At 36.8% G+C, this 61,609-nt stretch overlaps 5 protein-coding genes and 2 pseudogenes across 5 annotated transcripts; 6 read left to right on the forward strand and 1 right to left on the reverse strand.

The window, feature by feature from the left end:
* The first annotated feature begins 19,235 nt into the window (after nucleotides 1-19,235).
* LOC126779397 (uncharacterized) lies at nucleotides 19,236-22,245 on the forward strand. Its single transcript, XM_050503320.1, has 3 exons — nucleotides 19,236-19,339; nucleotides 20,802-21,174; nucleotides 22,101-22,245. Exons 1-3 carry the CDS (start codon nucleotides 19,291-19,293, stop codon nucleotides 22,243-22,245), a joined length of 567 nt encoding a protein of 188 aa, XP_050359277.1. The 5' UTR covers nucleotides 19,236-19,290.
* A 6,048-nt stretch (nucleotides 22,246-28,293) lies between these two features.
* On the reverse strand, nucleotides 28,294-36,816 carry LOC126779633 (uncharacterized; annotated as a pseudogene).
* Nucleotides 28,429-31,092, forward strand: LOC126779398 (uncharacterized). Its single transcript, XM_050503321.1, has 3 exons — nucleotides 28,429-28,887; nucleotides 29,475-29,837; nucleotides 30,532-31,092. The coding sequence occupies exons 1-3, from the start codon at nucleotides 28,429-28,431 to the stop codon at nucleotides 31,090-31,092; spliced, it is 1,383 nt and encodes a 460-aa protein (XP_050359278.1).
* A 1,509-nt stretch (nucleotides 36,817-38,325) lies between the features above and the next one.
* LOC126779399 (uncharacterized) lies at nucleotides 38,326-47,607 on the forward strand (annotated as a pseudogene).
* A 3,224-nt stretch (nucleotides 47,608-50,831) lies between these two features.
* LOC126779561 (piggyBac transposable element-derived protein 3-like) lies at nucleotides 50,832-52,299 on the forward strand. The gene has a single exon (XM_050503666.1). The coding sequence runs from the start codon at nucleotides 50,999-51,001 to the stop codon at nucleotides 52,253-52,255; it is 1,257 nt and encodes a 418-aa protein (XP_050359623.1). The 5' UTR covers nucleotides 50,832-50,998; the 3' UTR covers nucleotides 52,256-52,299.
* Nucleotides 52,300-54,497: 2,198 nt separating this feature from the next.
* LOC126779401 (piggyBac transposable element-derived protein 4-like) lies at nucleotides 54,498-55,244 on the forward strand. The gene has a single exon (XM_050503322.1). It carries the CDS (start codon nucleotides 54,498-54,500, stop codon nucleotides 55,242-55,244), a length of 747 nt encoding a protein of 248 aa, XP_050359279.1.
* A 3,452-nt stretch (nucleotides 55,245-58,696) lies between these two features.
* Nucleotides 58,697-59,443, forward strand: LOC126779402 (piggyBac transposable element-derived protein 4-like). Its single transcript, XM_050503323.1, has one exon. It carries the CDS (start codon nucleotides 58,697-58,699, stop codon nucleotides 59,441-59,443), a length of 747 nt encoding a protein of 248 aa, XP_050359280.1.
* Nucleotides 59,444-61,609: the final 2,166 nt, after the last annotated feature.

Here is a 61,609-nt window from a genome sequence, read left to right on the forward strand (position 1 = left end):
ACACAAATACTCCGTCCTGCCGATACCAGCTACCTTAATTATCCCGGCTACACGCTTGAAGAATCCTTCAAAGCGAAAGCCGGAGTATGCTTGTTCGTCAGGACGGATGTTTGCTGTCACCGACTGCGCTGCTTGGAGGACCCCTCCTTCTCCATGTTGGTGGTACGTGTGGACCTGGTTCGTCAGAGCCGAGTCTACGTGTGCCTCTACAGATCCCACAATGGTGACTTGGAGACAAGCCGATTATTCGACCATCTTAGTCGGGTGGCAGATGCTGCGCAAGAGCAGTTTCCTAACGCGGAATTGGTGTTTTTGGGGGATTTTAATGCTCACCATGAATCATGGTTGAAATCCCTCAAAACTGACCATGCTGGAAGAACTGCTCATGCTTTTGCTCTCATACACGACTTGACCCAACTGGTTGATCAGCCCACCAGGATCCCAGACATTGATGGGCAAGCGCCTTCTCTACTGGATCTTCTGCTGACTTCTCACCCGGTGGAATATCAGGTTGTGGTTCAAGCTCCACTTGGTTCTTCGGATCACGGCTTTATATCTACCAAAGTGCCACAGGTCAAGCTGCCGCCATCAGCGGTATGCAAACGTCGCGTTTGGCACTATAAGTCGGCAGATTGGGACGGTATGCGCGATTACTATGCGTCAGTCCCTTGGAAGGAACGTTGCTTCAGTGGGAATGACCCGACAGCTAGTGCCGTTGCTGTTGCTGATGAGATCATGTTAGGAATGGAATACTACATTCCTAGCTCAGATCTCATCAATAGGGGTACGCGTAACCGTTGGTTCACGCGTGAATGTGCCGACGCTGTATCATCTAAGCAGGCGGCATATCGCGCGTGGATCAACGGCTGCATTAGCGGGGCGTCTAACATTGACTCACTGAAAGCAAACTACAATAAAAATTCCAAGTCCTGTAGGAAGGCATACACGAGAGCGGATGCACAGCGCATTGTACAGATTGGTCATGACCTTATTTCGCATCCTAGGGGCTCCCGTAGCTTCTGGCGTCTGACCAAGTCTGTGCAAAACAATTTCTGCCAACCTTCGCTGCCACCGCTCAGAAATCCGGACGGATCGCTAGCTCACAGTCCGCAGGAGAAAGCCGACCTCCTGGCTAAACTCTTTGCCGACAACTCTGTGATCGATGATTATAGTGCGCAGCCACCAACAATACCTTCATGTGGCCACACGATGCCTGACATCAAAATCAGGCAACGTGATGTGCGTGCGGAGCTGCAATCACTCGATATACGGAAAGCTAGCGGTCCCGATGGAATACCAGCCATTGTGCTGAAGAAGTGCGCGGCGGAGCTGTCTCCTGTGTTAACGCGCCTGTTCCAACTTTCTCTCTCTTCGGGATGTGTGCCGGAGGCTTGGAGAAGAGCTAATGTGCAAGCGGTTCCCAAAAAAGGGGATCGGTCTGACCCGGCAAATTATCGGCCAATAGCTATCACCTCAGTACTTTGTAAGGTGATGGAACGAATTTTAAACAACCAACTGATCCATTACCTAGAAGATCACTGTCTAATTAATGATCGTCAGTACGGTTTTCGACCAAAACGGTCCACAGGTGATCTTCTAGCGTACGTAACGCCGGGATGTTGGCGACGGGTTCCTTTAAGTTTGGCTATTATACAAAATAAGGCGCTGAGTATCATCAACACACTGCAAAATAAACGTGGCGAGAATAATAGTGAAGAAACAAAATGTTTTTCTGCCAGTCGCGGGTGGTTTTTTTTTTTTTTATATGTCCGGGATGGCAAATGATTGTACTCCACCTGATGGATGTGGTTCATGCGCTTTGAAATAAGATATTCGTTACATAACATTCGAGTGCAAGGAGAAGCTGCTAGTGCCGATCATGTGGCTGCTCAAAGTTTTCCTGGAATATTAAAGGAAATTATCGAAAGTGGATAATCTATTCGCCTAAACAAATTTTTAACGTGGACGAAACTGGTTTAATTTGGAAAAAAATGCTTACTCGTACTTTTATACCGCAGGACGAAAAGTCTATGCCTGGGTTTAAATCGGCTGAAGATCGTTTGACGTTGTTATTGGGTTCGAATGTTGAAGGTGATCTTAAATTGAAACTTCTTTTGGTTTATAGGTCTGAAAATCTTCGAGCTCTTAAAAATGACGTCAAAAGTACTCTTCCAGTTATATGGTAATCCAAAAGCATGGGTTACATCAATACTTTTTGAAGAATGGTTTACTAAGCATTTGATACCTGAAGTGAAACAGTACTGTTTAAGCAATAATTTGGCTTATAAAGCTTTACTTATTTTGGACAATGCTCCCGGCCATCCTGTGAGTATTGCCGATATCGATCCTCAAATCAAAGTTTTGTTCCTGCCTCCAAACACCACTTCGTTGTTACAACCGATAGAGCAAGGAGTTATAGCGTCTTTTAAGGCCTATTATCTCAGGAGAACTTTTTCGCAGGCTGTAAAGGCTATTTGCTTCGATATGCAGATGATACCACTCTAATCGCTTCATCCGAAGAAGAACTTGACGAACTCTTCAGAAGAGTCCAAAACGAAAGCGATGTAGTGTAGTATATAAGCAGATGACACATGGTATTGAGGGGCAGTAATAAATTTATCTTCAAACCTTGAACATCTACTTTATTTACCTAGTCCCGTCCTTACGTGGCGACCCTGCCATTTAAGGTTCGGTTTCGGGTTCTAACGAAGTGCAGTATAACAATATAATGTCGCTCTGTGTAATATTGGACATTCGTGTATTTAATTGTTCGAACGTTAGTAGCGTCATAATACAAAATGGGCAAAGAACAAAGTAAAGAACAAATTGTGATTGCACAAAATGCCGCAGGAAGCGTGAATTCGGCCGACGTGGAGCTAATACACCAAAATCAGAAAGTGACAAATATAATTTTGGGTATTTTTCTTTTACTTTTAATTTTGGGGGCAAAGTTTGCCATATATAAATTATATAAACGCTGCCACATAAACTGGATGCGTCAGGAGATGGCCAGGAGCACTTTCAGACGTTCGAGGCGTGGACCAGAGACTGGAGAAAGAAATCAGGAACGTGTCGTTTAGCCTGGAGACGCATCAATAGATGCTTATAAAAAAAAATAGGAGTGTATAAGTGTGAAAAATATATAAAAGGAGAAGTGAAATAGTGTCATCAGCAAAGGTGTTATGGTATTATAGACAATAGATATATTCATATTTAATCATTATTTTTAAGTGTATATTTTTAAGCCATTTTTTTTTGTTATTTTTCGGTACTAAATATTATATTATGTTTCTTAAGATTTAAATGGATCATATATTAGATATAAAACATCAAATTGAAAATATAAAAATAAATTTAATTAAACTAAGTAAAGGGAAAAGAACTAAAAAGTTGTTTGAACAGAAATATTTAGAGGCAAAAAGTTTATATGACGAATATATAAAATATCGTGACGAGTTAAACTTTAATGCATCTAAAGGGTATATAAAAAAGGAAGAGATAAATTACTTATTAGTTGCTTGCGAAGAAATTGAATCGTTTTATCAAAAAATTCAAACAACTTGTTTAGTTAGTGACCAAGATTTTAGCACCATGACTGACTTTGACATGAAAACTGCTACTTCTCTTCTACCTATTATGACAGGAGATGAAGAAGTTACTAAAAAATTAATAGATTGTATCGAATTCTATAGCCAAACCATTAGGAAAGAACATGAACAGTTACTTATTTCTTTTGTCCTTAAAACTCGTTTAACTAAAAATGCCAAATTACGTTTGTTATCTAACTATGAATCTTCCACAGAACTTATTGCCGACATGAAAAATAATCTGTTGACTAAGCAGTCAGCCACGGCACTACAAATAGAAATGTTAAAATCTAGACAAGGTTCGCAGAGTATTGAGGAATTTGGTAAGAAACTTGAGGATTTATTTGTTGAATTGACTATTTCCCAAACTAACGGTGACGATAACGCGTTTAAAATATTGAGACCCGTAAACGAAAAATTAGCAATACAGCGATTCACCGAAGGTTTGAGAAACAGTCGATTAAGCACTATTTTAGCGGCCCGCAACTACTCAGAGCTGAAAGATGTTATAAGAGCAGCCAAAGACGAGGAACTGTCGCGTCAAGGCTCTTTTACATCAGCTGAAACGATTTTCACGACTCAACATCGAGGCAAGTACCAACCATCTTATAGGGGGCATAGTAGAGGTCGAGTATTAAACAACGCACGCCAACATTACACGCCAAATCGTTCATTTAGGCCGATGCCGAATCAAACATCTAGTTTATACCACCGAAGAAACAATAGAGGATCCACAAGTAATTCTCGAGGACGCGGACATAATTTTGAACGTGCAGTATCGCGAGGTAGAAATAATAACGGTAGAAAACAGCATGGGTATCTTATGAATCAATCCCAAAACGATATACAGGTTACTACTTCGGAAAATAACCAAAACTTAGAGGTTTTTTCGATCCTAACTTTATTCTAGCATGCAATACATATAATAATTTCGTAGAGTTTACAATATTAGGTACCAAATATAGAATGCTAGTTGACACGGGCGCCTCGATGTCAGTGATTAAATACGATGTAATAAGAGATAGAAATATTCCAATACATCCAAAACGCGTAGCCGTAAATGGTATTGGTGGCACCTCGTACACCGAGGGCTATGTTTACATACCGTTTACCTTATGTGGAATAGAATTCAAACATTATGTTTATGTCTTAAAGAATTTGCCTAGTATTCAAGATGGTTTAATCGGACAAGAATTTTTAACTAATTGTAATTGTGTATTAAATTACGATAATAATACATTTACTTTAAATAGCTTCGACAAACCAATTAAGCTCTCCTTAGGTTTAGGAAAATTAGGTAAAAATACATTTATAAAGGTACCTCCGAGGTGTGAAAAGTTTTTTCAAGTTGATTCTTATTTGAATGAATCGTGTGTTATATTTCCCAGAGAATTGTGTGAAGGTGTATTTATGCTGGAAGTATCTGTCAACCGAAAGAGGGAAAAATATTTATTCAAATTTTAAATACTCGCGAAACAGAAATTAATCTTAGTTATTTTAGGCCTGAAATTGATTTATTATCGAATTATAATATTTGTTCGTTTAACAAAGAAAATTTGGACGGAAAAAGAGTTCGGAAATTATTATCATTAATTAAATTGAATCATTTGAACAAAGAACAAAGCATTAGTATACAAAGTATTTGTGCGAAATATGCTGACGTATTTTTCTTGCCTGGAGACAAGTTAGGTACGTGTAATCTTTACGAACAAAATATACAACTAAAAGCTAATACGAATCCGGTCTATACTAAACAATATAGATTACCGTTTTCTCAACGTGATGAAATAGAAAAACAAGTTCAAAAAATGTTGGCCAATGATATTATCGAACCCGCTAACAGCGAATGGTCTAGCCCAGTACTATTAGTACCTAAAAAATCAGAAGATAATAATAAAAGCTGGCGTTTAGTGATAGATTTTCGGAAATTAAATGATTGTATGATGCATGACAAATTTCCCATTCCGAATATAAGTGATATATTAGACTCACTTTCAGAAGCTATTTATTTTTCTCAATTAGATTTAACACAAGCTTATTATCAAACGAAGCTAAATGCTGACAGTAGGAAATATACCGCATTCACAACACCGTCTGGCCAGTATCAAATGACCCGTATGCCTATGGGTTTGAAAACCAGTCCTGGTTCATTTTCACGCTTAATGACAGTAGCAATGTCGGGACTTAATTACGATAAATGTTTTGTATATTTGGATAATTTAATTTGTTTCGGAAGAAATTTAGATAGTCATAATAAAAATTTGTTAGATATTTTAACAAGGCTTGGAAAAGTTAATTTAAAATTAAATCCTGATAAGTGCAATTTTCTTCGAAAAGAAATTTTATACCTCGGACACATGGTATCAGCGGACGGCATTAAACCAGATCCAGAAAAAATTAAGGCATTAATTAATTATCCGGTTCCTAAAAACGTAGACGAGCTCAAACGATTTGTAGCCTTTGCGAACTATTATCGAAAGTTTATTCCGAATTTCGCCCAAATCTGTATTCCATTAAATGATTTATGTCGTAAAAATGTAATATTTCATTGGGATAAAAACTGTCAAAAATCATTTAGTACTTTAAAAGAACTAAGTGACCTTGAATTTGTCTGAGTTTTTGTATCTCGTCTCACTACTCACCGACCAAGGAGGATGTGAAAAGAAGATCCGGCGACGATCTCAAATGGCTAAGTCTGCAATGAGCAAACTAACCCGAATATGGCAGAACAGGAAAATAGCGACTAAAACGAAAAAACGGCTCGTTCAGACTCTGATATTCTCCATCTTTCTTTATGGTTCGGAATCCTGGACAATTCGCTCACTGGAGAGATTAAAGTTGCATGTGAATACATGCAACTTTAATTAAAAATTAAAACATGGCGCGTTTTTTTTTTTAGATACATTTACTCTAATTATGAGCGCCTTACCAAAGGAAACAGAATTTGTGGAAATATTTTAAATAACATACTCTCAGATAATATATTGAAATCCGTTATTTTAACACATAGAAATGATGATTTTACTTTTACTAATACTGATATAGTTAATCAAATTCCTAGTCAACAGAGAACATATTATAAAAAAGATAAAATAGTTTGTGATGCATTGTCATAATGCCATCAATAAATGTCCCGTAGAGTTTTTGAATTCTTTGACTATTGTATTCTGACAAAGACCCTGGATACTATCAACGAACAAATTTAACCGAACTGAGAGATTTGTTAGGTGAGCCATCTGCCAGTATTATCAAGGTAATTTTTTCGACTTCCTCGGGAGATTGGGATGATGATGATACAGTAACCAATGTTAACGAAAGAATACGGAAAGGTTAAGATTCAGATGCACGGGTCGTTGTTATTTCTATTCTAGACCGTTAGTGACTAATACTAAAACGAACACAATCTGCTCAGATTATTTTAAAGCGCGTAATTTCCATTCCACAAGAAAGTCTCGTCGCCTCTTTCCATGGTCTTATACGACAATTAATATACGACCATTGTTAGTAAACGTAAACGTCATTATATGTAGAAGAATGCTTAATCAGCGGAATGTTAGCCATTGTGTCATTCCATGCTTTGGGATCGTATGTCCTGGGAAACGATTTGTTAGAAGGAAAAGAACATTCGACTAGAATATAAGCCTCTGTTCAGTCGTGTCACTTAATTATAATAAAATATTTTAAAATTCAAATATATTATATCTTTTTAAAAAACTCTGTCTTGCTCCCGTAAACTTGTCTGGCGCAGCCAGTAGGATTGTTTCATATTAATTACAGCCTTCATTCTTAATAATTTTCGTCGAAATCCGTGAATAGTTAAAATTTCGAAGGTCTGTAAGAAACAATCCAGAACCAAATAAATAAGACAGTGAGTGAGGAGTCCAGGCGAAGACGATGCTGGCGACCGGTTGGTGAGTAGAACTTTTCACCTTCCTTTGCCTTTTGTTATTTTGGGATAAGACTTCTCCTATTATAACGTTTTCTGGTTTTCTTATATAATTTTATTTAATAATTTGAATTTGTATCGTGAGTGGTTTTGTCTTAATGTAATTTTAATAAAATATATAATAAGTGAAAAATCATATAGTTATATTGTGTAAAAAATAAATAAATATATTATTAGTTTAAGTTGAAGTGTATAATAATTTTAATTAATTTTTTTATAAAATCGAAATGGATCATATAACTCTGATTCCTAACGAAATTTTAAAATTAATTCCTCTTTTTGGTGGCGATAAACGCCAATTAAACTTATTTATAAGAAGATGCGAACATGTAATAAGTAAATTTCAAAGCATGAATGCACAAAATATATACATTACCTATGCATAGCATCACTAGTCGCTTAGTAGACAAGGCCGCTTCGCTTATCAGCGAGCGCGAGGATATTGTATGAATTTAAAGATTTGTTAATTCAACACTTTGGAGATCCGCGAAGTGAACAATGTATTGCCATAGAATTAGAAAATTTAAAAATAATTTCAGGAGAAAGTTACCTTGAAATTTGCAATAGATCTCAGTCGGTACGTTCGATTCTTTTATCAAAAGTCAATCAAATATTAAACGAAGATATTAAGCAGAGTAAAATAGTTATTTATAATAATACGTAACTAAATGTATTTTTATACAATTTACCAGAGAATATTGTCAGAACAGTTAGACTAAAATCGCCGACATCATTAGAGAGTGCGTTAAGTATTGTGTTGGAGGAGGTGAACCTTCGCGAACAATACAATCAGCGAAGTAAAGTGTCAAATTCAAAAGTTAATAACTCTTTTAATCAACCAACATATTTTAAGCCTAATATTAATTTTAATTTTCCTAATGAACCGAATTTATCTATGCCGATTTACCCGTCTAACCAACAACACCAATTTAAATTCGGAATACCGCATGTAAACCACAGACAACATATGCATATGCCTATGTTCAGGTTTTAGACCAAATTTATCTCCATATAGGTTCGGAATTGATAAAGGACCACTAATAACACCATCAAGAATTAATCCACAATACGGACACCGACCTATGCGACAGTTAGGTTACCGTCCACCTTTTAATAGTAATAATTATAGACCCGAAACACAATTTGGTTATAGGCCTAACTTACATCAAGACGGAACAGGACAAAATGCCGTGTCTATGAGAACCGTAGTACAAAATAAACCGACTTTCCCTATTAATGAGACACATGCATATGACGCCAATTACTATGACAATGAAAACTATTACGATCCTGAACTCTATATTTCAGAAAATGAGCCCTATGAACATAACTATAATAACAAAACATATTACAACGAAGAGACAGACGAACAAACTACAAAAAAAAAACTCTAGTGACCTTGATAATGAAAATAAAGTAAAAAAAATTTCAATAGTAGCCCCAAATCTACTAAATACAAATGCAGATGCTCTTTCCCGTATACAATTAAATGTAATAGGATCAGACGACAATACTTCTGTGCCGTGTGCACATAGGTATTTAATTTTGTAACACTATATTTTTGTAATAAGATAGTCGTGCTCGATGTTGTAACTTCTCTGTACAGGCAGTCATACTGTAGAAAGCGCAATAAAGAGACGTAAAAATTGGATTCGTGGTTTGTTCTGCACCTCTTATAATATTTAATTAAATTATAAAAAATACCTACAGTAAAGGTATATTTGGTGACCCCGACACAAGAACCTACATAATGACGAGCGCCAACAGTTCAGGATCAGTAGCAGCAGCGCAAAATGACTCCTCCGGTTTAGCATCGATGACAGTTTCGTCGAGGATTCCGGAGTTCTGGTGTGATAAACCCAGATTATGGTTTGTACAAACTGATGCAATACTTGGACCGCAGAAGCTGAGCGATGAAGCAAAATACAATTTGGTTGTTGCTAAATTAGGCAAGGAGGTGATTCAACAAGTAAGTGACATTTTATTAAAGCCGCCCGAGACTAAGAAATTTGAAGCTCTAAAATCACGCTTATTGCAAGTATATGAAGAATCTGAAATTCGGCAATTTCAAAAATTACTCAGCGAAATGGATTTGGGAGATCAAAAACCGTCTCAATTACTTCGAAAAACGAAGGATTTGGCGAGAGATAAAATTCCAGACGAAACCCTATCTATTATGTGGCAAGGACTCCTTCCTGCGTCAGTGCGAGCTGTCTTAGCGGTTACAGATGTAAAGAATTTAGAAAATCTGGCCGCTATCGCTGACAAGATAATGGAGACGTCAAGGCCACAAGAAATTTCGGAAATAAGGGCTAATACTTCAAGTTCTAATGATACAGCTTTAATTTTGGCCGAAATAGCTAAATTAAATCTGCGGATAAATTATTTAGAAACACAAAAACCTACATTTAGAAATCGCATACACAACTTTCGGCGCGCACGCTCTCGGTCTACATCGCGACGGCGTAATATGAGCCGGCGCACGCCCGATAGTGCGGATTGGCTTTGTTCGTATCATTATCGCTACCGGAATAGAGCAACGAAATGTATGGAGCCGTGTGCTTGGAAAAAGATCAATCAGGAAAACTAAATATGGTGCAATCGGAGGCGGAGATTGGCACCATTTTGACTTCTAAACGCCTATGTGTTATGGACAAAAACAGTGGTTACAATTTTTTAGTGGACACTGGTGCGAATATTTCAGTTATTCCAGCGACTAAGAGACCTTATCGTAGTAACAGGTGTAGTGAGTACAGACTGTATGCAGCTAATGGGACCGAAATAAAAACATATGGTGTAAAAACTCTTATTTTAGATTTAAATTTACGGCGACCCTACCGTTGGACTTTCGTTATAGCAGATGTAAATCAATCAATTTTAGGCGCAGACTTTTTAAGCCACCATAAATTAGTAGTAGACGTATTTAGGAAGAAACTAATAGACGAAATGACGAATTTATCTGTGTTAGCGTCAGTGAGATTAGATGGTCAAGGATCGATAACAACAATAAACTCTAACCATCCGTATAGTGACCTATTAACACTATATCCCGATATTACTAAGTCAATGTGTTTCAAAGATACTCCACGCCACTCTGTAGTCCATTATATAGAAACAAACGGGCCGCCTGTGTTCGCGCGCCCGCGTCCTTTACCACCGGATAAATTTGAAAAGGTAAAGGCTGAATTCCAAAGGATGCAAGACATGGGCATATGTAGACCAAGCAAGAGTAACTGGTCTTCTCCACTTCATGTAGTAGTCAAGAAAAATGGAGAATTACGACCGTGCGGAGACTATCGGCGTTTAATCTTTATTACTAAGCCGGACAGATATCCGATTCCTCATATACAGCATTGTGCATACTTATTAGCTAATAAAAACATATATACGAGATAAGACTTGCAAAGAGCTTATCATAATATCGGTATAGCGGAGCAGGATATAGAAAAAACTGCTATAACAACGCCATTTGGTTTATACGAGTTTCCACGAATGACGTTTGGCCTTAGAAATGCAGCTCAAACGTTTCAAAGATTTTTAAACAATGAAGTTTTTCAAAATCTCATTTTTTATTCTCATACATTGATGACGTCATCATAGCGTCATCTTCAGAAGTCGAACATCAAGAACATTTAAAAATCGTATTTGAGAGGTTAAATAAATTCGGCTTAACGATAAATTTAGCGAAATGCGAGTTTGGGAAAACTGAACTGGACTTCTTAGGGTTTCACATTTCTGAAAAAGGACTAAGCCCCTTAGAAGATAGTGTTAAGGCATTCAGTGAGTTTCCAAGGCCACAAACAGTTGATGAGTTAAGACGTTTTTTAGGGATAATAAATTTTTATAGACGTCTTCTCCCAGGTGCTGCAGGTGTTCAAGCAAAATTAAACATGTATTTGAGGAATAGCAAAAAGAAAGACAAATGCTTGATACCTTGGACTCAAGAGACGATAGAAGCCTTTGAACAGTGTAAACAGAGCCTAAAAAATGCAGTTACACTATCATTTCCTATCGCGGGTGCTCCTATCTCTATCATGACAGACTGTTCTAACACGTGTGCTGGAGCAGTACTTCAACAAAAAGAAGGTACCTCATGGAAACCTTTAGGTTTTTTTTCAAGTAAGCTTAGTGTGGCTCAACAGCGCTATAGTACATTCGACATTATTATCCGACTTGTGTTCAACGACCGTATGAATGCCGTGAAGATATTGTAATGAAAAATAGAAACTATTGTTGTCGATTGAATTGAATAATTAATAAATTAATTAATATATAATTAGCACAATTTATTGCAAGTATACATTCATTGTTATTGGTAGTCTTATCAAGAAGTTAATATCATTATGCCACCTAAACTAAAACCGTGCGCTAATTGCTCAAAAAGATTAACAAACAAAGAGTATCTAAACTGTTTCTTATGTAAGGACGCTTACGATATTGACTGTGCCAAAATGACACATCAGCGTTTTATTTCTATGGAGAAGGATGCAAAGGACAAATGGAAATGCTCTAAGTGTAAAAATAAAAAAAAAAAGGCACTCCAGTCTGTGTACAAACTATTGAAACTACCGATAGCGACAACAATATTTCTTCTCACGGCGAAGATGAATCAGATCTAAATGAATCTCCAAATTCAAACATTCTAAAACCCACGCTACTTTCAAGCATACGATCTGAAATTCAGGCATCTATTGATAAATCTCTTAAAATGACCCTTGAATCCACGATAATGAAAGAATTTGCATATTTAAAAAGTGAATTAGCGACTTTAAGTGATCTTAAAAATTGCTTAGAATTTTTAAGCGCAGAATACGATTGCTTAAAATCAGACCTCGTAGCTTCAGAAAATAAAATTAAAAATCTCACTAAGGAGAATATTAGTCTTAATAGTAAAGTGAGCGATCTTACTAACAGACTCAACTTGATTGAACAACATTGCGTGAAACTAATATTGAGATTAATGGCTTACCAGAGAACAAATCCGAAAATTTAAACTCTATTATCGAACGGTTATGCTCTGTAGTCTCAGTACCCTTACAAGATTCGGATATTCTATCCTGTACTCGAGTACGAAAATTAGATGACTCTAGTCCTAAACCACGAGCGGTTATTATTAAGTTACCGACTACTACGCATAGGGACGTCATACTAGCTGCCGTAACAAAGTTCAATAAAAAAAATCAAACAGATAAGCTTAACACTAAACACCTGGGTTACGGTACTAACAAATCACCAGTATATGTCTCCGAACATTTGTCGCCACATTTTAAAGCTCTTCACGCACGTACTAGAAAAATTGCACGGGATAAGGAATATCGATACACTTGGATTCGTAATGGTCGCATTTATGTACGCAAAAATGACCAATCCCCTGCCAAACAAATAAAATGTTTCGAATCTCTTGATCACTTGTAAACTATAAAACCGCTGCAAAGTGCCCGTATCCATATCTCTTCAAAATTCAGGATCTATTACCAAAACTTTAGAGGACTTAAAACTAGAACAAAAGAAATAAGACTATCTTCAATGACATCATGTTTTGATATTATTATTGGAACAGAGACTTGGTTGGATGACAGTGTTCACGATAAAGAACTATTTAGCAACAAATACAATGTTTACCGTAGAGATCGTTCATCTACTTCATCTTCTGGAAAAACTGGAGGAGGCGTTTTATTCGCTGTCTCTAAAAATATTTGTTCGAAACGTGTTGATCACTTTGAAAGTTCTATGGAAGACTTGTGGGTATCAGTGAAAAGTGACGGTCAAGAATCGAAAGAAATTTTATTTTGTGTGCTTTATCTTCCTCCTCCAGTGACAAGTGCTTCATTGGACCCGATGTTAGAGAATATTAGTCATGTTATGCAATCTCACGCCGGTGATATTATAATTCTAGGGGATTTCAACCTAGGGTTCATAGACTGGAAACGAGATACCTCTGATATTCTCGCACTGACACCCTGTAATTATAATTGTAATCTTGGGCGTAATTTCGTAGACTTTATGTCTTTCAATAGCCTGTCACAATTTAATTATTTAAAAAACCACAATAACAGAATCCTAGTTTTAGTTTTAAGTACCTGTGAGGATATTTCCATAGAAGAAAGTATTAAACCTCTTAGTAAAATTGATTTACATCATCCTGCTTTAAATATCGATTTAAAATTAAATAAGCGTTTACCAACTATTAGAAAACAATTTGCGTCTTATAACTTTAGTAAAGCTGACTATACTTTAGTTAATGCTAAGTTATGTCAAATTGATTGGGAATTGGAGCTATCTCCGTTTAAAGATGTCGATATAGCTGTAGCAAAATTTTATGACTTACTGGAAATTATAATTCAATCTACTGTACCCAAAACAAAACCTCGTAATTTAAAATATCCTTCTTGGTTTACACGTAACTTGATTAAACTTATCGCTGAACGCAACAAAATTCTCAAAAGGTACAAACTATACAAAAACCCTAGAGATCAATTAGAACTTCAGTTGAGCAATGATAGGGTGGAGTCTTTGACAGCTTCTTGTTATCGTATGCATATCTTAAGTACAGAAGAATCGGTTCTTAAAAATCCTAAGAAATTTTGGTCTCTTGTAAAGGATCATCGTGGTGAATCTTCAGATCTTCCTAGAGAAATGTTCCTCAATAATATGACAGCAAATACAGGAGAAGATATTTGTAATCTTTTTGCTTCACAGTTTGCGTCAGTCTATTCCCCACATGATCAAGGTCGTATATCATATCCAGCAGATTGTTTTCCCCAATTTTGCTTAAGTAAAATTTCTTTGACCGAACGTGAAATATCTAAAATCTTAAAATCCGTTGATATTAGCAAAGGACCTGGTCCTGATGGAATTCCCCCATTATTTATTAAAATGACTAGTAAGTACTTAACACTTCCTTTAAAAATCCTTTTTTCAAAATCACTCGAATCTGCTAAATTTCCTACAATATGGAAAGCTGCCAATGTTGTTCCTATTTACAAAAAAGGCGACAAGCGTAATATCAAAAACTATCGACCTATCTCAATTTTAAGCGTTATTCCAAAACTTTTCGAAAAGCTCATTTGCCCAATTGTAACCAAATATTTCAAAAATATCCTCTCTACACAACAACATGGCTTTATGCAAAATAAATCAACATCGACTAATTTATTAGACTATGTTATAGACCTGTCCGAAAACGTTGATCACAAGACTCAAATTGATGCTATTTACACGGATTTTACGAGCGCATTCGACAAAGTTAGCCATACAATCATACAATCTAAGCTTATGTATTACGGAATCCATGGTAATTTGCTGAATTGGTTAGTATCCTACTTAAATAACCGATCTCAACGGGTGATTACTCACGGCTATTCATCTTTTGCATTTGTTCCCACATCCGGGGTACCCCAAGGATCCCATTTAGGTCCAATTCTTTTTTTAGTTTTTATTAATGATATAGTAGACAGCATTAAATTTAGCAAATGCTTAATATTCGCCGACGATCTCAAAATCTACAGACCTATAAAAACGTTATCCGATTCTGACCTTCTCCAAGCAGATATAGACGCTCTAATAAGTTCGACTCAAATTGACGTCCTTGATCTGTCGTTACTCTCAATGGACAACCGAATCTAGTAATAAAGTAAAGTAAAAATAATAATAAACGACTTCGGCTACACTTTCTGCTGTTATGTCCTTTAAAGGATACGCTTCAAGCCAACCAGTGTTCTGTCCAACATTGTTAATATATATCGATATCCATTGCAATATTTAAGAGGACCCATGATGTCTATGTGAATATGTTCAAATTTATCACTTTTTTCAAACGACTTAAATGGTGAAATATTGTGTCTTTGAACTTTGGACCTTTGGCATTCCAAACATGATCTAGTCCATGATGCAATATGTTTGTTCATCGATTTCCAGAAGTATCTCTCTCGCATCATATTTCTCGTTGTTCGTATGCCGGGATGACTAATTCCATGAATCGCGTTGTAAGCCGATGCGCGGAATTCCAACGGCAAATAAGGACGAACTTTTCCATGCGATGTTTCACAATAAATATATGCATTACAGTTAGGAATTTTCACCTTTTTAATATTTAGAGTTTTAGACTTTAATAGTTCTAGTAGCTCTGCGTCATTACTCTGTGCCTTAGCTAGGTCTTCATAATTTAATTTTAATTGTGGATGAAAAATCAATGGTAGCGATTCGAGATAAAGCATCTGCCACAGTATTCTCTGAACCACTAATATGGTCAATTCTTGTACAAAATTGCATCACGTAGTCTAAGTGTCTCAATCTCCTAGGGGTATCGTTATTTCCAAAAGAATTCTTCGAAAATGCTTGCACTAAAGGTTTATGATCCGTGTAAACTGTTACAGGTCGTCCCTCAATTAAGTATCGGAAATACTTTATTGCCATATATATAGCTAATAATTCTCTGTCTATTTATTTATTTATTTATTTATTTATTGGAAATAGTTACACCATCGACTTATCACTAACACATTCACTTAGCATTAGATACAGGGTATTAAATCTAGGTGAATAAATCATTACAGGTGTAAACAACATTGACCTTAAGATAAGACTATACTAACCTAATTATGTCTTAACTAAAAATTAAAAAAGATAAATAAATTATAGATAATTAAACAAAACATAAAATAAAATTTAAATACAACAACAAAAATCTAAAAGGGTTGAAATAATTAATTTATGAATAAAATGGTTTTAAAGTTATACTATGAGATCTTTACAGAGCTTCACAAAAGTTGGCTTGCTTTGGGCAAAGATGTCGATATTGCCGTTAGAAGAATATTCATTATAAGAATTAATTATTCTGTTGAGGGGTGCATGTTTACCTAAATTTGTTTTAAAAGCTGTAGTTCTAAAAGGTTTTTTTATTGGGTGTCTAGGAATTTTGCGGGGAACAACTAAATTGATTTGCTGAAGTAGTTCGGATGACATTATTTGACCATGGATCAGTTTGTGTAGGGTCAAAACATCGCTGATTTCACGGCGACTTTTAAGTGATATCATTTTAAAATGTTTTAGCCTATTGTTGTAGTCAGCGCGATAAGGACAACTAGTATCCTTGTATGCAAGAAAACGGGTAAAATTTTGTTGTATTCGCTCTAGTCTTTCGATATGAGTGTTATAAAAAGGGTTCCATATATTTGATGCATACTCTAAATTGGAACGTACAAGAGAATTATAAATGCAGAGCAATGAGCGAGTATTCTTAAAATCCTTGCATGTTCGTTTTACAAATCCTAACATTTTCCAAGCTTTTGATATTATTTTGTCTAGATGATTAATAAAATTTAAATTGCTATCGATAAGTACACCTAAGTCTCGAATTGAATTAACCTCGGATAAAGGATCGCCAGATATAGAGTATTTAGATAATATTGGTTTTCTGCGTCTTGTAAACTTTATATGAAGACATTTTTTAACATTTAATTCCATGTTATTTTTATTGCACCAGCTAGCGAGAGCGTCTATATCTGCTTGGAGAAGGTCAGAATCGGATAACGTTTTTATAGGTCTGTAGATTTTGAGATCGTCGGCGAATATTAAGCATTTGCTAAATTTAATGCTGTCTACTATATCATTAATAAAAACTAAAAAAAGAATTGGACCTAAATGGGATCCTTGGGGTACCCCGGATGTGGGAACAAATGCAAAAGATGAATAGCCGTGAGTAATCACCCGTTGAGATCGGTTATTTAAGTAGGATACTAACCAATTCAGCAAATTACCATGGATTCCGTAATACATAAGCTTAGATTGTATGATTGTATGGCTAACTTTGTCGAATGCGCTCGTAAAATCCGTGTAAATAGCATCAATTTGAGTCTTGTGATCAACGTTTTCGGACAGGTCTATAACATAGTCTAATAAATTACTCGATGTTGATTTATTTTGCATAAAGCCATGTTGTTGTGTAGAGAGGATATTTTTGAAATATTTGGTAATACAATAGAGAAAAATCCCTTATAATTGTAGTACATAGAACCAGATTTTTTTGGTTTCTTAATACGTACGTGTTTGCCATCAAGGCTACCAATGCAATTAGGAAATTGCCATTTCTCCCAGAAATCTTTTGCGATACTTTTCCACAGTTCCGTTGTAGGTATAGGCATATGTTTTATTACTAAAGTCTTCCAAATTGCAGTACACACTTCTTTCACTATGTTTGAAATGGCAGTTTTTGATATACGGAAATTGAATGATAACTTTCTATATGGTGTTCCAGTAACCAAATATCTGTAAATAATAATATTGTTTTAATTTCAGCTGATGATGTAAAAAAGAAGTGGAAGAATTTAAGAGATTCCTATAACAGAGAGCTTAAAAAAGTAGAAAAGACCAGATCAAAATGGTCAATATCAAGGCGATTGGCCACATTTTGAATCAATGCAATTTTTAAAGACAATTTTGAAACCTCGTAAAACTACGAGTAATATTCAAAATAAAATATTAGATGAAAACGACATTATTGATGATGATACAATGATGTCTATTCTTTCTGAGCAATCGGCATACAATACGCAAACCGATGAATCGCAGTTCAATACAGATGATACCAATTTGGCAACAATTGATGGTCCTACGACTGATGCTGCAACTCCACAAAATGCTATTTCGGCACAGATACTACATGATACCTCGACACCTGGACCGTCGTATACCCCATCGCGAGCTATTGGAACGTTGGCTAACCAAAAGGTACAAGAAGGTGCAGCAAAAAGTATTGAAGAAATCTTAATAACACTCGAACGAGAAAAGATAGACCTAATGAAGAAAAATTTAAATGAAGACAACGACGACTTGAATTGGTTCAAGTCTATAATGCCGTATATGAAAAAGCTACCACCTCTGAATAAATTATTATTTCGGACTCAGGTTCAGGAGATCATCAACGAAATATCAAAATTGAATACCCCATCAAACACAGAATCTTCAATGATGGGTTACTTCACTTCTGGTGATTCATCTCAGTGATAATTTCATAATAATTAAAATACATATTTTCAATAATACAATATTATGTAGTTTCATTTCTATGTACTCACCGCAATGTCAAGAGTAATCTTTCTTCAATAGAAATAGGTTTTTGAAAATTTGTTGTTTTTAATTGAAATTCAGACTTAATATAAGCAATAATGTAATCGAAAGTAGACGGTAACACTCCACAATATTGTTTAAACATTTTAGAATCGTTTCTTAATTTTGGATATAAATGATGGAACTCGCCAAATGTGTTTCTTTGTAAAAATATTATATTTGTTTTCTTTCTGTGTTTTTTACAATATTTTTTTAAAAGTTAAAAATTAATTAAGTTTAAAATTACTTTAAATATGAACTTTCAAGCAAAATTGTACTGTACTTCTCCATGATTCGAGAAGTAATGACCAAAATCACGTAGGACATTTGTCGCGTATAGCATCGCGTCGCATTAGCGTTCCTGCACACGATGCCGCGCAATTACACTGTAGATACGAGTCGCGCGAAGCCCGCCACCGCGTCGCCGCCGCGCCGCCACCGCGCGCGTTCCCCTCCCTCCTTGTTTGTTTGATTCATTCCATTACCGGCCGCGTACGAACGTGCACGTGCGTGAACTTGTTAATTAATTACCATGGATAGTTTTGATTACGAAACGTTTATAAGTTTAGTGGAGTGTTATGGGACAAAACTTTGGAAATATATAAAGACAAGCGTAAAAGTTTAAAAGCTTGGTTTGAGATCTGCCATATAATGAATGAGAACTTTGCAGACCTACCCGATACGGAGAAAAATAAATACGGTAAGTATCTTTTTACAAAATTTTATTTATTCTTGTTAATGTATTTCTATCTAGTGGGGCCAAACGAAAAAATATATAAGTAGCTGACTTAAAGGAAGTTTGGGACAAGACACGATCAGTATGTTTTTTATTTAAATCGTAATGCAACAGTGTATTATATAGTGTGTGGATAGTATATCTCGTAAGCAATTTCGTGTGGTAGGTACCTACATTAAACAAGCAATCACTTGCTACTAGTAGTTAGTGATGGGACTCGAGCCGTGTTTCACTCGAGTTACTCGAGTAGTTTTGTTTTTACTCCCACTCGAGTCATATTTTTGATGACTCGGATTACGAGTGACTCGAATGATTCACTCGAAAAAAAACCACTCGAGTCTCATCTTTACTCGAGTGACACTCGAGTAAATCGGTTTTCACTGGCGAGTGACTCGAGTGAAAAAAAGTCACTCGAGTCCCATTACTACTAGTAGTAGCTTGAGTATTCCCGCTAGATAGAAACACGTTTCGCATACATATTAACAATAATTATTTTGCCATGGTACACTGCCATATTCAGAATTAAAATACTCCTTATATTTGTCACGTATTTCATTAGCTGTTGTAGGAACCATTTCTGTTGAATCAAATGGCAAAAACTCCTCTAATTCACACCCGCTTAAAGATTCTTGGACCCCTTTTACGCCCTCCTCTTTGTGTATAAAATTTTGCAGTAAACAACAAGCTTTCACAACATCAACAGCCAAATCCAATGACACATTTAAAGGTCGATGAAAAATTCGCCACTTATTGGCCAGTATCCCAAAGGTGCATTCTACATATCGTCTCGCTCTTGTTAACCGATAATTAAAAACGGATTTTTCTGCATCAAGCATTTGACTATTATATGGGCGCACTAAATTCTGATGTAATGCAAATGCTTCATCACCTACGAATACATATGGCAAGGCAATGTTGGTATTAGGTAAGGAAGTAGATCCTGGCAAGTTCAAAGTATTGTTAATCATGTTGTGCCAGAAAGCTGTGTCTTTAAAAACACCTGAATCACAATCCTTTCCATAAGCACCGACACTGATATAAATAAAGTTGTAGTCACTATCGGCGACTGCCATTAATACAATCGAGAAGTACTGTTTGTAGTTCAAAAACATCGATCCACTTTTATTTGGTTTTATTACTCTGATGTGCTTTCCATCTACAGCACCGACACAATGAGGGAAATTAGCAGACACTTCAAATTTATTTGCTATTTCTAGCCAATCGTTTATACATGGCATTTTCATATATTTTGGGTAAAGTTCAGACCATATTAGAGAACACACTTCTCGTATGATTACGCTTAAAGTTGATTTTCCCATTCTAAAACGATATTCAAGATCGGCTAATGAAGTTCCGGTTGCTAAATACCTGCAATTGAAAAAAACATTACAATAATAAAATGGATTATTAATATTAATTATTTCAGGTAAACTAATATCTCAGAAATGGAAGAATATAAGGGATGCGTGGATGAAATGCGACAAAAAGATACGTGAATCGAAATCTGGATCAGGTGCAAAACCAGTACATAAATATCAATATTATGATAATTTACAATTTTTGAAAAAAATTACCCCACAGCCAACCCAATCTGGATCAAACATGCCGGAAGAAAACAAATCTGAAGTTACTAATGTCAACAAAAGAAAGAAAAACGAAGAATTAAATCCTGTAGATAAGAAAATGATTAAGTTTATGGAAACGTTAGAAAAAGATGACGATAGTAGAATGATGTCTTTTTTTAAAGGTATAGCTCCTACCGTGGAACGCTTCAAAGACGAAGATATTGTTGAATTCCAGTACCAAGTATTGAATATTATAAGAAATATCCAATATAAAAATAGTTATAGCGCTCCACATCATTCACGCACAGCAGGCGCAATGGACACCCCGGCACACTACGGTTACAATACTACTGCTGGACCCAGTACGAGAGTTCAATCACAGGCTTCGAATTATAGCATTGAAAACGATTCATTACAAAGCATTCCAAGTCCATCTACTTCAAGCTTGATTGATTTTGATTTTTCTACATTACATCAGAATAATTAAATATATATTATATTTATTTTATTTACCTCAATGTAACAACCAATCTCTCCTTAGCAGATATACTTGCTCGCATATTTGTATTTGTGTGTTGCAGTTTATTCTTTAATAAATCTAATAATTTATCAAATGTCTTGTAATTCATTCGAAAATAATCACAAAACTTGGCCTCGTCTTTTCGGAGATCTTCGTAAAGTGTATGAAATTCACCAAATTGCTCCCGTGCCGACAGCATAGGATGAACCCACAACTTTCTAACTCGACGTTCTTTTTGTCATTTTCTATACATATAGTAGGCAAGCACAAATTTCTTTTTTTTCATTATATAAGACATGTTTGCGTCACGTGCGATCTCGCGGCGTGCACGTTCGTACGCGGCCGGTAATGGAATGAATCAAACAGCAGGGAAGGAGGCGAACGCGCGCGGTGGCGGGCTTCGCGCGACTCGTATCTACAGAGTAATTGCGCGGCGTCGGCGTGGCGACGGCGCGGTGACGGCATCGTGTGCAGGAACGCTTACGTCGCGCCGTGTTGCGTCGCGTCGCGTCGCGTTCGTCGCTCACGCAGGACACCGCGAGGCCCCATTAGTGCGTTGCGCTGCGTTGCATTTTGTTGCGTCGTCGCAGTGTCGTCGCTGCGTTATTTTCCATATATTTTTTATAACATGCCCCATTAGACCATTGCGTCGTCGCGTGCGACGTTTTAACGGACCGACGGACAAGAGACGAAGCGGGAGGGAAGGTGATGCGCTGCGTTGTCGGAGCTCCGCTGCGACGACGGACAGTGATCCACAGGTAGAGGACGAAGCTAGACGAGCGTAATTACATTTTTTATATTACGATGAGTGAGCAGAATATTGATATTGATATTGATTTTCTCATATCCTTGGTCCAAGAAAGACCCATTATATGGGATAAATCACACGAACACTACAGTGATAAATTTCGTAAGGCTAATGAATGGGCAGATGTTTCTAAGAAATTATTTCAAGGTTACGAGGAGTTTGAGGATCAAAAAAAGAATAAAATTGGTGAGTTGTTATTTATTTCGATATTTATAAATTCAATACATAAGTTAATTTATATTTTTTTCAACTGCCATGGTAAAGCCCCTTCTAGACTCATAAAGTAATTAGCAAATTGATCTCTAATAAAATTTTCGGCTAATGATTCTTCATTAGCATGAGGTCTCAATTGTGGGAACCTATTTATTGCCATATCGTCTTGTTGTCGTAAACCATCGTGTTGTGTAACAAAATTATGTAAAACACAACATGCTTTTACAATATTAATAGTTAAATCATATGATGTATCAATTGGCCTATGCAAAATGCGCCATTTATTTGCCATGATCCCAAATGCACATTCCACATATCTACGAGCTCTGCTGAGGCGATAATTATAAACTCTCTGTTTCACATTGAGATTGTTTCCGCCGTATGGGCGCATAACATGCTTACTTAAACCAAAAGCTTCATCACCGACGAGTACATAAGGGATTAGTGGCTCGTTATTATGGTCATTTCCAAGTGGTTGAGGATCAGGCAATGGTAATTCATTTCTCATTAAAATCTTGTACAGTGTCGAATTTCTAAAAATAGTAGAATCACTTTCCTTTCCATATGCACCCACGTCGACAAAAACAAACTTATAGTTTAAGTCAACAACCGCTAGCAAAACAATAGAAAAATAATTTTTATAATTATAAAACAGAGAGCCACTTTTGTCTGGTTTTATTAAACGTATATGTTTCCCATCAATTGCCCCGAAGCAATGAGGAAAGTTAGTTTTGAGATCAAAATCTAATGCAATATTTTGAAGTTTTTCTATTGTGATCTCTTCTATGTACTGTGGTCGAACATATTTCCATATAGCTTGACAAAAGACCGAAATCACTATAGGTGTGCATATAATATTTAAGGAGTTCTCTCAATTTCACCAAGTTCCCATCATCAGATCCTGATGATCATTACAATGGGACCAAATGGCAACTATACCCTTTCAAACGAAACAAAAATCGTTAAAATCCGTCCAGCGTTTGTGAGTAATCGGTGTAGGTACATAAATAAAATAAAAAATAAAAAAATACTGGCCGAATTGAGAACCTCCTCCTTTTTTGAAGTCGGTTAAAAAATAAACAACCATTAAGATTGTTCAGTGTGGACAAGTTAGGTACTTTCACATTTTTTTCTTTCTTTGCAGGTAACGAGGTTGTGAAAAAATGGAGAAGCGTGAAGGACAACTTTTTTCGATATGTAAAAAAAATAAAAGAAAACAATTCGTCTGGATCAGGGGCAAAACAATTGAAAAAATATCATTATCACAACCAGTTGCTGTTTTTGATGAAAGTTACCCAAAATAAAACTGACAGTAGCCTTGAAATTATGCATGAAGAAACGGAACGAAATGAAAACACAACATCATCTCCATTTCCTACAAAAAAAATTACCTCGTTACCTCCAGGTCCTTCTCGCTACGTGCCTGCAAGCCGTAAGAGATCACACCCATCTATAGATGATTTCGAGGCACAAACTTTAGAAGCGTTGCAAGAGAAAAAAAACCGCCACTTATCATTTTTCAAAGGAATTTTGCCTTCTTTGGATGGATTTACGGAATTACAAACTTTGACATTCCAAAGCAAAGTTATAAATATAATTACCGAAATGCGATTCGGGGAACAGACAGTTCAATCAACAACATGGCAATCACGCGGGTATCAGACTGGACAACAGTATCAAGCAACACCATTGCAGCCACGTGGATATCAAACTGGACAACAGTATCAAGCAACACCACTGCAGTCACGCGGATATCTAACTGGACAACATGCACAATCACCATCGCCATCGTCGTATCAAACAGATGAATTCGAAACTAACTACTCAGCCAACACTACGATTAATAATTTTACTGATGATAGTCAAGAAGAAGATTATAACTTTGCTTTGTTGCCTAATAGTAATACTTAAATTAAACTGTGTTTAAATATAATAAATGAATAACTGATTTACATTATTATGATATTTGAATTACTTACCTCAATGTAATACCAATCATTTCGATCGGTTCCAAAGGGTTCCTGAAATTGGTATACTGCTTCTTTAAATGTGGTTTTAAGGTCTTAACCAAATTATTAAAGCTGGCAACACTCATTCTAAAAAAATTAAAAAAAATCTTTTCATCTAACAACAACTCCCTATATTCTTGCATAAAAAACTGACCATCACTATTTCTTAATGATATCAAAGGAGATATCCAGAATCTTCTATGATTTCTACGTTTATTTCGGCGGTGGCGTAATAAAAGCAACAAAAGAACACGTTTGTATCTATCCATGGGCAGAACTGAGACGCAACTGCGAAGGCGTGCGTACCCTCTTGCGTTGCGAGGGCGCAGCGTCAACGCAACGCAGATGTGGCATACAATGCGTTGTTCCGTTGCGACAACGCGATGCAACGCAACGCAACGGATTAATGGGGCTTCGCCCTAAGGCATATAGCAGCAACACCAAGGCGCCAATTACGTCAAAACAAAATTTTTGTACACCCGGAACTTGAAAAATGTTCACATGTATTTGTTCGTTGCGACCGAGTGTCAAGGCCGCTTACTCCTCCGTATTCTGGTCCATACAAAATTTTAAGTCGAACAAATAAATATACTGGCCGCCAAAAAATCGACCCAACCGTATTTTTTTACTTACGAAGTTGTTATCTTAACTATGCGACGACCTAGGTGGATTGTTTTACTGGGGTGCATGTCAGTCACCTCCACGTGGTGCACCCTGGGCAACGGGGTCGACCAGCAATCCGATGTTTTTCCGGAATGCTTGTCGATCGCGGCTGAGACTGATGCGGCGGAAGTGTCGCGGGCCGCTCCTGGGACTTCTCTGTAGCGCAGAGTTGACCAGCGAGCGGCTCCGTGGCAAATAGGAGGACTCCGGGGTCCTTTTGGGCCGCCGGAGAGAGAGAGGAGGAGTTGGTCTCCGGAGTCCTTTCGGGCTGCCGGAGACAGGAGTAGAGGAGTAGAGGAGGAGGGAGAGGCGGGTTCGTCCAGTTTCGGTGTCGATGCTGGGCGGACAGACTTCGGTCACCGCCTTCTCAAACTCGTTTCCCCATCCAGGCGCCAGCCTGTGGTGGGACCGAGGGCCTTGCCTTCACCGGCCGGGTCGAGAGGAGAAAACCTCAATAAAAAACAACAGGTGGGTCGCTCACCCAAAGCGACGGCCGCAGGTGGGGTTGCGGTGGTGTGCTAACGCGTTCCCGTAACCCGGCCACCATGCGGTGAGAAGGAAACGAGGAGGTTTTAGTGGGTAGGACGGTGGCCTTCTGCCCCGTGAGTCCCACATACCCGTCCCGGTCGAGTCCGGGCGGCAGGCGTAAATGCCTTTCCTCCTCGAGAAAAAAAAAAAAAAAAAAATAGGTGGATTGTTTTACTTATGGGACATACATTTAACATTTTATTACCCACTTGATATTGATTTGGAGGAGTTGTAAGTGTTATTGAGGATATTTGGAATATTTTTAAAGTATTGATAAGAAAACGTTACATGGTTAACTTATTTCCAGTTCTTAACGCGGAGTCATCTCGGTTCGATGTTTATTATTGATTAAGTGTATGAAACTTTGTTGAAACAATAATTTTAATAAGTTTAAACATAAAAAATGGATACTACTGAAGCAGAAGCTGCTCATTTTTCTGAAAGTAACCAATTTGTAGTTCAAACGGATGCATCAGGTTACGCTATAGGAGCCGTACTGTCCAATAAAAATGGTAAACCTATAGCATATGCTAGCCGAACTTTAAATAGAGCGGAAAAAAAACTACCCAACAATCGAAAAAGAATTATTAGCGATTGTATGGGCTGTTAAACACTTCCGGCCTTATTTATACGGACGTTCTTTCAAAATTTATACGGACCACAAACCTCTCATTTATCTTTTTAACATGAAAGATCCTTCGAGTAGGTTATTGAAATTTAGACTTGCGCTCGAATAATACGATTATATAGTAGAGTATGTAAGAGGAAGTGAAAATTCCGCCGCAGATGCTTTATCCAGAATACGTATTACATCAAAAGACTTAAAAGATATGAGTGAGTGTAGTTTGAATGTGTTGACTAGAGTTCAGAAGAAAAGGATGGAAGAGGAACATAGTATTTCAGGGATGAACAATGATTCTTTGTGTGATAGTGTGAATACGGACGATTGGCTTGATCACCCAAGAGTCGTAGAGGTACACAACAAACCGAAGATATCGATAGAATTAAGATTTATCAACAAAAGTAATTTACAAAAATTACGAAAAGACAATGAAATCGCATGCGAATCTAGAACTTTTATATACGTTTTAAAGAAAATGACAATTTATATAAATCCAGCTATTCGATCACAATTATCGCGAGGCGAATTTGTGAGGAAGCTGTCTGATTTTTGTAAAAAAATAAATATTAACGAAGTATACTTCATGAAATGTAAAGAAAAAAATAAATTTATAGAGCAAGTAATAAATTAAATTAAAAGTATTGAAAATTGGCCCGGTCCAAGAATTATTGTGTTAAATGAAATAGAAAGAATTGACAACAAAGACGACCAAAGAGTAATATTAAACGATTTTCATCTCCTCCCCACTAGTGGCCACGCGGGTATTAAGAGGATGTTGAATAACATTAAAAAATATTACTTTTGGCCAGGTATCGAACGAGATATAACAGCATTTGTGAGACGCTGTGACAAATGCCAGAAACAAAAGTATTTTATACCCGTTAGGGAGCCTATGATTGTAACTTCTACAGCTCAAACTCCCTTCGAAAAAATTTCCTTAGATATTGTAGGACCTTTAGATAGAGATAGTAATAATTATTCATATATATTAATACTCCAATGTGAGTTATCTAAATACGTAGAAGCATATCCGTTAGTTTCTAAGAGTTCAGTTGAAGTTGCACAGGCATTCGTAAATAACTTCATTCTTCGACATGGAATACCCAAGGAAATAGCCACAGATCGAGGTACCGAGTTTATGTCCACAGTAATGAAAGAGGTATGTAGTTTATTAAAAATTAAAAAATTAAATTCCACAGCATACCATCATGAGAGCATCGGCGCTTTAGAAAATTCCCATAAGAGTTTAGGAGCATTTTTACGCATACAGACTGACAACCACTCCGAGTCTTGGAGTTCCTGGCTACCCTTTTGGTGTTTCTCGTATAATACTTCCGTTCACCGTGAAACAAAATATACCCCATTCGAGTTAGTTTATGGCAAAAAATGTACTTTACCTAGTAACTTAACAAAAACCGTAGAACCCCTCTATAATTACGACGATTATCCATTAGAATTAAAATATCGCCTACAAACCTCACAAAAAGAAGCAAGAGAAAATCTTATAAATAGTAAAATTGTTCGAAAATCAAAATATGATTCTAAAATGAACCCTATAACTTTTAAAATCAATGATTTGATATTAGTTAAAGAAGAAACAGGCAACAAACTCAGCGCAATTTATTCCGGTCCATATTTAGTTATTAAAGATTGTTTACCAAATGTTGAAATATTGAAAGATGGAAAAAATTATGTGATTCACAAAAATCGAACGAAATTGTATTACCCTTAAAATATACGTAAAAAATATTATAATATGTTATGTATACACATTGTAGTTAATTTTTTTTGTAATTATAATAATAGTCTTAAGTTTTTTTTATGATTTCTTTAATGTTGTACCTATGTCAATAATATGATGATTTAAATACTGTTTTAACATAAAAAAAAAAGAAATATATGCATTTCTTTTTTTTCTTTGAGAGGGAAGGTGTGGTATCTATCTAGATATACAAATGTTTAGTGCCATCATAATATAAAACCCACACCAGTAACGTTATGCCCGGTTTACATTATTCCAATCCAGTGATCTAGCGAGATTCCAGTCCAGTGCTGGACTGGATCTGTAACGTCTACATTATTCCAGTTATTTAGAAGCCGTTGAAGTGTGAACACTATAGTGACAATGATTTCAAGAAGAGATCAGTTTCGAAAATGTTTCAAACGTGCTCAATCACTCTTGCTACAAGAAGTTATTAATGAGGTTGATAAGGAACTAAAAAAAAAGGAACGGATTTGGGTGAGAAATTGGATCAGCGAAAGAGATCAAAAAGGAGGGTCAGCAATACTTTTGCAACAACTGAAGATAGAAGATCCCAATGAATATAGACTGGCACTGAGAATGACAGCAGAAAACTTTGAAGAACTGTTATCATTAGTTTCGATTAATATCCAGCGTAAGAATACGTTGTTCAGAGATGCTATACCCGCAAAATTAAAGTTAGAAGTCACTCTTTCTTTTTTAAGTACTGGAGATAGTTACAGAAGCCTCAGTCGTATGTTTCGATTGCCAAAACCAACTATTTCAAAAATTATACCAGAAGTCTGTCAAGAAATTAAAAGGGCATTAAAAGACCACATCAAGGTAATATTTTTTTTTTAAGTATCATATCTATGACAAATTAAGCATTATTGAAAGCATTCATGATTATATTAATGTATTCTGGGTCATCGCTTACTACATTTAACGAGTCCTCGGTGGTTTGTGTATCTACAGACGCTGGACTATTCAATGGCATATAAGTACTACTACTCGTGCTTGGTCTTGACGCATAATTGTAATTTGGTCTATTCGGTTTTATAGGACTATTCATATCGTGTAGTCGACATCTTGTTATCACACTCTGTATTTCTTCTTGGCCTAGGATAGCCTGTTCTGTAGAAAGGGTTCTTAATTGCTTCGCAATGTGTTTCGCGAAGATGTCGAATTCATCTTCCACTGTTTCTGATTTGGATAAATCGTATTGCATATCTTTCATGCTACTGACTATTGTAGACAGCTGTGAAATTTTACTTCTTTTCTTTCGCGGTTCTGATAGACTTACTTCTGGGTTTGTATGGGTAGGGTTGGTCCCACATTGGTCACTAGGTTGAGTATTGTCAGTATTTTCTTTATTTTGAGCATCATCAGTATTTTCCTGAAAATAAAATATTTTTACTTTCTTTTTGCAGATACCCACTGCGGAACAATGGAAACAAGTCGAGGAAGGCTTTCGGAATAAGTGGAACTTTCCTTTGTGCTACGGAGCGTTAGACGGAAAACACATAAAAATTACTGGCTCCTATGAATATGGAAGTACGAACTTTAATTATAAAAAAGAAAACAGCATAGTATTGATGGCTCTTGTTGACCATGATTACTGTTTTACGTATATCAATGTGGGCGCAAATGGAAGCGCTTCGGATGGTGGTATTTTCAAAAACTGTTCCATTTTTACTGAATTAGAAAATGGCAGTTTTATTCCAGAAGATGGAGTGATTGTGGCTGATGCAGCATTTCCACTAAAAACATACTTAATGAAACCATATCCTGGGGCTAATTTAACTTTTGAACAAAAAATATATAATTACAGGCTGTCCCGTGCTAGACGCGTTGTATAAAACGCTTTTGGAATATTAGTAAGTCGATTCAGAATTTTCGAAAAAGCTATTTCAACTAAGTTACATACTGTGGATCACATTGTGTATGCAGCTTGCTCTCTACACAATTGGTTGAGAAAAAAGTCAAGCAATTATATGACTACTTCTTGTGTAGACCATGACGATCACAACGACCATCATTTGATTAATGGAACATGGAGATCCGAAATAACCTCTTTAGATAGTATCATACAGCAGGGCAGTAACAACTCAGCAACACATGCCAGGGAAAAAAGAACTCAATTTACTAATTATTTTGTGAACGAAGGAAAAGTGCCATGGCAAAATCATATGATACATTGATAAATTTGTGTGTTTTAACAAATAATATGCTACTAAAATAAAAATAAATAAAAATCTTAAAATAAATACCTGTGTTTTACGCTTCACCATCACATTTTTAATAAATGAATTGAATTCGGCGAACCATTTCACTTTGGGTTGTTAAACATTGCCACTACCACCAGATGTGGATGATTTCTTAATCTTGTCTAGTTCAAGGTAGTATGTCGAACGAATGCTTTTTATTTTGTTTTTCACATCTTCCGGTGTGAATCCTTCAATTTCCATACATTATATATACATTAAGATATCCTGCGGTCAAGAACAATACCAGACTCTACACGGCAGCTACTTGGCAGTTATCCCACTAAACTGCAACCTGAGAACACCCGCCTTCACTATCTCCAACTCCAACGACCAAATCAAAGGACATGTCATAAAGATCATCGAGATGCCCCTATACAACGAGTCAAGACATCAAAGTCACCCGAAGCTCATCTTGAATTCCCCGAATCTACAAAAACTTCACGCCCTGAGCAACGAGATAGCGACGCAATCGCCCATACATCTAGATAACGTCACCGACCCAGTCATATATCACACGACTATACCCATGTACCTCACACTCTTCGGTACATGCGCGCTCATCGCTACTCTACTCTACCGCCGGCTACGCACAAGAAAAGTATCCAAAGTCGTCTCGGAAAACTACAGCAGCAACCCTGAAATCGTTTGTGCAGTCCCAGCTCCACGCACTATCAACCCCAGCCAAATAAGGGTTGATCCTGGATGCCTAGCAGCGACCATCTCGCACAAGTCCATCGATACTCGCTGTTCTTCGGGGGGAGGTGTTACACATAGCCAGTAGATCGCTGCATCAGCATGCTTGCCTAAGAGCGCTTGTAGACGTCCGTTTTTTTCACCGGATAACGGACCGTGTTTTTTGCCGGATTCGCGGTGGTGTATGAATTATAATGAATGTGTGTACATGCACCGGACATCGGTCCGGCGAACAATTTACGCCGGATGCACCACCCCTTCCCCTCGGCGCGACGGACACCGGTCCGGTGTAAGAAATGGCGGTCATCCACGCCAGTGTATTGGTGCGTGTTGACGCTGCCGGACGTATTGCCTGTTTTCTGTTAATTGAGTGCCGTCTACCTGCGTTCTTTTAAAAATGGGTGATATTGACATGGAATTGTTAATAAGTTTGGTTGAAAATAGGCCTGTACTGTGGGACAAAACCCAAGAGTGCTATAAAAATAGACAGTCGAGTTTTGCCGCTTGGAGAGAAATTTGTCTTGCGTTAAATGAAGGTTTTGAAACGATGTCCGAGAAAGAAAAAAATGATTTTGGTAAGTAACATTTTATTTTCATTATTTTTATGCATGTTGATTTTGCCATGGTACACACGCCCTACTGGTGACATGAAATACTCTGCATATTTGTTACGAATCATATTTGCTGTTACATTACCTCGTGTTGAATGGGAACGAGGCAAATGGCATAGAGTAGACACCATGTGTGATCTAGCATTATCAGTAGCATTATTAGCAATACCCTCTACTTTATGAATTATGTTTTGTAATAAGCAGCATGTTTTTACAATGTTAACAGCAGTATCTGTTGAAACATTTAATGGTCTATGCAAAATCCTCCATTTATTGGATAAAATACCAAATGCGCATTCGACGTAGCGTCGCGCTCTTGTGAGACGATAATTGAAATTTTTTTTTATTGAGTCAAGTTGATGCCCACCGTAAGGACGAAGTACGTGTTGATGTAAAGCGAAAGCTTCATCAGCAACAAATACATAAGGTATTCACTGCCTGCACCTGGCAACTGCTTAGGTCGAGGAATATTTAATTTATCGCCTACTATTCTTTTCCAAAATTCTGTTTCTTTAAATACTGCTGAATCGCATTCTTTGCCGTAGGCTCCAACATCAATAAAAACAAAATTATAGTTTGTGTCTATCACAGCCATTAATACTATTGAGAAATAGTGCTTGTAGTTGAAAAACATTGATCCACTTTCTTGTGGCTTGATGATTCTAATATGTTTGCCATCAATGGCTCCCAAGCAATGAGGAAAATTTGCATTCGTCTCGAAATTTTTTGCTATTGTTAACCATTCGTCTTCCGATGGTAGTTTCATATAAATTGGAGAAAGGGTTTCCCACAATGCTTCAAATACTTTTTGTACAATACAGCTGATAGTTTTTATACCCATTCTGAAACTGTAATGTAGATCACTAAATGTGTTCCCTGCAGCTAAATATCTGTAACAATTTTTTCTTTTTTAGGCAAAGATATCATAAAAAACTGGAACAATGCAAGAGATAACTGGATGAAATATCACAAAAAAGTTAAGGAATGTAAATCCGGCTCTGGTGCAAAAAGTCTACGAAAATATAAATTCTACGATCAAATGCTCTTTTTGTGTAAAATTGTGACTCGCCGAACAACGGAAGCAAGTATTACATCAGAAAAAAACATCACACAATCTCACAACAAAGAAACTGACTCACAAACCAATAATGACCCTACCGCACCAGCCAATACTACCGATTTAACAAAAACAAGCAAGAAGAGAAAGACAGACTGTAGCGAAGTTGATCGACAAATGCTTACTTTAATTAAATCAGTTGAAGATGAAGACAAGAGTAAGAGTATGTGTTTTTTCAAAGGTATTGCTCCGATTGTAGACAAGTATAGTGATGACGATTATGTTGAATTCCAATATGAAGTCATTAAAGTTATGAGAAATTTAACTCGGAGAAATCAAGCGTCCATGCAGCAGCAAAATTACAATTACAATATTAATCGAGGCTACACTACGGCTACACCCGACTACAGGATACACGAATATCAACCAACACAACCCATTCCATCGACATCCAGGATGCCCTATGAATATCAGCCAACACAACTCATTCCATCCACATCCAGGATGCCTCAAGAACTCATGCAGCAAGATGATTCCCAATCTTCAATGATTACTGAATTAAGTTCAATCACATCGCCTGATTACGATTTCGATTTTTCTAAAACTCCTTAATTTATTTTTTGAGTATAATAAAACAATTACTACCTACTAAATTTTGTTTTAATTAATACAGGTAATCAATCCCCTTTTCTATAATTTGAAATTGAACATCTCTTTAACATACCTTATCGTAACGGCTAATCTCTCTGCCGGGGAAATAGATTTACGCATGTCAGTATCCTCGTGTCTTATTTTATCATATATGGCTGTTAATAATAGTTGAAAGGTTTCTTTCTTCATCCGAAAATAATTGTAAAATTTAGTTTCATCTTCTTCCAACTGCGTAAAAAGAGTTTGAAATGCACCATATTTTTCCCTTTCCAATAATATAGGATGCACCCACGATGACCTTTTACGTTTTTCTATTTCTTTTTGTTTCTTCTTGTACAAATAGTAGGCCAATACGAGTTTTTTTTTCTTATTATTCGACATTTCACACGTGTGTAATCTCTGACTACCAGTTCAAAACTAACGCATATAGACGGCAGTCCATCCATCCGGTAAAAAAAATATGTATACAAGGATAGCCGTTTATTGACGGTCCGTTATCCGGTGAAAAAAACGGACGTCTACAAGCGCTCTAAGGGATAGTTTACACGGAGCCAACACTGGCTGCCAATAAGACTGGCAGCCAGTGCTGGCTTGGTATTGGCCTTGTGTAAACAGTTTTTCAAGCCAAGCCAGCGCTGGCTGCCAACGCAGGCGAGAATAGAGCGACCGTCTATTTTTCTAGCCAGTGACCTCCGCCCGCATACCCTTCGACCCCGCGCCAGCGTTGCGGACACGTGTAGACGAGTCTCGCCAGTCACTGGCGAACGTCCGTACGGTGTGTGTTCTTTGTTGTTTTATTTGGAATTTCTGCGACAAAATGCCGAGAAAATTCAACGAAGAGGATACTTTGAAATTCGTACAACTTTATAGAGAGCACGAATGCTTGTGGGATAAGCGTTGCGATGCATACAAAAATAAAGAAATGCGCGCTTCGGCACTAGAACAACTTCGTGTGGGAATGAATATAGAAGAACTGACTCTCGATGAAGTTAAATCAAAAATCAAAAGTATTCGAAGTACGTACTACTTGGAACTCGACAAAATCGAAAAATCTACAAGATCTGGGGCTGGGGGGAGCGTTTATAAGCCAAAGGCAAAATGGTTTGATGAATATGATTCGTTTGTAAAGCCGGTTTCTATGAGGAGAAAAACCATAGTAAGTAAAATCACATTATTATTTATTTTAAACGAAAATTACATTTAAGCAAAATTATAAAGTATTTTTTTACTTACAAAGTTGTTATCTAAGTTGTTGTCAAAGTTGTTATACATTTAACATTTTATTACCCACTTGATATTGATTTGGAGGAGTTGTAAATGTTATTGAGGATATTTGGAATATTTTTAAAGTATTGATAAGAAAACGTTACTTTGTGCACAAAGTGCATGGTTAGTTTATTTCCAGTTCTTAACGCGGAGTCATCTCGGTTCGATGTTTATTATTGATTAAGTGTATGAAACTTTGTTGAAACAATAATTTTAATAAGTTTAAACACAAAAAATGGATAGTACTGAAGCAGAAGCTGCTCAAGTCGTAGCTCTTATTCATGAGGGGGGGTTAAGTCAGCGAAATGTGGCTAGAACACTAAAATTAAGTCGTTCAGCGGTGCGAAGAGTGTACAAACGCTACTTGGAGACTGGGGAGTATCGCCGGAGACCAGCATCTGGCAGGGGGCGTGTCACGAACCCGACCAATGACCGTTTTATTGGTTTGACGTCTTTAAGAAACCGACATCTTTCGGCTGTTGACGTTCAAGGTAGACTCCGAGAAAGTCGTGGAGTGTCTGTGAGTGAAAATACTGTAAGAAGAAGACTTCGAGAGCAAAACTTAACCCCTCACAAGCCAGCAACAGGACCAAAACTCACAGCACCCCATCGACAAGCAAGACTACAATTTGCTAGGCAGCACGTCGATTGGACACTGGACCAATGGGAGACAGTATTGTTCAGTGATGAAAGCCGAATGTCTCTAGTAGGCTCTGATGGACGACGTAACGTCATGCGAAGGCCAGAAGAACGCTACTCTCAGTGTTGCATTCGAGAAACAGTCCTATTTGGTGGAGGCTCTACAATGTTTTGGGGAGGTATTTCTTTGACGGGACGCACAGAGCTGGTTTTTTCCGTAATCGTGCTGTTAATGCTGAAACTTACATAACGGACATTCTGGAGCCTCATGTGGTGCCTTACGCTGGATATATTGGGGATAATTTCCAACTTATGCACGACAACGCACGACCTCACGTCGCTAGAATTGTTAAAGACTATCTCAGGGAAGTCGAAATTCCAGTTATGCAGTGGCCAGCCAATAGTCCGGACTTAAACCCGATAGAGCACCTCTGGGACCAGCTAAAACGTACGGTTCGAGCACGAAATCCAATTCCAGAAACCCTGAATCAACTAGAAGCTGCCCTAACTGAAGAATGGCAACGGACCCCACAGGAAGACATTAAAAAGCTAATCAGGTCACTTAATAGGCGTATGCAGGCAGTGATTAGGTCAAGAGGAGGAAACACTCCCTATTAAAGTAAGATTTAGGCACCCAAATTTAAAAACAAACGGCATAATCGTTTTGTACACAAAAAAATAAAATTGCGTAAAATTTTGTGTTTTCGTGTTTTGTCACATATTTACCTAAAAACCTATTTTTTGCGCACTATTTCTGTTTTTGTACAATCCTACAATTGCATTTTTTTATTATCAATCTTAAAAATATAAATATGTGGTAGTTTAAAACCATACGATAGCTTTTTTACAAAAAATGTAGGTGGGTCGATTTTTTTGGAGGCCAGTGTACTTAACGTAATTAAACACTTTAAAGCGATCACAAATCACACATATCCTGCGAGTTACGGTGACAGGGGATATTCATCACAGTATTCACCTTTTAATGATTACCGTGGACAATATGGTTATAATACTGGCCCCTCTACCTCTGCATCAGCGACTGGCCCCTCCACATCAGCGGCTGATGACCAAAACTCTCAATTTGAAGACCTTTCATCATCTTCAGTAATGTCTGATAATTTAATTTCCAATATTTTTAATGAATAAAAATTTAAATAATTGTTATTTATTTTTCGAACCTCAATGTTACTGCTAGTCTTTCTTCTGCTTGAATACTCTCCTCATGATTGTGTCTTCACGTTTAATTTTAGACCTTAGTATATTATTCATTTCATCAAACGAAGACACTGACATCCTAAAATAGTTGAAAAAATTTTCTACATCACTTCTAAGTTCCATAAACAAATGATAGAATTGTCCATTTGTTCTCTTAACTCCAAAATTGGATGAACCCAAAATTTTCTCTTTTGACGTCGCCGCCGTCGTCTCCGCTTGAGCAGAAGCAGCAAAAGCAGTGCTTCCTCGTCAGAATCCATGACTAGACTGCGGTAGAAATTCAACTGCTTGAGCGGTTAGTAGCGACAGCTCGAGCAGTCAACAACCGATTGCTCAAGCAGTCAACGCCGACCGCTCGAGCGGTCCGTGTACGTCGCTCAGTCGTTAACTGCTCGAGCAGTCCGTGTACGCCCGCTCTTAGATAAGCTCGGTAACTGCCATTATTTTACAACGTTAGACCTTGCCAGCGGATTTTATCAAGTTGAAATGGACCCAGCTGATATTCACAAAACGGCCTTTAATGTAAATCATGGACACTTTGAATTTTTACGTATGCCCATGGGTCTTGAGAATTCACCATCCACGTTCCAACGTGTGATGGATAACGTCCTTAGAGACCTTCAAAATGTCATTTGTCTCGTTTATCTTGATGATATAATCGTTTTTAGTGTGTCCTTGCAGGAACATATGGTAAATTTAGAGAGAGTCTTCAAAAGACTTAGGGAATCGTACTTTAAGATTCAGATGGATAAGTCTGAGTTTTTGAAGCTAGAAACCTCGCACTTAGGCCACGTAATAAGTAAGGACGGCATTAAGCCTAACCCTGACAAGATCGCCGCCATCCAGAAATTTCCCATTCCTAAGACAGCCACCGAGATAAAACGTTTTCTTGGATTATTAGGATATTATAGAAAGTTTATTCCAGACTTTGCGCGCATTGTAAAACCTATGACGCAATGTCTTAAAAAAGGTTCTAAGATCACCTTTAATGACCCTAAGTACATTGACTGTTTTTGATTTTGACATTTAATGACATTGATTGAAAAGTGTAAATCACTACTGACTAATGACCCTGTCTTACAGTACCCAGACTTTTCTAAGGACTTTGTACTAACGACTGACGCATCTAACTTTGCCATAGGTGCTGTCCTTTCCCAAGGACCCATAGGACACGACAAGCCCATTGCCTACGCCTTACATTCTACTGAAATTCATTATAGTGTAATTGAGAAAGAGTTATTAGCTATGGTGTGGGCTACTAAATACTTTCGTCCATACTTATTTGGGAGAAAGTTTAAAATAGTTACAGATCATAAGCCCCTGCAATGGGTTATGAGCCTTAAAGAGCCAGGTTCCAGACTCACCCGATGGAGACTTAAGTTGAGCGAATATAATTTTACTACAGTATACAAGCAAGGCAAACAGAACACCAACGCCGACGCTTTGTCCCGCATTGAAATTAACAACGAGGACGCTATGTCTATTGCAGTAAATGTATCTGAAAAGACTCACTTAGCAGTAGGTTCCGAAACCCTAACAGCCCCTACTGACAACTCTGACACAGAGACTATACATACTAGTAAGGAATCCCCTATTCTGGAAGTCCCAATAACCGATGACCCCTTAAATAGGTTAAGTAGACAAATCTGTTTTGTACTTGTAGGTGACATTAAGAAAGGACCGACAGTAACTAAGCCATTTGAAACACATACCCGAACGACCATTCTCATTGAGATTATTAGCAGTGTACGAAGAATCAGAAAATCGTCAACTCCAAAAACTTTTGAGTGAAATCGACCTTGGCGATGAGAAACCATCTCAACTTTTGAGACGCATGCGAGATTTAGCCAGGGGGAAAATTCCCGACGAAACGCTGAGTATCATGTGGCAAGGTCATTTGCCAGCCGCAGTACGCTCCGTCCTTGCCGTCACTGATGTAAAAGATTTGGAAAATTTGGCTACTATTGCAGACAAAATTATGGAAAATACAAGGCCTATTCAAATAGCGGAGGTTAGTAGTAAACCGTCGACGTCAGCTGATAACCTTTCCGTGTTGCAAGCAGAACTGGCTCAGTTATCTTTACAAGTGATGGAATTGCAGAACATTCAAAGATTTCAACACAAAAAACGAAATTATAATATTCATAATCGCAACCGATCAAAATCCCGTGGCCGTAATATGATACGACGTAAGTCACGGAGCGCCGATGATCTTTGCTACTATCATGCGCGATTTCGCCATAGAGCTAACAAATGTACAGAGCCGTGCGCATGGAATAAACAAAATACCCAGAACAAGGAAAACTAAATAAGGTGCAGTCAGTGGCGGATGTCTGCACCCTTTTACCATGCCACCGCCTTTGCGTGACCGACTTAAACAGTGGTCTACGTTTTTTGGTGGACACGGGAGCCAACGTTTCTGTTTTGCCAGCCGTTAAAAAACCCTACAGACACAGTGATAGTGACAGTTATAGACTTTATGCCGCGAATGGGAGTGAAATACGAACATATGGAACTAAGCGCTTAGAGTTAAATTTAAAATTAAGAAGACCTCATGCTTGGAATTTTATACTCGCCGACGTAAAACAGCCTATCCTTGGTGCCGATTTTTTAAATCACCACAAACTCTTAGTGGATGTAAATGGTCGAAAACTTATCGATTCTGTTACGAGTCTTAACCCTTAATAACCTAGAGTTTCAATTTTGATACTAATATTTTAAACCGAATATTCACATCACTATTAGTTTTTTTTTATATGTTGGCTGTATGTATTTTACTGTTGTATAGTATTCTATCCAACAAAATTAAAAAAAAAACAAATGTCATTATTGTTTTATTTTATCTGTGACATATTACTTGCGCGGCAAAGTGAACAAGTAAACACATTTTACTAAAAGTTTTGTTGAATATAAATTTGATATATTTTCTTTTTCTGAAGAATATAAATACTTTTGAGGTAAGTGAATACATTATTTTCGCTATGATATAATTATTTTTAGCAAATGCATGTTTTGCTTGAAGAAATTAGTGCTTTTTTTTTGGTATCAATATTGATACTTCAGGCATTCCGCCCTACATAAAACCTACCTACTAACTCTTTAGCTATAAAACTTTTTGAACTTTCGTTTCATATTTTTTCTGCATAGCTTGGTGTGGGGATTACTTTTGTTTTTATTTATTATAGAAATTTATCCAAAATGCGGCCAGAAGAGATTGAGAACATATTGAAGCGGTTAGAAAATGGTGAAATTTCGGAAGACGATTCCACCGACAATGAAGATGACATAGACTATTATTCGAGCCAAAGAGATCGTCTGATGGAGCTAGATGATGAAGAGGATGTAGGTAATTTTCCCACTGACCCAAACTTGTATGCAGATCCGCCTGCAGCAAACGTAGATACCGACATGCAACATAATTTAGAGACTGTTGAACGAAACCCAACTCCTACAACCAGCAGCCAGAACAACCTGCAAACTGCACCTTTCAACTCTAGAAACTTAGTGTGGAGAGTAAAAAATATGGATTTAGTCCAAAATGCTTTCCAGTTTGCTGGAAATACTGAGTATTCACAAGAAATTATGAACTTAGACACTCCATTTCAGTTTTTTTCTTATTTTTTCGGTGAAGACATTTTGAGATTTCTAGTGGACGAGTCAAATAAATATGCCTTCCAAAAGAATCCCAACTTTACAGAAACTGTAACTGTCTTAGAATTACGTAAATTTATTGGAATTCTTATTTTTACTAGTGTATATCATTATCCTAGTGTCCGGTCATACTGGTCTAACATTACAAAGTTTGAACCCATAGTACAAACAATGAATCGCAACAGATTTGATAAAATTAGAGAAATTTTTCACATGAATGACGACTCTAAACATTTGCCCATTGATCACCCCCAGCACGACCGACTGCATAAAGTAAGACAAGTGATAGACTATTTGAACAAGAAATTTATTACTTTACCATTTGAGCATCGTCTATCACTAGACGAGCAGATGTGTTCCACAAAAATGAAACATTTTATGAAACAATATTTACCCAACAAGCCCCATAAGTGGGGATTCAAATTATACGTGTTATGCTCTCTGTCTGGTTATGCCTACAGTTTTGAGATTTACTCGGGAGCTAAGGACATGGACCGTTTACCTGGCGAACCAGACCTCGGAGCTGTGTCGAATACAGTTATTCGATTGCTACGACCAGTACCAAGGCATGTCAATCATATAATTTATTTTGACAATTTTTATACGAATATTCCTCTGGTACATTACTTGACCAACGAAGGTATTTATTGTCTTGGAACAGTACAGAGAAACAGGCTTGGAAAGTCGTGCAAGTTGCCGGATAAACGGGAGATTATGAAATCCAACGTACCCAGAGGAACATATCTCGAAAATGTGGCCTCTCACGAAGGCCTAGAATTGTCGGCCACAAGTTGGAAAGACAACAAACAGGTATTATTACTATCCACGTATGTTGGCGCTGAACCAGCGGATACTATAACCCGCTACGAAAAAAAACTAAAGGCCAATATTCAAATATCATGTCCTCGGGTTGTAAAAGAATATAATGCACACATGGGCGGCGTTGATTTGATGGATAGCTTCATTGGTCGATATCGCATCCGCATAAAGTCGAGAAAGTGGACAACGAGGCTCTTCTACCACTTGTTAGACATGACTGTCATCAATGCTTGGGTACTGTACAAAAAGGTAAACACAAGGAAAGGAAAACTTCAGAAGAATATTATGAAGTTAGCAGATTTTAGAACTGAGCTTGCCGATACTTTATGTAGATATCAAAGTCACTCAAAAAATAAAAGGGGCAGACCCAGTACCAACAGTCAACAAGACAATACAGTACCCTCTAAAAAACCCCGGACAGGTGCACAAGTACTACCCCCAACTGACGTGCGTTCCGATTGTATTGGCCATGAAAAAATATTTATGGAGTCTAGGAATAAATGTAAATTTAGTAATTGTAGGAAACTTACCTCCTGGTTCTGTAAAAAATGCAAAGTATCGTTATGCGATAATAAAAACAATCGATGTTTCGCATTATTTCATGCATAGGTCATTTAAGATTTCTTTATGGCCATAATGCCTGAAGTATCAAAATTGATACCTGTTTTTTTTTAAATAAATATGTAAAATAAATATTGTGATTTATTTAGCTATTTTTCCCTTCATCTAGACCCTCAAGCAAATACAGTAATATTTAACAAAGAAGACTCGCGTAAATCAGGCTACTAAGAGTTAAACGTTATTGGGTTTATGGTAAATTGCAAACAAGACACTATCAAAACAATACAGGTCACCAACCCGTACTACGATTTATTGTCAGCTTATCCCGATATAACAAAACCTATGTGTTACAAAAATGTGCCAAAACATAACGTTATGCACCACATCGAGACTACTGGACCCCCTGTCTTCGCCCGCGCTCGACCTCTTTCCGCCGACAAATATATGAGAGTTAAGAAAGAGTTTGAATTCATGCAAGAAATAGGCATATGTCGACCTTCGAAGAGTTGTTGAGCCAGTCCACTTCACGTTGTTGCTAAAAAGAACGGTGAAATACGACCCTGCGGCGATTATCGCAGTCTTAATGCCTGATGGCATTAAGACTGCGATATGCGACCAAGCCAGATAGGTACCCGATTCCGCGTATTCATGACTTTACATACCCACTGGTTGGAAAGAAGATATTTTCCCGAATTGATTTACATCGTGCATACCACTTTATTCCGATGGCGCCGGACGACATTGAAAAAACAGCAATAATAACTCCATTTGGCCTGTTCGAATTTCCACGAATGACTTTTGGCTTAAGGAACGCAGCCCAAACTTTTCAGCGCTTTATGAACCATGTTGTTTTTGAAGGTCTGGATTTTGTATTTAATTACATCGATGATAGCATTATTTTTTCAAACTCGGAATCGGAACATCGAATGCACTTAGAGACCGTTTTCAAACGTCTTAATCAATACGGCGTTACAATCAACTTAGCTAAGTGCGATTTTGGAAAAGCGAATGTAGACTTTTTGGGATACCACGTATCTGAAGAAAGCATACGACCTTTGAGTAATAGAGTGAAGGTCATTACAGACTATCACAAGCCAAAAACAGTATCACAATTGCGTCGCTTTATGGGAATGATTAACTTTTACAGAAGTCATTTACCTAAAGCCGCTAAATACCATGCAATTTTGAATGTATATTTACATAATACAAAACGTAACGATAGAACCCCAATCACATGGAGCAAAGACGCTGAAGAGGCATTTGAATTGTGTAAAAATAATTTAAAAGAGGCCGTTTTGCTGTCGCATCCTGTTTCCGGAGCACCTTTAGCTATTATGACTGACGCATCCAACACGTGCGCAGGCGCTGTTCTTCAACAAAAAATTGGCCAAAAATGGAAACCGCTATCCTTCTTTTCCTGCAAATTTAGCGAAGCTCAGCAACGTTATAGTGCTTACGACCGGGAGCTACTATCTATATACATGGCTGTAAAACATTTTAAGTACATGATTGAAGGTCAACAAGTGACCGTATTTACATCACATCAATACATCAAAAAATCAAATAAAACGAGGATCGCGACTGCTTAGTTGGTCTGATACAAACCAAGACGAAATCAAAAGGTTTTTTTGGTTTGATTTTATATATGGGCATAGTTAGATTGCCTAAGCTAGCAGATTATTGGTCAACAGACCCCCTGATTTGCCAATCTTTCCCGCGTACGGTTATGTCTCGTAACAGGTTTGAAATTTTGTTACGAATGGTACATTTTTCTAACAACGATAACCAAAGATACGGCGACCGTCTGTTCAAAATACGTGAATTGGTAAATATTTTGAATCTAAACTTTGAAAAATATTACTATCCTCGAGAAAATCTCTGTATTGATGAGTCTTTGGTACCATTTCGGGGTCGCATTATATTCCGACAATATATCAAATTGAAGAGACACAAATATGGAATCAAAGTTTTTAAATTATGTACTAATCCAGGCTACACTAACAGAATTTAAATATATGCGAGAAAGAGAGGCGAGACCGAAACTACAACCCCAACCAATGTTGTGATGTCACTTATGGAAGGATATCTTCAAAAAGGTCATACATTATATACCGATAACTGGTATACCAGTATTGATCTTGGACGCAAATTGTTAGACAAAGAAACGCATCTTGTAGGTACTTTGCGAAGAAATAGAAAATATTTGCCTAAAGATGTTATAAACGGAAAGATAAAAAAAGGAGAGTTTAGAGCTAAAGAAAATGAAGATGGTATGACATGTATGAAATGGAAGGACAAAAGGGATTTTTATTTACTGTCTACGAAACATTCTATTGGATTTACAAGGACATACAAAAGAGACAAAGAAATAATAAAACCGATTATAACAACGCGAAATCTTCTGTGGACCTATCTGATCAAATGATCGCATACTCAACACCTTTGAGAAAAACTGTAAAATGGTACAGAAAACTTGCTGTTGAACTGTTGATGAACACTGCATTACTCAATTCTTACATAATTTATAAAGAAACCACGAAGTCTAAAATAGGTATAGTAGAATATAGGAAAAAGCTGTGCAAATATCTAACAGAATCGGGCAAAGAAAACAGTAATCCTGACATTCCGTTGACAAGAAATAGGAGGCAAAAGCATGAGCTAAAAAAGAAAGAAGGACCTGTAAAAAAATCTAGAAAGTACTGTTCACGGTGCTATAAAGTAAATGTTCAAACAATCGACAGAAATTATGCTAGAAAGAAGACTAAGCAAGAATACTTATTGCCCACAATGCCCTAATGAACCACATTTTTGCCTATCTTGTTTCAACGAGGAACATAAAACAATGTAACTTTTCCTTGACCTCGACTGATTATTGTATTCAGGGCCGTCTTTACCAGGGGGTGCAAGGGGTACGGTGCACTCGGGCGCGGAGCGCACGCGGGCGCCTTTTGAGCGCCGAATTTTTGGATATTTTATTGAACTTAACGCCATTGCCTATGTTCAGCAGCAGGCGCCGGGCAGCCTCCGAGGGCGCAGGCTGAGTCCCGCACCCCGGCGCAGAATAGACGGCCCTGATGGTACTTCATTACTCAAAATGACATTTTTTTATAATTTTCTAAGCTCTATAAGCCCAAAATATGATTATATCGAACAATAAAAAGTTCTCATAGTTTCATTGTGTCACATTTTATTTTTCTCAATAAAACCTAAATAAATCCCGTTCTAAACATAAAAACGTTAGGCCAAGTTGAACATAGTTTTTCCAGGGTCTTGTCAGTCAATTTTAATAGACAATAATGAGCTAAACGTGCCGGACAGCTGCCTGGGATCATCTTAATTACATACTGTGGCGTCAGTCACCCGGGACTGACATGGCCTTAACAGGTACCATGTCTGTCAAGCACCGGTGCCTGACATGGCAGTTAACGTGTGGCGACCATCCGCCACCCGCTATCCGCTCCGCTTGTTATTATTGCACCGAGAGCATACGCATCACGCATCAAGCGCATGCACGCAGACGAAGGTGCACGACAGGACCGCGTGATCGGCGCGGGGGACGGGCGAGGATTGCGGCGCACTGCACCATTCGCTCGCTTACCGCGCTACTAGCTACTACTTACTATCTCTGTTCTCGCTTCTCATTTATGCTTTATTATTGCTAAGGGTATCGCTAAATGTATGTGCTTAATACACATTTCTAAGTTTAAATAACGTTGTATTATTCATCTCTTTAAACGTTAACGTAAGTGAGTAAAAGCACTAGATTAAACTTGCCACAAACGTGTTAAAAGAAAGGGCGACTTATGCATGTGGTACCGTAAGATCAAGTAGAAAAGGGATGCCAAAATTCCAAAAACTGAAACGTGGACAAATAGCCGCTTACTCGTCTCCTCCCCTCTTAGCCCTAAAATGGCAAGATAAGAAACCGGTCCTAATGTTGTCTACAATACACGATGACAAAATAATACCATCAGACAATGTAGACTACTCAACTGGGCTACCCAAAATGAAACCACAGTGTGTGGTAGACTACACAAAAAATATGGGGTCGGTTGACATTTCTGATATGATGACTAGCACATTGGGTTGTACAAGAAAATCAAAAAAATGGCATAAAAAGCTTGGGTTTCACATATTTGACATGTTTTTACTTAATGTTTACGAAAAATGCCGAATGATTTCGTAAGGTAAGTAACACTCAAGTAGGTATATATATATCTATATCTCCACCAAGCTAAGTCGGGCGGTTAAAAGGTTAAAACGAAATATCGACATCTAAAAGTTAAGTATTGCACATCCCTCTTTTTTGTCGGTATGTATTTATTTTTCGATTCACTTCACTGTGCCGGGCGCTGGGGGCACGCCAACAGATATGAAGTCGGGCGGTTAAAGGGTTAAACGAAGATATTAAGCAGAGTAAAATAGTTATTTATAATATAATAATACGTCACTAAATGTATTTTTATACAATTTACCAGAGAATATTGTCAGAATAGTTAGACTTAAATCGCCGACATCATTAGAGAGTGCGTTAAGTATTGTGTTGGAGGAGGTGAACTTTCGCGAACAATACAATCAGCGAAGTAAAGTGTCAAATTCAAAAGTTAATAACTCTTTTAATCAACCAACATATTTTAAGCCTAATAATAATTTTAATTTTCCTAATGAACCGAATTTATCTATGCCGATTTACCCGTCTAACCAACAACACCAATTTAAATTCGGAATACCGCATGTAAACCACAGACAACATATGCATATGCCTACAGGTTTTAGACCAAATTTATCTCCATATAGGTTCGGAATTGATAAAGGACCACAAATACCACCACCAAGAATTAATCCTCAATACGGACACCGACCTATGCAACAGTTAGGTTACCGTCCACCTTTTAATAGTAATAATTATAGACCCCAAACACAATTTGGTTATAGGCCTAACTTACATCAAGACGGAACAGGACAAAATGACGTGTCAATGAGAACCGTAGTACAAAATAAACCGACTTTCCCTATTAATGAGACACATGCATATGACGCCAATTACTATGACAATGAAAACTATTACGATCCTGAATTCTATATTTCAGAAAATGAGCCCTATGAACATAACTATAATAACAAAACATATTACAACGAAGAGACAGACGAACAAACTACAAAAAAAAACTAGTGACCTTGATAAAAAAATTTATTAAAAAATTGAAAATAAAGTAAAAAAAATTTCAATAGTAGCCTCAAATCTACTAAATACAAATGCAGATGTTCTATCCCATATAAAATTAAATGTAATAGGATCAGACGACAATACGTCTATAGCAGTAAATGTCGATGAAAAGGAAACTACTTCAAGACCACTTACAAGACGTAACTAATCAAATTCTAGAATTAACCGGAAGACGTAATACAGATGACTCTAGAACTGTTACTGTAACTGACTCTGAGGCGACCATATCAGTTTGTTCTGAAGATTTAACTGAAATCGAACCTCAAAACCGAAATAATAACGCTATTAAAATTTTAGAGAGTAATAAAGAAAAATTATTATCCGTGCTTAACCCTTAAATGGACAGTGTTGTTTTTAAACAACATACTAAACATCACTGATAAAATTGACCTTCTTTTAATTTTTTGTTAATTTTGACTTACTTTTACTACTACTACTTTACTACTTACTTACTTTACTAGTGGCGCGAAACTAAGTTTTGTTTCTGTGTTCGGACTTTGATAAAATATAATGTAAGTAGTATATAACATATTTTTATTTGCTTGATTATATCTTCAATTACATGTTCATGTTATAAAACATTGAAAATCACTTGATGCTACTGTCGAATTAGGCGAAATCTGGTATGTTGTAGGAAAACTACAATGAGCATTGCCTGCTAAATAAATGCATGTTTGGTGAAGGATTTTTATTTTGCTTTTCAGCATGCCGCGATTACTAGAAAGCGAAATTACAAAGTATTTAGAAACTCTTGAAGATTCAGAAGATGGCTTAGACGGGTCAGACTCCGAAGTAGAGGATGAAGGTCACTATTATCAAACAGTTCGAGATGTTCTTCGAGACCTTGAAAATAGTGATGAAGGTGAGAATGCCCTGATGAAGTGGATGCTGATCCTCCTCTCGTAATCGACAACGATGAAAATATGCCAGACCCTCCTATTTTGGAAGCCGAAGAAGCAGCACCCCAGAGTAGATCACAAGGGATTTCTAAACGACCTCTGGTTTGGCGAAAACGGAATCTTGTTACTGCTGAAGACAGCCTTATTTTTAGGGGAGAAACTCAGATAACGGAAGTATTGATGTCTTGTAACACGCCGTATGATTTTTTTTCATTTTATTTTACATCAGATGTAAAAAAGCAAATTGTAGAACAAAGTAACTTATACGTAGCCCAGAAACAAATCTCCAATCCTGAAATTACAAATGAAAATATCCTAAATAAATTCCTAGGCATTCTGATTTACACCTCAGTTATAAAATTTCCAAACACCAGGGCTTACTGGAGTGAAAAATTTGGTTATGATCACATAAAAAATACTATGCCGTTAAAAAAATTTGAAAAAATAAGATCCACTCTCCATTTTGCCGACGATACGCTATGCTTGCCCAAAGATCATCCAGACTATGACAGGCTATTTAAAATAAGACCTCTTGAGGAAACGCTCAACTGCCAGTTTGGGAATGTTCCCTTAGACCAAAGGCTTTCCATAGACGAGCAGATGTGTGCAACCAAAATGAGCCATTACATAAAACAATACATGCCCAATAAACCCCACAAGTGGGGGTTCAAATTATATCTCACCTGCAGTCTACAAGGATATGCTTATAGATTTGAGGTTTACAGTGGAGGGGGCTCCAAAAATAACATCTTACCTGGTGAGCCAGAGCTTGGGAGAGTCTGGCAATACAGTCGTCAGGTTAGCTAGAATGGTATCACGCAATGTGAATCACATTATATACTTCGATAACTTCTATACTTCTGTGCCTCTCGTCACCTATTTAGCTAAGGAAGGAATTTTCTCACTGGGAACAGTAAGAGTAAACCGATTGAGAAATTGCAAATTGCCTGAAAAAAACACTATAATGAAAAAGAACGTACCCAGAGGATTCTATGAGGAAAACGTGGGGACTGTGGATGATATTGACGTAAGTGCTTTTGTGTGGAAAGATTACAAGCCCGTTAACCTTCTTTCCACTTACGTAGGAGCAGAACCAGCAACCACAGTCACACGCTTTGATAAATCGAAGAAAGAGAAAGTTGCTATTCCATGCCCCAAAGTCATCAAAGAGTACAATGCCCACATGGGAGGCGTGGACTTATTAGATTCATTTATAGGTCGTTATCACATCACAATGAAGAGCCGCAAGTGGACCATGTGCTTATTTTATCATTTCCTGGACCTCGCAGTTATAAATTCATGGGTTATGTTCAAGAAGGTAAATAATATAAAAGGAAATGATCAACTTCTCAATTTGGGTACATTCAGACTAGAACTTGCTGAAACCCTCTGCAAATTGGGTCTACCTGCAAATGGCGCTAAACGTGGTCGACCTAGTGGGAGCACAATACAAAGAGAACTTGTAATGAAGAAGTTCCGAGGACCAGCTTAAGCAATTCCTTTGAAAGACGTCAGTTTGGATCAGACATGTCATTGGGCAGTTTGGCTGGATAAGCAGCAGAGGTGCAAATTCCCAAAATGTTCAGGCTTTACATTCAAAATGTGCCAAAAATGTCGTGTATCTTTATGTGATACGAAAAAAAGCAATTGTTTTTATAAATATCATAATGCATACTAAATAAATACATACATTTCAAAAACAATATCCACTCTTATTTTACCCATACTTGCAAAATCTCAATGAATGCGCAATGTAGTTTATAAACAACACTCACATTATTGCAAAAAAAAGTATAGTAAATTGATGTCTAGATTTTTTTATTCATTTTTCCTAGACAGTATACATGTCTATTTCACAAATATATTTTTTTAAAACGTGAAACAAAAATCGTCCATTTAAGGGTTAATAACCTTGTCAGTCTTTACAAAGCGTGGATGTCTTATTATACTCAAATTATAACCAATATAATAGTAAGCCAACAGATGATGAATGAGATATTTCTCATGAAGTATTGTGATGTTTTTTGGAAAATAACCGGGATAGACCGGATGGCTGCCTTCAACATTCAATAATTTTGAACAACACTTTGAAATTCTAATTGTATTCTTAAGAAACCTTTTGAAGATATATTTCAAGATGTTTTCATGATATTTCTATGGAAAGACTTTAAAGAGGTTTAAACTTTAATTAAATAATTTTACAAACTGGACCTTGGTATGTAATTTCTACATATTATTTTCGCCGCTGTGATTAACCCTTAATAGCCTAGAGTTTCAATTTTGATACTAATATTTTAAACCGAATATTCACATCACTATTAGTTTTTTTTATATGTTGGCTGTATGTATTTTACTGTTGTATAGTATTCTATCCAACGAAATTAAAAAAAAAACAAATGTCATTATTGTTTTATTTTATATGTGACATATTACTTGCGCGGCAAAGTGAACAAGTAAACACATTTTACTAAAAGTTTTGTTGAATATAAATTTGATATATTTTCTTTTTCTGAAGAATATAAATACTTTTGAGGTAAGTGAATACATTATTTTCGCTATGATATAATTATTTTTAGCAAATGCATGTTTTACTTGAAGAAATTAGTGCTTTTTTTTTGGTATCAATATTGATACTTCAGGCATTCCGCCCTACATAAAACCTACCTACTAACTCTTTAGCTATAAAACTTTTTGAACTTTCGTTTCATATTTTTTCTGCATAGCTTGGTGTGGGGATTACTTTTGTTTTTATTTATTATAGAAATTTATCCAAAATGCGGCCAGAAGAGATTGAGAACATATTGAAGCGGTTAGAAAATGGTGAAATTTCGGAAGACGATTCCACCGACAATGAAGATGACATAGACTATTATTCGAGCCAAAGAGATCGTCTGATGGAGCTAGATGATGAAGAGGATGTAGGTAATTTTCCCACTGACCCAAACTTGTATGCAGATCCGCCTGCAGCAAACGTAGATACCGACATGCAACATAATTTAGAGACTGTTGAATGAAACCCAACTCCTACAACCAGCAGCCAGAACAACCTGCAAACTGCACCTTTCAACTCTAGAAACTTAGTGTGGAGAGTAAAAAATATGGATTTAGTCCAAAATGCTTTCCAGTTTGCTGGAAATACTGAGTATTCACAAGAAATTATGAACTTAGACACTCCATTTCAGTTTTTTTCTTATTTTTTCGGTGAAGACATTTTGAGATTTCTAGTGGACGAGTCAAATAAATATGCCTTCCAAAAGAATCCCAACTTTACAGAACCTGTAACTGTCTTAGAATTACGTAAATTTATTGGAATTCTTATTTTTACTAGTGTATATCATTATCCTAGTGTCCGGTCATACTGGTCAAACATTACAAAGTTTGAACCCATAGTACAAACAATGAATCGCAACAGATTTGATAAAATTAGAGAAATTTTTCACATGAATGACGACTCTAAACATTTGCCCATTGATCACCCCCAGCACGACCGACTGCATAAAGTAAGACAAGTGATAGACTATTTGAACAAGAAATTTATTACTTTACCATTTGAGCATCGTCTATCACTAGACGAGCAGATGTGTTCCACAAAAATGAAACATTTTATGAAACAATATTTACCCAACAAGCCCCATAAGTGGGGATTCAAATTATACGTGTTATGCTCTCTGTCTGGTTATGCCTACAGTTTTGAGATTTACTCGGGAGCTAAGGACATGGACCGTTTACCTGGCGAACCAGACCTCGGAGCTGTGTCGAATACAGTTATTCGATTGCTACGACCAGTACCAAGGCATGTCAATCATATAATTTATTTTGACAATTTTTATACGAATATTCCTCTGGTACATTACTTGACCAACGAAGGTATTTATTGTCTTGGAACAGTACAGAGAAACAGGCTTGGAAAGTCGTGCAAGTTGCCGGATAAACGGGAGATTATGAAATCCAACGTACCCAGAGGAACATATCACGAAAATGTGGCCTCTCACGAAGGCCTAGAATTGTCGGCCACAAGTTGGAAAGACAACAAACAGGTATTATTACTATCCACGTATGTTGGCGCTGAACCAGCGGATACTATAACCCGCTACGAAAAAAAACTAAAGGCCAATATTCAAATATCATGTCCTCGGGTTGTAAAAGAATATAATGCACACATGGGCGGCGTTGATTTGATGGATAGCTTCATTGGTCGATATCGCATCCGCATAAAGTCGAGAAAGTGGACAACGAGGCTCTTCTACCACTTGTTAGACATGACTGTCATCAATGCTTGGGTACTGTACAAAAAGGTAAACACAAGGAAAGGAAAACTTCAGAAGAATATTATGAAGTTAGCAGATTTTAGAACTGAGCTTGCCGATACTTTATGTAGATATCAAAGTCACTCAAAAAATAAAAGGGGCAGACCCAGTACCAACAGTCAACAAGACAATACAGTACCCTCTAAAAAACCCCGGACAGGTGCACAAGTACTACCCCCAACTGACGTGCGTTCCGATTGTATTGGCCATGAAAAAATATTTATGGAGTCTAGGAATAAATGTAAATTTAGTAATTGTAGGAAACTTACCTCCTGGTTCTGTAAAAAATGCAAAGTATCGTTATGCGATAATAAAAACAATCGATGTTTCGCATTATTTCATGCATAGGTCATTTAAGATTTCTTTATGGCCATAATGCCTGAAGTATCAAAATTGATACCTGTTTTTTTTTAAATAAATATGTAAAATAAATATTGTGATTTATTTAGCTATTTTTCCCTTTATCTAGACCCTCAAGCAAATACAGTAATATTTAACAAAGAAGACTCGCGTAAATCAGGCTACTAAGGGTTAATATAAACTGTAACTTAATATTTTATTTAAAAAGGTGACATTCAACGGTTTCAAAAAATATCTACACATTCAAACTTTCAAGAAGTAAACTTTGTCATTTAGATTAGAAAATTAAACTTTGGTAGTATTTATATTTTAAACATTAATTCTGTACTCATTTAGATAATTTATTGTGTTGTTTCGTTAAAGTTAAATACATTGGAAGGACCATTAACCGTTTGTTTACTCCTTTCAGAAAAATACAAGTAGTAAAAATGATACACCAAGACGGATACGACAATTAGATTTCATCAAATATTATACACGCGGCTGGATTGTATCCCTATCATTACACACCCGTACACGTGATTGAAGAAGGAGATCCTGCAAGACGTTTAGATTTTTGCCGATTTATGCTACACTGTGATGCAGAAAATCCCAATTTTTTGAGAAAAATTTTATGGACAGACAAGTCAAAGTTTGACAAAGATTATATATATTACTAACTACCACAATATTCGATATTGGTCTCAAAAAGAACAGGGAAACCCTCACAAAAAGCGATTAAGCGGTTCCCAAAGACGTTTCTCGGTAAACGTCTGGATGGGGATTATCAATGATAATCTTATTGGGCCACATTTCCTACCTGATAACTTAAATGGTGAAAGTTATGAAAGCTTGCTTAGAGAAATCCTGCATGAGTTACTCGAAAATGGTTCGCTGAAACTTAGGCAGAGAATGATATTCCAGCATGATGGTTGCCCCGCACACTTTCGAATGTCCGTAAGACAGTGGCTAGACAGCAATTATCGTAATAGATGGATTGGCAGAGGAGGACCAATCCCATGGCCAGCGAGAAGTCCAGATTTAACTCCGATGGACTATTATGTCTGGGGGCATATGAAAAGCCTGGTTTATGATGTTTCACCAGTACAAACAATTGAAGAACTCAAAACAAGAATAATGAATGCTGCAAATTCTATTCGACATAGCTTGAGTAGTGTTGTAGTAAAAAGTGAATTAAGAAAAAGAATGCGTATTTGTATACGAAATAGGGGATCTCATTTTGAACACGAATTATGAATAATAAACAGTGTAATTTCGAAAGTATGGAGTAACTAAAAAGATTAAGTATTTTGTTTTTGATTTAAATTCAAAATTGCAATGACAGCTCTGGTTTATCTCTCCTTTTTTACCTATTACCCCTATTAAAAATAATCTTTAACTACTTTGCATTGAGGTCCTTTTGTCTTTGATCCAGATTTAATTTCTTAACAATAGCATTTCTTAGAATTTCCTACCTGGTCTCTTTGTTATCTAATTTTCTCCTGAGTTTATGATTGTTACTGTACTTTTTATGTACCGATGGATAGCTAAGGAAACGCAGATTTTTTTTAAAATGATCCGCACGATAAGAGCCATAGTGATTTTTACAAAAAAATTGCGAGTAACTTAAAGAATCAAAATTAAAAATCGAAAAGTTGTACAGTTTTGGATCTGTAATTTAAAAATGCTTGAAGATTGTTTTTGTTTTATAACTGGTTATTATTAACTAGGATGTACCCTAGCAAGAAATACAAAAAAAATAGGGAAAATACGTTGATTTTTTTTTATTGAATTTTAGAATCTTAAACATCCTTTAAATAAAAAAAATATTAAAAAATTAATAACTCGAAAACGATACACTTTTGCATAAGCATTTTGGGGGTCATTTGATAGCTATTGTCCTGAACTATAACCCTTTAAAAGGATCGTGACATATTACCCTGTAACCCTGTATAAAATACAGCCACTCATCGACAAACTAACAAAAAACTGGCGAAAAATATTTACCCCCGGAGAACGTATAGTAGTCGACGAGTCGATGGTTGGTTTTAGGGGAAGAATTAAATTTCGAACTTACAACCCACAGAAATCTCATAAGTACGGCATAAAAATTTATAAATTATATACTGGTAGTGGTTATACCTGGAGTTACCGCGTTTATTCTGGTCAAGACGACCAAATAACTGGATTAGATAAACCGGGGTCAGTTGTTGTTAGTTTGTGCACAGATTTGCTTAAAGAAGGAAGAATCATGATAACGGACAATTACTACACTAGCATACCTTTGGCAAGGTACCTAAAAGAACAAGGTACTGATTTGTGTGGAACAATACGCAAAAACCGCCGAGAACTGCCCCAAGAAGTAGTTCAGCAACGTTTAGAAAAAGGTCAAATTTCTGTGCAGCAGAACAACTTTGCGACCATCCTAAAATGGCATGATAAACGGGATGTGCTTATGTTGTCGACGTGTCACAACCACGAAATGCAAATGTCAACTGGTTTTCGAAGAGTTTTGAAGCCTACTATGGTGCTGACCTACAATGAAGGGAAGAAAGGCATAGACTTGGCTGATCAACTAGCAAGTTACAATTCGCCGGCGAGGAAAACCTCTGTTTGGTATAAGAAAATTGCTGCGGACCTTGTTTCTATAAGTGTAGTGAATGCCATTCTGATTTATAACGAGTTACATCCACAGTCAAAATTGAAGGTTCTGGATGGTCATCAAATCATTATAAAGAAATTACTTAAGGTTGAAACTGAGAACTGTTCAAGTTCCAGTTCTGCGAGTTCTTTGCGTCCTACAAGTCACAAGTTAACGAAAATACCCAAGAAAGCTAATGGAAAAATTTGGCAAAAACGTTGTGCCAGTTGCTACAAAAAGCTGAAAGAATCGGGATTCACAGCTACTGATGCAAGGAAGAAGACTTCACAAGTTACAACTGAGTGCATTCCATGTAAAAAACCATTTTGCTTACAATGTTATAACGAATCTCACTAATTGCCAGTGGACTTTATTCAAATAATAATGCTTTTCAATAAACCAGTTCATGCTACCAACCAATAAAAAAAAATTGGCGGGACATTGGTGTTTTATTATTCCCAATTCACTGCTCATATTATAGACGTATTATACACATGCAAAATATTATAGACGTAGCTCTCACGTCCAGTCTACAAAACCCCATTCAAAAAGAATAGGCTCGTGCATTATCGATAAAGCACGGGCGTCACAGCAGTAGCCAAAATGCATTATATATAATGCACGGACAGGCAACGTGTTAATAGTTTGATAATGAAATGAATGTAATAATGTTTTCTTTTGTTGGTTATCCAAATAATAATAATCATACAATTTTGTACTGATATAAAACACATATCAGGTGAAGAAAACATTGTTGCCGACTGTTTGTCGCGAATAGAATCCGTAAACGTATCATCTTCCATAGATTACGAAAAATTGGCTAAGGCACAAACACATGACAAAGAATTAAAAAACATTACAGAATCGACCTCTTTACAGTTAAAAAGTTATATATACCTAATTGCCAATTACCTATCTATCGTGACATATCGACTAACAAAACGCGACCTTATTTATATTTGCCTAAGGAATTTCGTGTATCGGCTTTCAACGCTGTACATGACATCAGTCACCCTGGAATGCGAACGACACGAAGCATGATGCAAGATCGCTATACGATTATATGGAAAGGAATAAATAAAGAAGTAACTAAGTGGACCAAAGCTTGTACGTACTGCAAAAAGTCCAAGGTTCACATACATACAGTTGCATCTTATGGTAATTTTATGCACATAGATCGGTTTGAACATTTGCATATGGATGTAGTGGAACCATTAACATATTGTAACGGGTACCGATACAAATCGTGACGATGGTAGACAGAAGCACAGGTTGGCCTGAAGCCTATCCTGTAAAAGAAATAACCGCTGAGACTATTGCGGATATAATTTACACCGGATGGATTGCGAGGTTCAGAACTCTCTAGTTACGTTCTAAAATAGCGAATTTAGCAGCAGTGCCAAAAAGGGAAATGCATCAAGGAAAAATTTTCTTTCACCGGGATTTGAAGGATTGCACTCATATATTTGTACGCGTCGACAAGGTAACAAAGCTTTTGACGCAGACTTATATGGGTCCTTTTAAAGTTATTAGTAAAAAAGATAAATATAAAATTATGCAGCAGGATACGCAGAAAAATTAGATCGATTGAAGCCCGCGTTTACGCTTAACAGCAGTGTAGAGTTTCCAACGACACCAAATACGCCAAGTGCAACTGTAAACAATCGCTCGAGAGTGTCGAGATTAGGACGAACGATTAAACCTGTAGTTCGTTTCTTATTGTAAACAGATTTCAATTATTGCACTGTTAATCTCTGTGACAATAGGTAAACCGCAAAGCAAGCCCCCAAGAGGAACAAATAATAATTGCACAGTTTGGTGCTGGCAATAGCGCGGCGTCATCTGTGAAGGAACAGCAAATCGCATACGTAAAATATGAAGTTTATTTAGTATTAATCATCATCTGCATTCTTGCCGCGATGCTGTATTTACTTTGGAAACGATGTAAGGTATGCTACGCGCGTTGTATGAGGCGCGAGCTGCCCTTAAGTGAATTACGGGGAGGTGATCAACGCTTGAACGGGTGAAGCGGGTCATGTCCATAGACTCCGCGAGTGATTATTTAGATAAAAAAGTGTTTAAGTATATAGTGAGTGCAAATGGCTACTTTACATAATTAATGTGTAACAATCATTAGCAAAAAATAAAAAGTAATTTGTTACAGTTCTTGCAAATCAGGAAGGCGAGTAGTTTTTATTTGTGGTTAAACGTGTACATGCATATTGCAATAGTGTGCGTGTCTGACGACGCGGTCAGTTGCGAGCGCGCCATTGCTCAGGTTAGTTGTGTTTATTGTTCCCGGACGCTAATTGCCGTGAAGTACTGTCAGCATGTCAAAGCGCAAAGTTATCCATAGCGAGGTAAATTGTTTTTTTTCTAGTTTTGACATTAAATAAAAATGGTTATTTTTTTAATTTAAGTTATTGTTTAGTTTTGACTTTTGATACTTATTCAATTGTATATTTTATTGTTTTTAGGGTCGAGCAATCATTGCTAAAGTCTTTCACTTTCTTAAAGATGAATATAGTTTTATGAAAGCAAATAACAGTGATGGATGTGACCTAAGTCCATTAGCAAACATATTAGAAAGAACTGCCCAAGCAACAGGCGTCAGTGAACGCACAGTAACTAGGATTTTAAAAGAATTTATGATGTTTCACCAGTACAAACAATTGAAGAACTCAAAACAAGAATAATGAATGCTGCAAATTCTATTCGACATAGCTTGAGTAGTGTTGTAGTAAAAAGTGAATTAAGAAAAAGAATGCGTATTTGTATACGAAATAGGGGATCTCATTTTGAACACGAATTATGAATAATAAACAGTGTAATTTCGAAAGTATGGAGTAACTAAAAAGATTAAGTATTTTGTTTTTGATTTAAATTCAAAATTGCAATGACAGCTCTGGTTTATCTCTCCTTTTTTACCTATTACCCCTATTAAAAATAATCTTTAACTACTTTGCATTGAGGTCCTTTTGTCTTTGATCCAGATTTAATTTCTTAACAATAGCATTTCTTAGAATTTCCTACCTGGTCTCTTTGTTATCTAATTTTCTCCTGAGTTTATGATTGTTACTGTACTTTTTATGTACCGATGGATAGCTAAGGAAACGCAGATTTTTTTTAAAATGATCCGCACGATAAGAGCCATAGTGATTTTTACAAAAAAATTGCGAGTAACTTAAAGAATCAAAATTAAAAATCGAAAAGTTGTACAGTTTTGGATCTGTAATTTAAAAATGCTTGAAGATTGTTTTTGTTTTATAACTGGTTATTATTAACTAGGATGTACCCTAGCAAGAAATACAAAAAAAATAGGGAAAATACGTTGATTTTTTTTTATTGAATTTTAGAATCTTAAACATCCTTTAAATAAAAAAAATATTAAAAAATTAATAACTCGAAAACGATACACTTTTGCATAAGCATTTTGGGGGTCATTTGATAGCTATTGTCCTGAACTATAACCCTTTAAAAGGATCGTGACATATTACCCTGTAACCCTGTATAAAATACAGCCACTCATCGACAAACTAACAAAAAACTGGCGAAAAATATTTACCCCCGGAGAACGTATAGTAGTCGACGAGTCGATGGTTGGTTTTAGGGGAAGAATTAAATTTCGAACTTACAACCCACAGAAATCTCATAAGTACGGCATAAAAATTTATAAATTATATACTGGTAGTGGTTATACCTGGAGTTACCGCGTTTATTCTGGTCAAGACGACCAAATAACTGGATTAGATAAACCGGGGTCAGTTGTTGTTAGTTTGTGCACAGATTTGCTTAAAGAAGGAAGAATCATGATAACGGACAATTACTACACTAGCATACCTTTGGCAAGGTACCTAAAAGAACAAGGTACTGATTTGTGTGGAACAATACGCAAAAACCGCCGAGAACTGCCCCAAGAAGTAGTTCAGCAACGTTTAGAAAAAGGTCAAATTTCTGTGCAGCAGAACAACTTTGCGACCATCCTAAAATGGCATGATAAACGGGATGTGCTTATGTTGTCGACGTGTCACAACCACGAAATGCAAATGTCAACTGGTTTTCGAAGAGTTTTGAAGCCTACTATGGTGCTGACCTACAATGAAGGGAAGAAAGGCATAGACTTGGCTGATCAACTAGCAAGTTACAATTCGCCGGCGAGGAAAACCTCTGTTTGGTATAAGAAAATTGCTGCGGACCTTGTTTCTATAAGTGTAGTGAATGCCATTCTGATTTATAACGAGTTACATCCACAGTCAAAATTGAAGGTTCTGGATGGTCATCAAATCATTATAAAGAAATTACTTAAGGTTGAAACTGAGAACTGTTCAAGTTCCAGTTCTGCGAGTTCTTTGCGTCCTACAAGTCACAAGTTAACGAAAATACCCAAGAAAGCTAATGGAAAAATTTGGCAAAAACGTTGTGCCAGTTGCTACAAAAAGCTGAAAGAATCGGGATTCACAGCTACTGATGCAAGGAAGAAGACTTCACAAGTTACAACTGAGTGCATTCCATGTAAAAAACCATTTTGCTTACAATGTTATAACGAATCTCACTAATTGCCAGTGGACTTTATTCAAATAATAATGCTTTTCAATAAACCAGTTCATGCTACCAACCAATAAAAAAAAATTGGCGGGACATTGGTGTTTTATTATTCCCAATTCACTGCTCATATTATAGACGTATTATACACATGCAAAATATTATAGACGTAGCTCTCACGTCCAGTCTACAAAACCCCATTCAAAAAGAATAGGCTCGTGCATTATCGATAAAGCACGGGCGTCACAGCAGTAGCCAAAATGCATTATATATAATGCACGGACAGGCAACGTGTTAATAGTTTGATAATGAAATGAATGTAATAATGTTTTCTTTTGTTGGTTATCCAAATAATAATAATCATACAATTTTGTACTGATATAAAACACATATCAGGTGAAGAAAACATTGTTGCCGACTGTTTGTCGCGAATAGAATCCGTAAACGTATCATCTTCCATAGATTACGAAAAATTGGCTAAGGCACAAACACATGACAAAGAATTAAAAAACATTACAGAATCGACCTCTTTACAGTTAAAAAGTTATATATACCTAATTGCCAATTACCTATCTATCGTGACATATCGACTAACAAAACGCGACCTTATTTATATTTGCCTAAGGAATTTCGTGTATCGGCTTTCAACGCTGTACATGACATCAGTCACCCTGGAATGCGAACGACACGAAGCATGATGCAAGATCGCTATACGATTATATGGAAAGGAATAAATAAAGAAGTAACTAAGTGGACCAAAGCTTGTACGTACTGCAAAAAGTCCAAGGTTCACATACATACAGTTGCATCTTATGGTAATTTTATGCACATAGATCGGTTTGAACATTTGCATATGGATGTAGTGGAACCATTAACATATTGTAACGGGTACCGATACAAATCGTGACGATGGTAGACAGAAGCACAGGTTGGCCTGAAGCCTATCCTGTAAAAGAAATAACCGCTGAGACTATTGCGGATATAATTTACACCGGATGGATTGCGAGGTTCAGAACTCTCTAGTTACGTTCTAAAATAGCGAATTTAGCAGCAGTGCCAAAAAGGGAAATGCATCAAGGAAAAATTTTCTTTCACCGGGATTTGAAGGATTGCACTCATATATTTGTACGCGTCGACAAGGTAACAAAGCTTTTGACGCAGACTTATATGGGTCCTTTTAAAGTTATTAGTAAAAAAGATAAATATAAAATTATGCAGCAGGATACGCAGAAAAATTAGATCGATTGAAGCCCGCGTTTACGCTTAACAGCAGTGTAGAGTTTCCAACGACACCAAATACGCCAAGTGCAACTGTAAACAATCGCTCGAGAGTGTCGAGATTAGGACGAACGATTAAACCTGTAGTTCGTTTCTTATTGTAAACAGATTTCAATTATTGCACTGTTAATCTCTGTGACAATAGGTAAACCGCAAAGCAAGCCCCCAAGAGGAACAAATAATAATTGCACAGTTTGGTGCTGGCAATAGCGCGGCGTCATCTGTGAAGGAACAGCAAATCGCATACGTAAAATATGAAGTTTATTTAGTATTAATCATCATCTGCATTCTTGCCGCGATGCTGTATTTACTTTGGAAACGATGTAAGGTATGCTACGCGCGTTGTATGAGGCGCGAGCTGCCCTTAAGTGAATTACGGGGAGGTGATCAACGCTTGAACGGGTGAAGCGGGTCATGTCCATAGACTCCGCGAGTGATTATTTAGATAAAAAAGTGTTTAAGTATATAGTGAGTGCAAATGGCTACTTTACATAATTAATGTGTAACAATCATTAGCAAAAAATAAAAAGTAATTTGTTACAGTTCTTGCAAATCAGGAAGGCGAGTAGTTTTTATTTGTGGTTAAACGTGTACATGCATATTGCAATAGTGTGCGTGTCTGACGACGCGGTCAGTTGCGAGCGCGCCATTGCTCAGGTTAGTTGTGTTTATTGTTCCCGGACGCTAATTGCCGTGAAGTACTGTCAGCATGTCAAAGCGCAAAGTTATCCATAGCGAGGTAAATTGTTTTTTTTCTAGTTTTGACATTAAATAAAAATGGTTATTTTTTTAATTTAAGTTATTGTTTAGTTTTGACTTTTGATACTTATTCAATTGTATATTTTATTGTTTTTAGGGTCGAGCAATCATTGCTAAAGTCTTTCACTTTCTTAAAGATGAAT

Source organism: Nymphalis io, chromosome 29 (genome assembly GCF_905147045.1).
Source record: "Nymphalis io chromosome 29, ilAglIoxx1.1, whole genome shotgun sequence".
NCBI lineage: Eukaryota > Metazoa > Arthropoda > Insecta > Lepidoptera > Nymphalidae > Nymphalis > Nymphalis io.

Coding starts and splice junctions, on each gene's coding strand:
- LOC126779401 (XM_050503322.1), top strand. CDS start 54,498: ATGATAACGGACAATTACTACACTAGCATACCTTTGGCAAGGTACCTA.
- LOC126779402 (XM_050503323.1), top strand. CDS start 58,697: ATGATAACGGACAATTACTACACTAGCATACCTTTGGCAAGGTACCTA.
- LOC126779398 (XM_050503321.1), top strand. CDS start 28,429: ATGATTTCAAGAAGAGATCAGTTTCGAAAATGTTTCAAACGTGCTCAA. Junction 28,888..29,474: donor CATTAAAAGACCACATCAAG/GTAATATTTTTT, acceptor TTCTTTTTGCAG/ATACCCACTGCGGAACAATG. Junction 29,838..30,531: donor TAATGAAACCATATCCTGGG/GCTAATTTAACT, acceptor ATATACATTAAG/ATATCCTGCGGTCAAGAACA.
- LOC126779561 (XM_050503666.1), top strand. CDS start 50,999: ATGAATCGCAACAGATTTGATAAAATTAGAGAAATTTTTCACATGAAT.
- LOC126779397 (XM_050503320.1), top strand. CDS start 19,291: ATGAATGAGAACTTTGCAGACCTACCCGATACGGAGAAAAATAAATAC. Junction 19,340..20,801: donor TACGGAGAAAAATAAATACG/GTAAGTATCTTT, acceptor TAATTATTTCAG/GTAAACTAATATCTCAGAAA. Junction 21,175..22,100: donor GAAGATATTGTTGAATTCCA/GTACCAAGTATT, acceptor ATGCCCCATTAG/ACCATTGCGTCGTCGCGTGC.